The 70361-nt window shown below is 38.1% G+C and overlaps 6 protein-coding genes, 1 long non-coding RNA gene and 1 other non-coding gene across 12 annotated transcripts; 3 read left to right on the forward strand and 5 right to left on the reverse strand.

Annotated features, from left to right (window-relative positions):
• Window positions 1-2123: 2123 nt before the first annotated feature.
• On the reverse strand, window positions 2124-4439 carry LOC137948566 (serine/threonine receptor-like kinase NFP). The gene is made up of 2 exons (XM_068794653.1): window positions 3281-4439; window positions 2124-3129 (listed from the first exon to the last, which is right to left on the reverse strand). Exons 1-2 carry the CDS (start codon window positions 4364-4366, stop codon window positions 2389-2391), a joined length of 1827 nt encoding a protein of 608 aa, XP_068650754.1. The 5' UTR covers window positions 4367-4439; the 3' UTR covers window positions 2124-2388.
• Window positions 4440-13623: 9184 nt separating this feature from the next.
• TRNAA-CGC (transfer RNA alanine (anticodon CGC)) lies at window positions 13624-13696 on the reverse strand. Its single transcript has one exon. It is a non-coding gene; the product is annotated as a tRNA-Ala (tRNA).
• A 3434-nt stretch (window positions 13697-17130) lies between these two features.
• Window positions 17131-19820, reverse strand: LOC137949044 (uncharacterized). 3 transcript variants are annotated; one of them, XR_011111677.1, is made up of 5 exons: window positions 19688-19820; window positions 18597-18662; window positions 18144-18308; window positions 17478-18031; window positions 17131-17377 (listed from the first exon to the last, which is right to left on the reverse strand). It is a non-coding gene; the product is annotated as an uncharacterized lncRNA (long non-coding RNA). The 3 variants fall into 3 exon arrangements; XR_011111678.1 differs by having other exon boundaries at window positions 17478-17711; window positions 17992-18031; window positions 18144-18662; XR_011111676.1 differs by having other exon boundaries at window positions 18144-18662.
• Window positions 19821-20442: 622 nt separating this feature from the next.
• On the forward strand, window positions 20443-27335 carry LOC137948004 (uncharacterized). 2 transcript variants are annotated; one of them, XM_068793898.1, is made up of 5 exons: window positions 20443-20740; window positions 22489-22575; window positions 22723-23061; window positions 23149-25442; window positions 25539-27335. In XM_068793898.1, the coding sequence occupies exons 2-5, from the start codon at window positions 22573-22575 to the stop codon at window positions 27040-27042; spliced, it is 4140 nt and encodes a 1379-aa protein (XP_068649999.1). In that variant the 5' UTR covers window positions 20443-20740; window positions 22489-22572; the 3' UTR covers window positions 27043-27335. The 2 variants fall into 2 exon arrangements, with proteins under 2 accessions (XP_068649999.1, XP_068650000.1); XM_068793899.1 differs by lacking the exon at window positions 20443-20740 and adding an exon at window positions 20768-22330.
• Window positions 27336-29875: 2540 nt separating this feature from the next.
• On the forward strand, window positions 29876-31386 carry LOC137949092 (uncharacterized). Its single transcript, XM_068795366.1, has 3 exons — window positions 29876-30268; window positions 30380-30681; window positions 31100-31386. Exons 1-3 carry the CDS (start codon window positions 29983-29985, stop codon window positions 31160-31162), a joined length of 651 nt encoding a protein of 216 aa, XP_068651467.1. The 5' UTR covers window positions 29876-29982; the 3' UTR covers window positions 31163-31386.
• Window positions 31387-31673: 287 nt separating this feature from the next.
• On the reverse strand, window positions 31674-33188 carry LOC137948591 (cytochrome P450 89A2-like). Its single transcript, XM_068794685.1, has one exon. The coding sequence runs from the start codon at window positions 33186-33188 to the stop codon at window positions 31674-31676; it is 1515 nt and encodes a 504-aa protein (XP_068650786.1).
• A 533-nt stretch (window positions 33189-33721) lies between these two features.
• LOC137948350 (sphingoid long-chain bases kinase 2, mitochondrial) lies at window positions 33722-51674 on the reverse strand. Its single transcript, XM_068794416.1, has 12 exons — window positions 51323-51674; window positions 51143-51219; window positions 50850-50903; window positions 50670-50729; window positions 48923-49000; window positions 48741-48787; window positions 48583-48623; window positions 48384-48468; window positions 48175-48289; window positions 47730-47852; window positions 35204-35304; window positions 33722-34250 (listed from the first exon to the last, which is right to left on the reverse strand). Exons 1-12 carry the CDS (start codon window positions 51468-51470, stop codon window positions 34121-34123), a joined length of 1059 nt encoding a protein of 352 aa, XP_068650517.1. The 5' UTR covers window positions 51471-51674; the 3' UTR covers window positions 33722-34120.
• Window positions 51675-67231: 15557 nt separating this feature from the next.
• Window positions 67232-69642, forward strand: LOC137948042 (probable aquaporin NIP5-1). Of its 2 annotated transcripts, XM_068793963.1 has the most exons (5): window positions 67232-67505; window positions 67791-68169; window positions 68350-68769; window positions 68864-68925; window positions 69061-69642. In XM_068793963.1, the coding sequence occupies exons 2-5, from the start codon at window positions 67954-67956 to the stop codon at window positions 69254-69256; spliced, it is 894 nt and encodes a 297-aa protein (XP_068650064.1). In that variant the 5' UTR covers window positions 67232-67505; window positions 67791-67953; the 3' UTR covers window positions 69257-69642. The 2 variants fall into 2 exon arrangements, with proteins under 2 accessions (XP_068650064.1, XP_068650063.1); XM_068793962.1 differs by having other exon boundaries at window positions 67232-68169.
• The last annotated feature ends 719 nt before the right edge of the window (window positions 69643-70361 follow it).

The raw sequence follows: 70361 nt of genomic DNA on the forward strand, positions 1-70361 counted from the left end.
CAGACATTTGATATGAAAGACCTTGGGGAAGCTTCTTATATTCTTGGCATTAAAATTCTACGGGATAGATCTTTGCGAAAATTGAGTTTGTCTCAAGAGAAGTATATCGACACTCTTCTGGATCGGTTTCACATGTCTAACTGTATACAAGGTAAAGTACCTTATGATAGCACTAAAAAGATGAGCCATGTGGATTGTCCTTCTCACCTCAAATATAAGTTGGACAAATCTAAGTATCCATACGCTTCTGCTGTGGGGAGTTTTATGTATGCTCTTATATGTACAAGACCTGATCTTGCTTATGCTGTTGGGATTCTTAGCCGGTTTCAGGCTAATCCGGGTTTTACTCACTGGGAAGGGGTAAAATGGGTAATGCGCTATCTAAAAAGAACAAAGTCATATGCTTTGACTTATCAAGCGAACAAGTTGGAATTGGTTGGTTATTCCGACTCAGATTATCAAGGATGTGTTGATACAAGAAAATCTACTTCTGGTTTTATCTTTATGTTTGGAGGAGGTGCTATTTCTTGGAAAAGCAAGAAGCAAGATTGTGTCGCGCAATCAACCATGGAGGCAGAATATGTGGCTATGAACTTAGCTACAAGGGAAGTTGTCTATCTTCGCAAATTCTTGCGAAGTCTTCTAGTGGTAGACTGTGTGGAGCGACCTATTCCTCTCTTTTGTGATAATGAATCTGCTATTGCTATCACGAAAGATCCGAAGTGTCACTCCAAGGCTAAACATATCAAAGGCAAATACCACTATATACGAGACATGCTGAGGAAGGAGGAAGTTGTTCTTTATAAAATATCTTCTTCGAATAACTTAGCTGATCCACTAACCAAGTGTCTTCCCGTGACCAGTTTCACTTTCCATGTGGGGAACATGGGTTTGATTTGTTTATAATTGATGAGACCAAGTGGGAGAACATTGTTTTGTATGCATTGTGGTCTCAATGATTTGTAATACTATGTATGTCATGACATTGTAATTTATATTCCATGGAATGATTTTGACAAAATGCATATGCTTTTGTGTGAAAATATGAGTACTCAGTGTATGCCATGAGATTCAGCTTCCCTATTAGGTATGCACTTGTACGTGTATATATGAGGGTCTCAATAGGGAATGACGGTTGAGTCTCTAAATTGTCCAGGCCAATGGGACTGCATAGGCACAGTTTCCTTTACGGCTAATACTCATGCTGGTATAGAACTTTACCCTGAGCTCCTCAGGTACTGAGTATGCTATGGACGGTGAGATGCCTTGATGTCCAGCTTTTTTATTAGGTATATACTTGTATGTATATACGGAAGGGTCTCAATAGGAAGGTTGGGTTAGATGTCTAAATTATTCAGGCCTATGGTACTGATTAGGCACAGTTACCTTAGTGGCTAATACTCGAACTGGTACAGAGCTTTACCCTGAGTTCAGGTCCGAGTATGCTATGAATGGAGACCGCTGAATTGGCAAATTTGACAAGTATGGATTTGGTTTATTCCCCAGCCTTGGATATCTAAGATATATATTGTGTAGGCCCGGGTTAACTACACATGTATATTAAAGTGTTTAAGGTAATGCCTATGGTCATGGTATGGTTTTATGTGTCAAAATTGATTTTTCATGTTTTTTTTAAATCGGAATTTGAAATGGATTTGAAACTAAGTGGGAGTTTGTTAGAATTATAGTTTCAAATAGATAATTTATAAAATAAATTACCATGATATTAGATGCGTGGGGCCCACTGCTAGATGTTGTCATTGGATGTTCAGTACAGGAAATAATGGCCAGCACATCCCCCTGTAGAGGTAGATTAAATGGGTACATTGACTTAGTGGACACATCCCTTGGGACTAAGGAGATATGTCTCTCTTGAGGGGATGTATCCCTCCTGAGAGGATGTATCTCTTCTAAGAGGATGTGTCCTTATGAAAAGTCATTAGTGCACCCTTTGAAATTCTATATAAACCTCCATGGTCTTACAAGTGAGGCTAAGGCTATATGCACACCTAGTCTGGCTGAACGGGAGCAAGCTTATCACTCGTAAACGAAGTATAAAAGATTGTCTTGTGCACTTCAAGTTCTGTTTATATTCTTCAAGATGAAAGGTACGCTCTCTTTATTCTTCTTATTTCAATTCTATGACATATGTATGGTTTTCATGATAATGGAATTATGGAGGATTTAATATCTATTTTCTATGATGTTTATATTATTATTAGACATCAAAGTCTAACATTGTCTTCCTCCGAGCCACCCACGACAATGAGCAACAACAGGATATACTGCAAAATCCCAATCATGTGTCGTGCAAACGCAAGACATACAGCAAATTCCCCTGGTGTCGTCGTTAATGTCCTTCAACAGTTCCGCTTCACGAATCGATCTTCACCTAGCCATGATCCCACTGTGAACCAAACCATCTTCAGAGAAGTCGAAATACAACTCGTCCGCCTTGCAAAGCATGTACACTATGTCCACCATGGTTGGCCTTCTCGCAAAGTGCCTCTGCAAACAAGCCCGAGCGACAGATATTATGTTCGCCACACTCTCCATTGAGCAACACTGCTCCACCAGAGCGACGTCCATCCAACCTCTCAACCTTTCTTCTTTACACTCTTCGCCCCCTTCAAACAACCTTTCTGCTTCCACCCAGAGCATCTCCCCTGCCTCACCAATCGCTTCTCTGCCTGATACCAACTCCAGCAGCACGACACCGAAGGCAAATACATCCATCTTGTCGGTCACAAGCCCGTTCTGGAGATACTCAGAGGCGAGGTAGCCTTGAGTGCCTACTACGTTTATGGTAACAGCGTTGCATCCGGACCTGGCAAGGCCGAAATTGGCTATCTTGGCTCTCAAATTCCCGTCGAGAAGAATGTTGCTGCTCTTGATGTCTTTGTGTACGACGCTGGGACTAGTGTGCTGGTGGATGTAAAGGAGACCGTTGGCGACGTCGACGGCAATCTGAAGCCTCGTCTTCCAATCTAGTGGTTTTTTGGTTCTGCCGGTCCCGTGAAGCCATGAATGCAGGGAGCCATTGTGGACGTACTCGTAGACTAGATAACAATTCCCATCGAATGCGTTAACACAGAAGCCCTCCAATCGCACAAGGTTGTAGTGGTTTACCTTTGTACAGAGAGAAATGCTACTGTTACAGACAGAGGGATTGGGTATTCTTTTTTTGCTTCGGACTCATAGTCCGTGAAAGCATTCCCAGAATTAAATAAAAGTTTTCTTCTGAAAATGGAGAATAGAGAATTGTGCGAAAGCAATTTACCTTCTGTAAAATCTTGAGCTCTTCGAAAGCGTTCCACTTCATCCTCTTGACGGCGTAAACCTCTCCCCGGAGGCGCCCTCTGTAAACGCTGCCTTCGATCACGCAACTCTCGTCGAAGCCCATCGTCGCTTCCATTAGCTCCTCCACCGGGAAAACCTTGTATTTATCCAAGCACTCTGAGACATCCGCCATGAAATTGTCATCCGGCATCGATGTCTCGAATCCCGCCTTTCCCTTCTTGTCCGGCGTCTTCTTCATGCCTTCCCTTAAATTGCCCTTCCAATACCATAAAATTCCACCCACCAGAACAAAAACTAAAAGGCACATAACGCCCAGTGTAACTGCCAGCCCCACCAACAGCCCATTCCCATTCCTGCTCCTCTTTGTATAGGTAGAAGGGGAGACAATAGGCTGATCGAATTTTGGAACCTCTGAAACGGGTACTAAAATCGTCGAAAAGGGGGCAATTTCTTTTCCCTTTCCTCCATTGATGGAGGCCAACAAGTCGACATCAGAGGATTCGAACTTCCTTGCTACAGAAGAAAGCGTGTCGGACGGTTGAAATGTGTAAGTAATCAAGTAATTGACCCGATTCCCTATCAGGGTCCTGTCTGGGCACTGGCAGAAGATTGGGAAAACAACATCCTCGCCGATTGAGAGATTCGTGGGGACAAGAGAAGGGTTTACGAGCTCCACAGCGTTGTAGGTGGTGAGATTCTGGAAGGCGAAAGTGGAGAGAAGGTAGAAAGTGTCTCCACCTTTGATCTGGTAGGAGACGTTACCATAAGAGTGATTAGAAGTACAAGAACAGGTGATGGGAATCAACAGACTCTGGTTCGGAATTAGAGGGCTCGAAGGGGAGGAGATATCGCTGGACCTAGATATCATTAACGGACTGACGTTGAAGAGGTCGGCGACGGAGGCAAGGGAGAGCAGAAAAGGTGACGCTGCCCGATAGAAAGCATAGGTATTACAGGGGTACAAGGAGAGATCGGAGGAGCAGGCGTAGCCCATTTGAGCCTGAGCTTCACCGGCGAAGATACAGTGGAAGAAGAGAAGGAAAACGATACTCCAGTAGGTTTTCATCTCTGCCGATGTGTAGCGATGTCTCTGCTGAGCGCTCCACTGCTCTCTCCATCAATCCTCTATCCAAAGTGGAGGTCACATCCCACAGCAACCATAGCGAAGGGAAAGATACTTCAGAAGATACCGACGGAATGGAAATAGAGAAGTCAAGAAGGCACCAACTGGTACTGCTGGGCCCTCAAAGGCAACGAATATGCGTATTTATAGACAGGATGACACCTCCAATTATTTGCCTATGGCAAACCTCAATATGGGGTTGGGTCAATTCACCTTTTTTTGGTTTAAAACTTTCTATGGTTCCTTTTTTATAAACTTTTCCTTTTTATTTTTTATTTTGTTTCTAGTTTACATTTCATATTTTGGTAATCAAAGGTCTGGGTAGTATTGAGGTCATGATTATAACTCTTATGGTCATAAACTAATATTAATCATTGGTCAACCTTGTATTTATTAGAGAGGTTTTTAAACAACCCTCTTAGATGTTATATTTCAACCTATAGCTAAGGTACAAAATTATTATTAAACCATTCCTCTAGATTTTTTTTTTTTTGTTTTCAGTTTAAAAACTTATAAAGAGAATTGGCCTCCTACCCTTATGATATCCACATAGTGTTCTACTTTGAAGAAGGGGGTGTTCAACCATAAAGAGCATAGAAGCGAGCTAGTTGGTTCAAGTGTAAGCAAAACCATCGATCTCTCTATTTTACTTGGATTTTATTTCAAGCAATCAGTTTTGAATTCAGACCTTTTCCAAGTGCACAATCAAATTTGAATTCTTATATTTTTTAAATCCATCATTCAGAGGTAAATACCACAACTCGTTCAACTGTGAGTCTCAATGGATTTAAAGCTTCTATGGCAATTTTGATGTGTAATAGGTGATATTTGAGTGATAGAATCCTTCTTTGTAATTTAGAAAAATTAATCTTATCCCGACCATAATTTTTATCTACCATGGCCTAAAATGCCATAAAATACCACAATCCACAGGTAAATAACATAATTCTTTCGGCCTTGAATCTTAATTAATTTAATGTTAAGTTGTGGAACCTAATTAACGTCTTACGCTAAATTAGGCGTGGATCGACCTTTGTGGTAAGGTCGTTGTGCGGATTGGAAGGGGGCTAGGAAGCCTCCCTCCTAGGGGTGCGGGGACAGAACCCCCATCCGATTAATGATATATTGATTGTTGTTTCATTATGGAAAATTTGGGAATTTTACTCTTGTATCGTGGTTGCCTTAATTTTCTCTTTATAATTAAGGAGCGTTGCTAGTAGGGTTTTATCATCTTAATCCGAGGAGCTCCACGACCTTTGTGGTAAGGTCGTTGTGTGGGTTGGAAGGGGGCCAGGAAGCCCCCCTCCTGGGGGTGCGGGGGCAGAGCTCCCATCCGATCAATGATATATTGATTGTTGTTTCATTAAGGATAATTTGGGAATTTTATCCTTGTATCATGGTTGCCTTAATTTTCTCTTTATAATTAAGGAGCGCCGCTATTAGGGTTTTATCATCTTAATCCGAGGAGCTCTACGACCTTTGTGGTAAGGTCGTTGTGCGGGTTGGAAGGGGCCCAGGAAGCCCCCTTCTTGGGGGTACGGGGCCAGAACCCCCATCCGATCAATGATATATTGATTGTTGTTTCATTAAGGGCAATTTGGGAATTTTACTCTTGTATCGTAGTTGCCTTAATTTTCTCTTTATAATTAAGGAGTGCCGCTAGTAGGGTTTTATCATCTTAATCCGAGGAGCTCTACGACCTTTGTGGTAAGGTCGTTGTGCGGGTTGGAAGGGGGCCAGGAAGCCCCCTTCTTGGGGGTACGGGGCCAGAACCCCCATCCGATCAATGATATATTGATTGTTGTTTCATTAAGGGCAATTTGGGAATTTTACTCTTGTATCGTAGTTGCCTTAATTTTCTCTTTATAATTAAGGAGCGTCGCTAGTAGGGTTTTATCATCTTAATCCGAGGAGCTCCACGACCTTTGTGGTAAGGTCGTTGTGTGGGTTGGAAGGGGGCCAGGAAGCCCCCCTCCTGGGGGTGCGGGGGCAGAGCTCCCATCCGATCAATGATATATTGATTGTTGTTTCATTAAGGATAATTTGGGAATTTTATCCTTGTATCATGGTTGCCTTAATTTTCTATTTATAATTAAGGAGCGCCGCTATTAGGGTTTTATCATCTTAATCCGAGGAGCATCTCAAGTTGTAGCCCGAGAGGTTTGAGAAACACACTTGTAAGTGTGCGCTTTCTCTTGTAACTATTCCATCTTCATAGTGGATCACTGCAACGGTGGAAGACAAGACATAGTCTCACCTAGAGGTGAACGTGTATAAATCTTGTTGTTTGTTTTTCCTTTATTCCGCGATTATTATTATTGCTCTCGTTAGTTTGGAATTAAGGCATCTAATTCCTAATAAGTCGTATCAAAGCTTTGGTTTGTGATTGAGAGCAATGGCTAGCGGAGAAGGATCGACACTAGGGATCAACAAGTTTGATGGTATAGATTTTGCGTTTTGGAGGATGCAAATAGAAGATTATCTGTACAGTAAAAATCTGCATGTTCCACTTCTGGATATGAAACCAGAAGGTATGAAAGATGATGAGTGGAATCTCCTTGATAGACAAGTGTTCGGAGTAATCCGGTTAACACTATCGAAGAATGTTGCTCATAACGTGACATCGAAGAAAACCACAGTGGGGATGATGAAGATTTTGTTCGACATGTATAAGAATCCTTTCGTAAACAACAAAGTACATCTCATGAAAAAACTCTTCAATTTAAAGATGATAGAAAATACATCAATTACATCGCATTTGAATGAGTTTAGCACGATTGTCAATCAATTGACATCCGTTCAAATTAAATTTGATGATGAGGTTCGTGCTTTAATTCTTTTGGCATCTCAGTCAAATTGTTGAGAATCTATGAGGGTTGCGGTCAACAACTTTGTAGGCAACAAAAAATTGATATTTAATGATGTTTGGGATACCATTCTCGTGGAGGAAGTTTGTAGAAAAGACTTCGGAGAATCGTCGACATCTAATTATGCCTTAAGTGTCAATACTAGGGATAGGAACTTTGAGATGAATTCCAACAAGGGCAATGATAGAGGGAAGTCAAGGAATGGTAGAAGCGAATCCAAATTTGGAAGGAATGTGGAATGCTGGATTTGTGGCAAGTCTAGTCACATAAATAAGAACTATAGAGCACCAACGAAGGATGAAAAGAAAAACGATGTTGCAAATGTGGTGACTGAAGGGGTACAAGATGGTTTACTCTTGTTTGTTGATGACTCTATTGACTCTTGGGTGTTAGATTCATGAACTTCTTTTCACACCACCGCACATATTATGAGATTATGGAGAATTATGTTGTTGGAGATCACAGGAAGGTGTATGTTGCTGATGGAGAACTTTTGGATATTGTTGGTATTGGTAATGTCAGTTTGAGGATGTCAAATGGGTCTGTGTGGAAAATTCACAAGGTGAGACATGTACCAAAATTGATGCGTAATTTGATCTCAATAGGGTAACTTGATGATGAAGGTCATAATGTGACTTTTAATGGTGCTGCCTGGAAAGTCACAAAAGGATTCATGGTTGTTGCACAAAGAGTTTAAATTGGAACTCTTTACATCACTTCTAGTTATAGAGACACCATTGCAATTGTTGATGTTGTTACTGATTCTGACTTATGGTATTATAGGCTAGGTCACATGAGTGAGAAGGGAATGAAAGTGCTTCAATCTAAAGGGAAGCTACCAGGATTGAAAACTATAAATAACAGTTTGTATCAAGGCTGTATTTTTGGCAAGTAGAAAAGGGTTAATTTTTCTAAGGCTGGAAAGGAAGAAAAAACAACAAAATTGAAGTTAGTTCACACAGATATGTGGGGGCCTTCAACTATTACTTCCCTTGGTAGTTCTAACTATTATGTGATATTTATTGATGATGCAAACAGAAAGGTATGAGTTTATTTCTTGAAAAAGAAATCTGATGTCTTTGATATCTTCAAGAGATAGAGAACAATAGTTGAGAATGAGACAAATTTGAAAGTGAAGTGTTTGCAGTCAGATAATGGGGAAGAATACGTAGATGATGATTTCAAGCGGTATTATGCCGATAATGAAATCAAGATGAAGAAAACCATTCCTGGAAAACCTCAACAAAATGGTATGGCTGAGAGGATGAACGAGCATGAAATTATATTCGGGATTGCCAAAGATGTTCTGGTCCGAGGTTATTAGCACTACTACCTATTTGATCAACGGAGGTCCCTCAACATCATTGGATTGGAAAATTCCAGAAGAGGTCTGGAGTGACAAAGAGGTAAAAACCTTTCTTTCTTGAAAGTGTTTAGCTGTGTTTCTTATATTCACATTGATTTTGCTGTTAGAAGTAAACTTGATGCCAAACCTAAATTATGTTTTTTATTGGCTATGGTGGTACCGAGTTTGGTTATCGTTTTTTGTATGACCAAAGTCGTAAGATTATTAGGAGCAAGAATGTGATCTTCAATGAAGGTGCCTTGTATAAAGACAGGTTGAGAACAGAGTCTTAGAGCACAAGTGATGAAGCCAAGAAGTCTGAAGTGATTCAGTTGAGATATCTTCCAGCTATTCAGATGGAGAATATTGCTCAAAAAGACCAGGGGAACATACCCCCAGAAGTAAATTAGAACATTCCTGTGACTGAACTTAGGAGATCTACCAGTACTAGCAGATGACCACAGAGTTACTCCCATGCACTTAATTATATTTTGTTGAGTGATAAAGGTGAACCAGAGAGTTATGAGGAAGTTGTACAAGTTGATGAATCAACCAAGTGGGAGTTGGCCATGCGGGATGAGATGGCTTCATTGTTATCCAATTAGACATGACAGTTGATCGAGCTACTAAAAGGAATGAAGGCCTTATAGAATAAGTGGGTGTACCGATTAAAAGATGAACCGATGGCAGCAAGCGGTATAAGGCAAGACTGGTGGTAAAGGGCTTTCAACAAAAAGAAGGCATTTACTACATTGAGATTTTCTCTCCAGTAGTGAAATTGACTACTATTAGAACAATGCTTGGAGTAGTGGCAAATGAAGACTTGCACTTAGAGCAGTTGGGTGTAAAGACGGTCTTTGTTCATGGTGATTTGGAGGAAGAAATTTATATGATACAGCCACAGGGTTTCAAAGCACAAGGAAAGGAAAAAATGGTGTACAAACTTCAAAAGAGCCTGTATGGTCTTAAACAAGTTCCATGACAATGGTATAAGAGGTTTGACACATTTATGAGTAATAATGGTTTTTTGAGGTGCTAGACAAATCTTTGTTGTTATGTGAAGATGCTTGATGACTCCTACATCATTCTACTACTATATGTTGATGACATATTGATAGCAGGTGCTTGCAAATAGGAAATAGATAATTTGAAAAGGGAGTCGTCAAAGAAGTTTGCAATGAAGGATTTAGGTGTTGTAAAACAAATCCTTGGGATGAGGATTACTAGAAATATTGACGTTTTTAAACAATCACAAGAAGAATATGTGAAGAAGGTGCAGAGCAGATTCAACTTAAATGATGCAAAACCAGTGAGTACTCCTTCGGCTAGTCACATTAGGCTTTCTAATGAGCAATTACCTTCTAAAGAGCGGGAGCAAGCCAACATGGCTAATGCGCCTTATGCTTCTGCTATTGGTAGTCTCATGTATGCCATGGTGTGTACTAGACCAGACATAGCACATCCAGAGGGAGTTATGAGCAGATATATGAGTAATTTGGGTAAAGAACATTGGAAAGCAGTGAAGTAGATTCTTTGGTATTTGAGAGGCATTGTAGACTCAACCTTATGTTTCAAAAAGGCAGACTGTGGATTATAGGGTTATGTAGATGCTGAAATAACTGGAGACATTGATGGTAGGAAGAGTGTCACTGGATATGTATACACATTGGGTGGTACAACAGTTAGTTGGGTTTTTAATTTGCAGAAGATAGTTATTTTTTCCACTATTGGGGTAGAATATATTGTTGTGACTGAAGCCAACAAAGAGATGGTATGGTTGCAGTATTTCTAGGAAGAATTAGGTCTCAAGCATGGGAAGAATGTGTTTTATTGTAACAATCAGAGTGTTATTCATTTAATAAAGAATCTTGTTTATCATGCCAGAACAAAGCACATACAAGTGCGTTACCACTTCATCAGATCGGCTCTGGAGGATGGAGTCTTAGCACTTGAGAAGATTCAAGGGAGTCAGAATCTGACTGATATGTTGACAAAGACTGTTGCGATCAAGAAACTAAAGTTGTGTGCAACTTCAATTGGACTTCTCTCTGAGGATTGAGAAGTTGTTGCCACTATAGAGGAGATATTGATGATGATTAGTCTCCAAGTAGGAGATTGTTAAGTTGTGGAGCCTAATTAACGTCGTATGTTGAGTTGGTCGTCGATCGACCTTCGCAATAAGGTCGTCGTTGGGGTTGGAAGGGGGTCATGAAGCCCCCGTTTGATCCATGATATATTGACTGTTGTTTCATTAAGGGCAGTTTGGGAATTTTACTCTTGTATCGCAGTTGCCCTAATTTTCTCTTTATAATTGAGGGGTGCCGCTATTAGGGTTTTAATCATCTATATCTGAGGAGCATCTCGAGTTGCAACCCGAGATATTAGAGAGAAACACCTGTAAGTGTGTGATTTCTCTTGTAAACTATTTTATCTTCAGAGTGGATTATTACAGCGATGGAAGATAGGACTTAGTCTCACCATGAGGCGAACCTGTATAAATCTTTTTGTTTGTTTTTGTGCTTATTTTTCCTTTCTTCAGTGATTATTATTATTGTTCTCATTAGTTTGCACCTTGGAGTTAAATCCACTAAGGGGGGGTTAGTCCTCAATGAACTTGAATTGAAGTGAAGAATTGAATTGAGCTTAAATGAATTGATTCAACTTCAACTCATGTTTGAGTGTTAGTGTAGATTAGTTCAAGTGGGGGGAAAACAGATTCCAGTGTTAGTGCCCCCAAATGAAAAGTATGATATAAAGAAGATAATGAGTAATCTTTTATAATATACTTAAATAGAAAAGATAACTAAACATATAATTAACCAAAATAAATATGGTTATGACACTTATAAGTGATTTAACGTGTAGTATTAGAATATATTAATATCCTAATTAATGAAAAAATATATTATATTACTTAATGATTATAGTTTATTATAAATTAAAGCAATAATTACATGTGACTAGAATAAATTATTTAAAATAAAGTTAAAAATAACATAAGTGAATATAATAAATAAATAAATTATTTTTAATAACATAAGATATAGTTTAACATTAAAACTCACTATTTTAATACAAAATAAAAAATACATAATAAATAAATAAATATATTAATTTATCAATACATAATATATATTTTACATATTATTAATTAATAATACATTAACAAAAAATGAAAAACTAATGGTTTAATTAATTGGATAATTAAACCAATTATGATGATGGTTTAATTTTTCCTAACTTAGGTAAAATTAAACATCGCCTTCCTTAGCCCGCGTCGTCTTCCTCAATGGCGGGCCAGCGGGCAATGGTGACAAAGGCGAGGCTCCGACGGTACGCCGAGTGGGAGAAAAGAGGGAGGCCGAGAGGCTCTACGACAGAGGGTTGGCCTCCTGTGCTCTACGACGGAGGTCGAGAGGTGGGAGGAAGGCCGACGAGGGGGAAGAGAGGGAGGCCGAGAGAGAAGAGAAATCAGGAGGCCGAGAGGCTCTGCGACAGAGGGTCAACCTCTCGTGCTCTGCGACGGAGGTCGAGAGGGAGCAGAGAGAGCGAAGACGAGAGGAAGAAGATGGGGCGGAAAATCGTAAAGAGACAAAGGCCGAAGGAGAGGGAGAGGAGAACAACGAATGAGGAGAAATTTTTCGTGGGGGAAGAAGCAACGCGCGAGGAAAGTTGATGATTCGCAAAATAGGTAGGAATCAATTTTCCCCCGTTTTTGCCTGAGCAATTGAAACGGTGTAATCTCACTTCAATTCAATTCTTTCTACACTAACGACATTTTTTTTATGAACTAGGTAATGCGGAGGGAATTCATTCCACTTCATTATGGACTAACCCCCCTAAGAAAACAACAGTACAAGCAGCCTCCTTCAAGAAATTAGAGAATTATGGCCACTAAAAGGATTAGCAGCCTACCTTTGTTTGATCTTGATAATTTTATATATTAACAGAGAGGATGACTCTATTCATCTAAGCTTAGTGCATGGAAGCTTGGAATCTAATAGTGAATATGTCAAACATTCCTATAAATGATAAAGAAGTCGGGAATCAAGAAGTTACAATATGCCCCTCTACCAACTTGAACCAAGAATTTGAAATCCATTCTAGATTGGATGGAGAAGAAAACTTGAGACACTATGAAGAAACTGGTCCAACCTATCAAAAAGAAATTAAAAACTTAGATGTGGTCCTAAACCTCTATAGCCTTAAAAGCCAAAGGCAAGAAAAGGACAAAAAAAAAGATTGAAGAAAAGAGGGTTGAAATGCTCCTCTCTAGGCCATTCAAGAAAATGAGTCATAAACAACCCTATACTGTAGGAGAATTCACTTTGGACGTTTGACCTCCATCCCTAAGATAGGCAAAGACAACCAAATAGGGGCATGAGGTAGAGACCATATTGAACCCTGCATTGCATGTCATTATTGTGGACTTTAAAATCAATTTTGTGGAAATTTGATGATTTATTTGTGTGAACTTCTGCATTCCTCATTGGTTTAGTCCTTGGTTTCAATTATGCTTGATTTTAAAAATTGAAATGGATTGAAACCGAAAGCCATCTGGTCCAGTTTAACTAAATAGGAGAGGGTGGGTGGAAGGCTATCTTCTACATCTGGATGCCTTATTTCTGGGGCAAAAAAGCCAAATTTTCATGTTCGTGTCGTTAGATTAGAAGAGAAAATTAGGTGGATATAAAGAAGAAAATTAATAGGAGAGTTTCTGCTTTCAGAACTCATGTGTCTGCTATTGATTGTATTAGTTAAGAACAACTGATCACGACCCATCCTCGTCGTGGGCTGTAACCATGGTCCATGGAGCCTCAAGGGCAATATATAACCCCTTGTGTCTGAGATTTTCAGGCCCACTAAGAACGGATCTTGACAATTCAGATGTGGGCTGGATTGCCAACCTTAATTTGATGGCTCTGTCGATTGGACGGGCTTTGCATCTAACATGAAACAAATCAAGGGGATAAAAATTAAATACGAAATGGAGGTGCGGGGAATCGAACCCCGTGCCTCTCGCATGCGAAGCGAGCGCTCTACCATATGAGCTACACCCCCTTTTTTGTTCTAATTAGTCACAGAAATAATCAGTTCTTGAATCATGAGTAAACAATGGTAAGGAAGTTTGCATAGAATCAGTTTCTATGAGGAGAATCAAAATTTTGGCAATTCAAAAGTGCTTTCTCTAGGAAAATTGAAGCCAAATGAGAATCCTTGCCAAATTGTTAGCAATATCGAGGAAAATAGAAATGAAAGTCCTTAAAGCAATTATTAGTATTAATATATGGCAGACACAATGACGACCATTTTGCATTGGTGTCTCAAATTGAATAGGTGTCTTTCATGGAAGACCCAAAAAATGGAGGTTTGTGGTGCATAATTTAGAATGTGGTTATGAGAAATATGTTTGATGTATTAGAACAATAATTGTCCACATATGATGAAACACGACTACCAATCAACATGAGTTGTCAAATGATAATATCCATGTTGACTAAGTAGATGATGATGTTGGCCTATTAACAAGGTCAAATGTTTTTCAAGATTGTGTGAGTATACCAGTGGTTGAGAATGAATACAATGAAGTCGATATAAACGAAAAAAATAAAGTTGAGATAGGTGAAAGTACGATGAAGAACAAGATGAAGTAGAAGAAGAAAATGAATAGGTTGACAAAGAGGGGAAAAAACGAGGAAGACATATAATGTTGTTAGACAACAATAAATCTAAATAATTTTTTAGGGGTCTACAATGTTATTTTCTGTAAAAAAAAATTTCAAATTTCCTTAGTGTTATTATTATTTTAGAAATAAAATTATTAATGTTATAAATATACTCCATATGCAGTTTCATCTGATATCACGGCTCCTCGTCCACCTAGGCTACCACCAATCTCATGTCATGCGTCATCCAAGCAAATGGACTTGATAAAGCCACCATATGAGATGCATGATAGTGAGTTACTTTGGAGAATGATCGTGTTTTGGAGACAAAGTATTAAAGTCAACTAATTATTATCATTCGTTTATGTTAAATTATATTTTGCCTCTAGTAATTTATGTTTTGTACATATAGATCCATCCACACGATCGCCTTCCACATCATCACCTTTTACATCTCCATCTATGTTGTCTCCATCCATTTCCTCTTTGACAAGGTGATCACAAGGCTCCAGCAAGGGCTCTAGAGTTAATGATGTGATGAGAAAGCTCGGTTAGATGATTTCAATAGAATTTAGAGATTTGTATAGGAGGGCAGAGGGACCCTATAATATACTTTTCACTCATTCTACGACCCATATCCTTACGGCTCATATGGAGGTGAAGGTAGAAAAGTTCAAGGTTTACATTGATAATCAGTTAGAATATGCGTATCTCTATATCATAAATTACTCTTTTAAATTTTCCTTTTAGTTTTTCTAGCTTATAATGTTAAGTTTGATAATATTTTGTATTATAAGATAAGTTTGATGTTGATATGCATAGTAAAACAGCAACACAAGTTGTCGTATATTCTATATTAGGTATTGCATTTCAACAACACCAGACTTCTATACACGCTTGATATAGAGAGCATGAAAGTTACCGCATGACACTGTACACTCTCTAGGGATCATGTTTTAAAATCTCAACTATTTTTATTTTACTTTTGTCTGACTTTCATTTGCAAAGATATTTCCGCGTAAATGTTGAAAACGTTTGCAACCAAAATGTTTGACATATTACGGGGTTGAAGAGTTTTATGCATATCAGAGAGGAGATGGTATGTATTTAACTTGGAGTATATTTTCTTCCGATTGTATTAAAGTAATATATTTATATCCATGAGTCCTAAATATGTAGGATACAAATTGCTTTGATATTGAGCAATTTCGTAGTACTTATCACTCCCAATATGAGTAGATTAACGCATCTGAATAAAAATATGTAAGTATAATTATAATTTTAACTTTATTATAAATAATATATTATATTTTAAGTAAAAATAATTATAACATAGTAGTTGGTATGAGAGACAAAAGAGGTTGGTGATTAGGTTGATGAGTGTGTCATTGTGCATCGTGTTTGTGGAGCTATGTATGTGTATGTAAAGGGGTTTGTGTTAGCTCAACTGCCTGTATCCAGGATGACCCAACCATCTTCGTCTAAGTCGATTACACATATAGAGGAGGAGTTGAGGGAAACTAAAGAGGCATTGTCTCAAACTCAGGAGCAACATAATACTTTATGGAATGATTATGAAAATAAGATGAAGAACATAGAGGAAAAGATGCATTGGTTCTTTTAGTAGATACAGACTCAGAGCTAGTTGCCTCCAAATCCTCCCAAAGATGGTGTATAGTTTTTATTATTTTTTTTATAATTTTTAAAATTTTATGATTTGTAAAACAATTACACAATTGGAAAAAATTTAGGGATTTTTAATACATACATATATATATATATATATATATATATATATATATTATTTATTTATTTATTTAAAATTATTTTATTTGTTAAATAAGGAAAAAATTATATTAAATATTATTTTCCCTTGCAAGTGAAATTCACAATTCGTTGGCAGAGATGCAACCTTTGGCTGAGGGTTCCACTATGGCAGGTTGAGCATTGGCACTCTACCAACGAATTTATAAATTTGTTGGTAGAAATTTTGACTTTCTACCAACAAATTTGTAAAGTAGCTAGCAAAAGTTCTCTTAATAGAAACAATTGAGCGAATTCTGCCAATGAATTTTTCATTGAGAGAACTTCTCCTATCAAAAATTGGATTTTCGCTAGTGAAAATTTGCTAGCAAAAGTCCGTTTGTTTTTAGTGATAACCTAAGTTCATAAACTGCTTTTGGTTCAAGTTCTAATGAGTTATCAATATCAATTTGTGTAATTTAAACATCGGATATGGATCTTTGAAACCTCAATAGATGATATTTTTTGAAGTCACTTGCTCATGATTGTTGTATATCTCAAACGTCCTCATCTTATATTTGAAATGCTATGGGGAATAACTTCATTTTTTGGCATGATAACAACTTCTTATTTTTTGGACGAGAAAACTGGACTTCATCTTTTTTACTTTAGTTACGAAATCCTACTAGTGAACAAACTAATATCCTAAGCTTTGGTGCACCAACTTTTGTCCTTTGGAGTGTGCCCTTGCAAACAATAAACCCTTTACATGTAGGAGTGGCATCAAGTCGAGCCAAGTTCAAACCTGCATATGATCGAGTTGGGCTTGATCTGAATTTTTTGAACTTAAGCTTGAGTTCGATCTCAACATCGAGCCTAAAATTAGAATCGCCGCTCGAGCCCAAGAATTTTAACTGAGTTTGAATTCGAGCTGGGGTTCGAGCTCCAACTTACATTTAAAACTTTGCATAAAATACATGTCAAATAAACTTCACATAAAATTCTGCATAAATTCTACTTAAAATTATATATAACCTCTACATAAAATTGTACATGAGCACTATTACAACTTTGTCCACTCATTCTTGTGTTTTAAAAAAAAATTCAAACCCATATTGTCGTGTTTTTACAAATTTGTACTACATAAAATTTGTTCGTCCTTAGTCAAACGAGTTAAATCCTTGTAGCATAGGAACCAAAACTTTAATCAAATAGTCACAAAACAAGACTACTTTACAGACAAGAAAAACTAATTCTCTCCCCAAATTACAACAAATCATCTTGTAATCAACAAGGTTGCTATGGAATAAACCAGGAGACACACACCAACTCACTAGTAAACAAAATAGTAAAATTAATAAAGGAGAATCAACAAAACATACTACAGCTAACAACTAATGAAAAAGAGAAATAAATGAAGTTCAAAAGCTTACTTGATAATAATGAATCAATGACGCAATAGCTCTGAAGATGTTGATGATGTGATCAGACGTAGACATATCCATCTTGTACGTTGCAATGAGTGGAAGATGTGCGATGGGCTCGTATCATGCGAGGAAAACGACGAAGATAGGCTTATAAGCAACTTGGAGATCAAGGATTCACATTGAATGCTAGAATGTGTGAAGACACAAAGCCATGGGAGTTTATAGCGTGGAGTAGACGCACTGGCACGGTCCGGTCCACTTTTTAGGTCAAACCATATTTGGGGAAATTGTTTTTTGATTAAATTGACAAATAAAAAAAGTTAATTTTAAAATTCTGAAAGGACTTGCCTAAGCCTACTCACAATCAAGCTTTTGATAAAAAAAAATTATGCTTATCTTTCGACTCTCTTTGTTTAATCTATCAGACCAAGCTTTGTTCCAAGAGAGAAATCGAAAAGAGATGAATCAGAAAGAGAAGAGAAATCGCAATGGTAAGAGATAAAATGGGTAGGGTTGATACCAGTCGGTTCCATGACTTCCGTTAACAACGCCCAAATTGGCTAGAGTGGCAAAGAAATTATAGATGTTAGAAGAAATTGTAGATACCTAAGTTTCAAAAATTTCCTAATTCGCATGCGAGCAAAGAATAATGTTAAAGGAAATCAAACTTACTTGTGACTTTTGTTCACAATGCCCAAATTTGCTGATGTTGGAAGATGTACATGGTGGGAGGAATCGATTTTTTGAAGGTAGAGAGGAGTTGTGGCCTGGCTGCCCTATTCTTCCGTCAAAACTCAAAACACATCCTTTGTTTTGGATATGCACGACGCAGAAGACCTAAAGTCAAACTCCCCGAATAAATAGCCCCTCCTGGATCCCGCTGATTTAATAAACAAGCCGGTTCACGAGCTTGCGAACCAAATCGTTGCTCGTTCGAGTTCAGCTCGTTTACTTGAGTGAACTCAAAACCCAATCTCAAATTTGATTTGAGATGGTCGATTTGAACCGAACCAAATCGAACTCGAGCTATTCGCAAACCAGCTCGGTTCGATGTCACCCCTTTCCATACATATTTATTATAAAAATTTATTTACATCATTGTTCAATTCAAACTCCATAACTTACTGTGGTTCACAACATTCAACGAACGGGGGCCTTGCAAATATTCTTCACACGTGTAAGCGCCATATCCTACAAATATAAGAGAATAGAAAAATATTATAGATTGAAAATCCATAAATTATAAAACTACTTAGATGAAATATTAACTGAACAATGAGAGCACAACAATTGATCATAATGAGACAAGTGTTAGAGATCAAAATGCATATGATGTAGCATTTTAGGAATTAATACTAGTGATAATCAAACTGTTCTCATGAGAACTTTGCTTCTCGTCACTTGTAAGAAGAAGAACAGGGTGAAGCAAGTCGATGATTATGAGAAACACCACTCATTATCCAGGCAGTAAATCCAGTGGATCATCACTCAAATAGAATATGAATGGGTGATTAGAATAACTCTTGCCTAGAATTACATTATATACAAGAGAAGAAACTTCACCCGTGGATATTTTTCACTTTCCCAAATCAATAGAGACCTATTTGCAGCCAATTACTGTCAAAATTCTTTCTTCTTGATTCTGCCAAAGGAGCCTTTATCACTGGAAAATTTCTACTCACTCTTTTCTAAACCAGAAATGCCGCATGAGGAACCATAAACATTGGAGGTCTGCAAGCTTTCTATGACAGTGATCCCCGCATCAAACAACCTTCGTCTTAGAATTTGATTCTCGCTTAAACGTTTCAAACTTCTTTTACTTTTACTCATGAATGTGTTCAAATTCAAAGCTCAATTAAAGTTTAATAAAAATTCAGAGTAATTTAAAATGGCCTACTTAGGATTTACGAAGATGTCTACAGGATATTTCAGAGTAAAGAATTCAACAATTAATCCAAAAAAATTCAGTAAATCGTTGAAAACGTCCCCTGTAAAAATACCTGCTTCTTGATCTTTATATATCACAATGATACCAGAGAGAAATAGATAATTAAAATCAATAGCAGGAAACTGAAGTTTGTTTATAAATCGATCGAAAAAACATACAAACCATGGAATCGAGAGATATGTTGTTCATGAACAAGGAAATAAAAACAGATCCGTGGGAGAAGGAGGCCTTGTATAAATTCAACGGACAGCCTCTGTAGAGAACTTACAGGAAGAGAGGCCTTATAAAAACAGATACGATGTGCAAGCTAGATGTTTCAGGCCAGCAATCGAAAAAAGTTTCTGGCCTCTGGATTTCTTCCTCCGTTACCTAGAGCATGGAAAGCCTGCAATAAAATTTTGTTTTTCTTCTTCTACGAAAGTGGTAGACGAGAAGCCCACGTCATCGTCTGGAGACATCGAATAGCTCGCGTTCCACCTGACGTCCCGACACCGTTACAAGACTTTAGAAAGACGTCTCTTCTGGCCAGAACACCAAGTTACTTTTAACCCGACGTGGCGCTGCCTGGTTTAATTTTTTGTATTTTCGCACACGTGCTCAACCAGAAACTCTGAAATTACTTAGCTGGATCGCACGTGTTCCAAACATTCAGGGACGCGTGTTTGGCGAATCTGAACTCCCGCGGATTTATTTTCCGAACAGACATTTTCTTCTTTTGAAAAACAAAAAATTCTTGTATGCTTGTGATTCGAAGTTTCCGCTAGGGTATCCTTTTTTTTGTTTTTTTAATATTAAACAATAAATGAATAAAGGCAATATAGGGTCCGCGAGGCCACCGAAGTAATGATTCCGCAAGCAGCATGCGACTGTCTCGTTTGTTGACTTTGACTTTTATCTAGTACGGTGAACCACGGGCATATTGTAAGCCATTGTTAGGGAAAAGCAAGCGGGGGCATTATTGTCATGAAAATCAAGCATAAATAAGTGGTGGGGAGAACATTTTCTCAATAGCAGCGGAGGGAAGGAAGAAAGGAAAGATTGGAGAGGCGTATAGGCGAAGGGATGTGAAGAAGGAAAGGAAGAAAGGAATAGATGACCGAAGAATCGACGCAGATTAAAAGCAGACGAAGACGAAGACGAAGAAATAGCGTTCCCTGCACGTTGCGATTTTAGAGTGGTTTATTTCCTTCTGTTATTGCTGTTTTTGCCGGAATACTTTATCGGCGGCGAAGATCTTTTCACGATCGAGGAAGCTGATAATCGTCGTGGTTGATCGGAATTTTTTTCCTGCCAAAGGGGTTTCTTTAATTTTTTTACACAGGTATTGAAACCCTCGCTTTTAGATTTCTGTTCTTTTTGGTTATTTTTCGTCGTCGACGTTTCACTGGGAAAAAAAAAGATCGGTATCCTCGATTGCGTCATGTGGCCGGAGAGCCAACGGGTACGGATGCTTTTGCTTGTGGAAAACAATTGGCATCAGGGTCTGGAAACAGGTTTTGTTCCTACTGGAAGACAAGAAGAAGATGATGAAGAAGATATAGCAGAAGATTCAGAGATAAAAAAGATACTTTTTCCAACGTCCAAATGGAGCGATGAAGCACTAAATCTCGCAGAAGAGAAATTGGAGCTAGGGCTTCTAGATCTATTCGATTTTTAGGGTTCATAGTTTCGATGTAGATTCTTTCATCAGAGAGCCGAAAGTGCACTACCGAGTGGGATCGCAGTTCTATTTACTTTTCTATTGATTACTGTGGAGATCTGTCTCCTTTTCTTCAGTGAGACCAAGAGTTTGCGTCCTGTTTTATGCTGCCGTTTTGCACACTCCACGGGGAAACACAGGCTTGAAGTCCTGAATCTAGTGTTTTGTCATGGGGTTCCTCGGGCCGAGTTTCCTGATTCCTTTATAATACGTCTTTCCATGCTCCTAGGTTTTGTTGTTACAGAAAATCCACTTGGCATTTGCCTGTGTACTGGCAAGACGAGAGTAAGACGGGAATAGGGTTTCATAATCTTGGGGGCGATGGTGGTGATTTTTTGTTGTTGTTTTAGAGCCATACAGAACTCCACCTAGGTTATACTAGGGTTCACAGGATCCACGGGTATTGGTGACATCTGATGTGCCAGTAAATGTTCTGCCTGTCTAGGTCTTCTGGATCTCTGTCACTCCTCCTGTTGGGCTTCTCCAGGTGGGTTTTTTAGGTTGACGTGGTTGACAGTGTGCTCATTAAAGCCTCAACTTGGTTTCTGCCGGAATTTTAGGTTGTTGAATTGCTTCATCATGAATGGGAGAAATGGTTTTGTATTTTGCTTTCAGCCAGCTGGAGGCTGATTAATGAATCGAGGATTGAGATTTGGTTAAAAGACAGGAGATTCTGAAGCCACTATGTTAATTAAATATTCTTGTCCATTGCCTTCTATCTTCCAGATGTTTAGGTCATTGATCAATGCCAACTTTATCACCTACATAACGTAACTGTTCAATTGGTGATATGACTGGTGAAGAATTCTAGATCCTGGGCTACATTTCTTTCTGTGAATGACACTGCTATTGTTCTGCCTGGTTCTTCAGCTGATGGGCCATGTGGCAGAAAAAGGCTTATAAGATGTGGAAGTGATTACGTACTTAAAACTGAACTGCTGGATGTAATTTGAATAATCTCTACACAGCTAGAAATATTTTGAAAATAGTGCATTGAAGAACCTTTGATGAGTCACTTTTGGCTGTTTATGCCCTGCTTGTGGAGGAATTTGTTCTACTCTTGTTCTGTTAATGTTATTTGGAGCTTTTCTACTGGTCATGTGCTCAGCCCATGTGGGCATAACTTTTTTGACTGTGGCCATGTCAATGATGCTATGAATTGAAGGACTTGCATCCTAGCCTTTAAGTCTGGTTAACACGATCTGCCCCAAGGTAATGGCCTTGAAAGCACACATTGGCAGTCTGTTATCAGCTTTAGGGCTCAGTTAGGCAGCTGTTTGTTAGACTAATTAAGTCTACATACATTTCATCTAGCGTCGTGCAGCTTTTTTGGGCTTGAGCTAATGGTCGGCTTATTTTTTACTGCCCAGGTTCCTGTTGTTTTTCTGTTGGACTGCTCTGCAAGGGAATGGTCGGTTGGCTTTGTAGACAAGGACAATGTGGCTTTTGGTTCAATGGTCAGTAGCTCCTTCTATTGATATAAGCTGCTTAATTAGTGATAGGTAGCGTAAATTGTATCTTATATCTTATTAAGATTTCCAGTTGTCTGCTACATTGCAGCCTCAAATGATGTTCATTTGTCTAAAGGTGTCCTCTGTTTGCAGATTCATTTTTGCACATGTACTGGGAGGTCCTCTAGCTTTGAGATAGGTAGAAACAGCAAAGTATCACTTCCTTGCGAGAGTTGTGGTGGAAGGACGGTGGATGGGAGACGGGCGTTACCAGGGAGCATGCTCAGCACAGTGGGATTGGAACTCACAAGAGTCATCGATCCAGACTTGACCTGGAGGACAGTTGCAAATAGGAAAGGAAGGCGAGCAAGGACTTCTTTGACTGCTACTAACAGAAAGACCCCTAATTTCCAGAGCTTGAGAAACAGTGGAGACCTTATTGATAAGAGCTCAAAGGAAGTCGAGGACATGCCAATTTCTGAATCTGAAAAGGTCCATTTCTTGCTTTTCAAACATGTTTTGCTTGAGATTGTTTTGTTGGAAGTTATTTGTGACCTTTGTTTTTTTCTCTTTTATCAGCTTGGAGTGACTATTCTTGGGAGACGCTTCAGTGATACACTGGAGAACTTACCCATCAAGAAAAGGAAATTCATGTTGGTCCAGTTTCCATCAACTCCGTCACAAACATCTTCTTCGCTCTCAGAGGATTCTGCTGGCTCTACAAAAATCTCAAATTTTGAACAACTAGATATGGTCGATGGAAAAACTAACTTGGAGGCTGAGAGTGAAAAGGTTGGAGGTGATACAGAGGCTGAAAGTGAAAACCTTGGAGGTGATACAAAGGATGAAAATGAAAAGGTGGGAGGTGATGCAGATTTTTCTGGCATTTCAATATTGGCAACAGCAGCTTGCAATTGTAACAGAGGAGGTGGCATGGGTAATACTGATAATTCAGAAGGTTTTCCCAGAATTCCACATATTATTGAGTCAAAACCTGACAAAATTTTTGATAAGAAACCAGAAGACTGCTCTGGACTCTCAGGTGATAAATCTGACTTGAAAGGATGTGCAGATTTAGTGGAGAAACCTGTTCACTTAGAAATCAGGAAGGATTTTAAGCAAGAAACTGGAACACTTGGAATGTTGGATTCCTCTTCTTCACGGGATGATAGGTCACATTGGGACTTGAACACTGTCATGGATGAGTGGGACAGTCTGGGGGATCATGAAGATAAGTTAAAAAATAAAGAAAATGTTGAGTTCAGAGTTACTGACTCTCTATCAACTGCCCAAGAGATGCCTTTAGTCATGGTAACTGAAACACTGAAGCCTACAATTATTGAGGATGAACTGAAGCTAGAGATGCAGCAATCTAATACTTCTGCATGTTCCCAAGGTAAACACCTTAGTGGAAAGGTTGAGGACATTTTAAATGGTGATAGGGCCCTTGCTGAAGCCACTGGGGCATTGCATAATCATGAGAATGGTGGTGTCAATGCTGAAGCTATTCCTGCTTCTGTCAGCGTGTGTGAGCTGGTTGAAAATCATTCTGCTTTCCAATCCCTAAACTCTGATATGATGAACAAAGGTCAAAACATGGAAGAGGATGCTAACATTATACCGGTGAACAATATATCTGAGCCATCTAGCACTGTTGTCTTTGAGAATAAAAATAACTTTGCACAAGAAAAAAGTTCTGGCAATTCCATTAATGATGAGCAGAGGGAGAAGACCCCTGTGTCTATGAGGCATGTTTCTATAGTTGTAGGATTAGAGAAGGGATCCAACAAAGACAGCGATTCTTTGATTCTGGAACCTGCCACAGGTAAAGTCTCTTGCTCTGATGTAGATCTGCTGACAAATGGGGAGGCAAGTTCATACACCCAAAGTTGTGATCCTTCCAGCTTTCTAGGCTCTTTCGATTCTGGAAGGTTACATATGGCTAGTCCTTGTGTTGGTGAGGGGGAAATAGTGGCTGCAGATTCAAAGACTTCTAAAGTTGCCAGTTTGGGCTCACAGATTGATGCTGGAGCCCTTCTAGGAAATCCAGCCTGTAAAACTACAATTGTTGGAACCTTGACAAGTGGCTTAAAATCCTCTGAAACATGCAAAAGTGATGGAGATTTGCCCAAATCTGTTCTTGTTGCAGATTCAGATACTGATGAAAGTGATTATTTTTCAGATATTTCACAAAATGATGGTGACCATGCTATGGGGTTGGAAAAAGAGGCATTGCCTCCGGGTGTAGATGAGGAATCTCAGTATGAAGATGGTGAGTTTAGGGAATTGACAATACAAAACTGGGGAGATGTTGGTGATGAGGGGGAAGCAGAACAAGTGGACTATGGTTCTGACAACAGAGATATGGATATCTTTGAAGCCCCTGCTGATTATGGCGTTTCCAGTTCATTACAAGCTGAGGGTGATGAAGCTGTAGCCAAGGAGATTCCTGTGGACCAGCCAAACCTGCCAAGCTCGTCAAGAACAATCCAGTTGGAAACTCAATCTGTTAATACAACAAAAACTGTGAAGGTGGTGAAAAAGGTCTTAAAGGGCAACTTCGAGAAAAAAGAAGGGAGTGAGAGTATTGGGACGACCATAAAGAGAGGTAATGAAACAAGAGTAGAGGATGAGGTTGGTGCTGAACATGGTGGTAGTCGAGCATCCATACATACAGTGAATGCAAAAACAAAATCAACAGGATGGGATCAGTTGCCTGATGTCCATAAAAGTTCTGAGGAAGCACGTGAGGATACTAGCAGTGTTGTGGAGGTAAGATCAAGTTTATGTATGGAGGTGTCATCACGTGTTGAAGGTACCAGATCCTCTGACACACTGCTTTTAAAGGACAATGAGTACGCCCTAGGAGGCAGGTAAACTACTCATACTTTTTTACCCTATGTACTCTAAAGCTGTGTCCTTTTGTATCTATTTTTAAGATTTTGCATAGTAATTTCTTACATTTGCAGGTCTAATGATCATGAAGTCTCAAACTCTAGGCTTGAGACAAGTGCTAGCCCCCATAAATCCATTGGTAGGGGAGGTTCTTCAATGCATGCGCGTGGCAGAGGCCGTGGAAGTGATCAGTGGTTGGATTCTTCTGGAAATCATTGGGTTCCAAAACATCGTCGTTCGCCTGGTTATTATGGCCCTAGTGATTTTGGCCCTAATGGACCTAAGAATAATGCTGCTGCTGCTGCTGCCAAGCTGGAGAGCAGTGGTTTTGTTGTTGCTCTTGATGGTACAATTGTGAAAGCAGGAGGAATGGGGACTGGTCGTGGAAACAGACAATCTACAAATACTTCCTCTCAGGGTATACGAAGAAGGGGATCTGCAACAGATAGGGAGGGAGGTTGGAATTTTGGAAAGAACATTGAATTTGGAGCAAGCAGAGAAATGTCTCCTGACCGCAATGTTAGTGTTGGTAGGGGCAGGCCTGCTGGATATAATGGCACAAGGGTGGTCAATACAAGTCACAGAGAGAGATACAATGGTCCAGTCCCTGATGAAAGTTTTGACATGCAACATCCATTAACTCATAGAGAAGGAAGCTTTTCTCCTATTCATAGAAGACCTCTTCATCTATCTCATTCCCGCACAAAGTCTAGGTCAAGATCAAGAAGTCGTTCTCCACATATTTGGGCATCTTCAAGGGGTAGAAGAAGCTGTGGCAGAGCCACTGGGGCTCCTGGGTTCCAAAGGCATAGTAGGTCTCCTAGTTTTTGGTCAGAAGCCAGGATCGGAGGGAGGTCACCTCATCGGCGAAATAGCAGATCTCCAAATTTCTGGTCAGAAGCTAGGATTGAAAGAATGAGGTCACCTCAGTGGCGACCTGGCTTTTCAGAACACATTGGTTTTGTCCCTGCATCCAGGAGTCAAAAGTCCCCTCCTCGTGCTTCCAGATGGATGGATGACAGGAAGGATGCACCTGATCATTTCAGAGAACAAGGTTACAAACGCTCCTCAGTTTCAGAGCGGAGTCCTCCTGCAAGAATATTTTCTAGGAACCAGAGATTTCATGTGATGGGATCCGCTGGGAGAATTAAACCGGATGAGTACTACAGGCCTATTCGTTCTGGGAAGTATTCTGAATTTGTGGAGGCTGATAGAGGACCTAGACATGAAGGAGGTGACGAAGATAGAAGGAAACATAGTGATAGATATGGTGTGGTCCATCCTATTAGGCATCATGATGTTGAAGGAGATGTGAAGCGGTTCCGATATGAGTTTGATAATGGTTTTAGAGCTCATAATCCTCACACAAAAGGTGGTCCAGATTTTCAAGGTAGGGGAAGTCCAAGGGACTATGGAAGGGGGATTGAGAACCGTCTTGGTGATGGAAGTAGGAGAGAGAGGGAAGAAAAACATGAGTTTAGATATAGTCGAGAAGGAAAACACAGTTCAAGCTTCAGTACTTACGTTGTACGTGAATGTGAGGAGGATTTGGCACTAAGAAGGAGAAGACCTTCGTGATTTGGTGTTATTTAATATTTTACTCTTTTCTGTTGCTTTTTCTGGGTGCATGGATGGTGCCGATGCTGATGAATTTTTTTGCCTTTTTCTCAGCATGAAAGTGTCTGTCACCTGCAGTTTGGTGCCCCACACTTGTAAAAAGGACATAAGGATTAGGTCAACCTTAATTTGTTTGGGCTCAAGTTTCTTCTCTATTTTTTTTTTTTTTTTTTTTACTTCTATGAGCCCATTCTGAGTGGAATGTAAACTCCATGAGGCCACTAAAATTGATTATCTAGTGGAAATTCAATTTATGTTTGTTTGGCTGCGCCATGAAATTGACTATGATGACTAATTTGTTCTCAAGTGAGTTTGTAGTTTCCCATTCCAAATTATATCAGGCTTTTCACTGGATGCTTCCTAATAGCAAATTAATTATGGTCTGCCTGCTGATCCCTGTTAGTTGACACTGCATGCATTTTGCATCAACTATTTAATGTTTGGGTTTGAGCAAGTGCCGAGGGAGATTGTTCCATCCTTCTCTTAAAAGCATTTTACCATTGGATTTCCTTTTTTAACGCCCTGGAAACAAATGCTTTTGATGTTGAGTATTTTCCACTAGTTTTCCGTTTCTGAGGGTGCACTTCAAAGGACTTGAGGGAATCTACTCGGAAGGTATGTCTTACTCTTACATCCTCTTATCCATGTCAATCAAATAATTTCATAAAAGCTAGGTATGACATATTATAAATGATACGATATACAATCACTCTATTAATTAGATATGATATATTATACGCATGGTTTACAAAACCTCCTTGGTTGTTCTGCACATCTCAATGAGGTACAAGTCTCATTTCTAATTTCACATGACACCAAAGTGCATAACCCACACATTTACTTGAAGACATCTCTTGAGTATAATTAATTTGATTTCAAAATTCTTAGTTGATTTTAAAACCTCTAATTTTGGCTTATTTCCTTGGAATTGAATGTTATAGATGTGTTTGAGGGCTTAAGGGAGCTTGAAAGTATTTATTCAATATAGTAATGCTTCGTAAATAATTTTGGGCGAAGAACAACTTAAATAGGTGAGGATCAAACATTCAAAAAACTCAATTTTTTCTTAGAAAATAGCATTTGTCATCCAGTTAAATTTGAACAAAATGAAGCTCAAATTATGAAAATACCTAATATTCTCATTTTCATAGTACATTTTCATAGTGGAGATGATGAATCAGGTGAAGAAGCTTAAGAGCTTCAAACCATCCAGCACAAATTGTTTTTTCTCCGTTGTGTTCTCCACTCTCTCTCTGTTAGTATAATAAACCCAAATCGGCGCAAATGAAGGATTTCATCTCTGTCACAGCTAAGCCAAACATGGCTGGCGAATCTCCTGAAGCTCTCGGGGCCCTAGCTACATTGCGGCTGTCAAGCAGTCACGTCCGTCCAAAAGATCATAGAATTGATGACGAGACATCTCCTCTTTGATTGCTGGAGATGCTTCTCTTTCGGTTTTTATACAATTATCTATCGTAAAGAGTGCTCCTTCCCCCATTGAATCTTATGAAGCATCATCTTTGTTTGAATGTACAGGTCACGGGTTGAGTTTGATTAATGGCTCTTCCGATCGTCGTTACAAATGACAGCAACTACTGCAGCAACATGTCAGCTGTTCTACTGTTTTTTTTTCTTTTTCTTCTGAAGATCGTTAGGGTCGTTTTTCGTTTATCTCTATTCCCCTTCCGTCCGCTTTAATGGCTGAATTTGAATCAGAAAATGGAACTGCTTGATTTTTTTATGAGAAGAAAACAGTGGGTTGGGCATTTCATCATTCAAACTGGATGCGTTTGGGTGTCAACTTCATGGAGGCCAAGAATGAGCAGACATGCTACGGTCAGTCGTCATTACGAATTGCTTAATAGAGAAAGGCACCATTAACAATTTACACGGTTAAGCTTCTTCATTCAACCAAACGAAAAACCTGTTTCTAGACGATAACTTGAATCTCTCAAATCAATCTTCGCTTTGACCGGCGGTAGTTAGCTCAGGCCAGGGATGCCAATTCACAGTTCCCCTTCTCTTGAAGAAACTGGGAAATATCGCTGTACATGATTGATTCAAAAGCAACACAAAAGAAAAGGAAAAAGAAAAAAAAGTTGATTGGTCAAGCCAAATCGAACCTTCATTTTCCATCTGTAAAAAGTCAAACTTTTCTGCCGCTACATTTCTACTCGATGAAAAATCAAACGATCAAACATAACTTTTCAGTTCTTAATTCAATCCAAACGAAAGCTTTTATGGCAAACTGCCTCGATGGAAAGGCACCCAGGAATTGGATTCAAGGGTTTGACACTCACATATCAGAAACTTCATTGCTACGTTGAAACTTTCTTATCCCTTCACGCGGCGGATACACGGAGACTTCTATATGCATCATCGATTCGTTCGACTCCCACAAGGTGACACCACTCTTTTTCTTAATGACGGGTAGTTGCTCTCTCTAGTTGAAAATTAACGATACGAGAAGGCCGCGTGAACTCCGAGCTTCCGTATAATCGCTCTCAGCGCCGGGCTCTTTCGACGAAAAGTACCCAGATGATGTATTGATGGAAGCTTCGTCAAGGACTTGAAAGCGATCATTTTGGTAAAATTGTGAGACTGGTTTAGGACTCTCGTCTGTGTTTAGTTTATTTTGGTGCAGTTATTTCGGCGGTTTTTGCCGTTAGTTAATATATGAGAGATTCTGCTCTTCGTACGAAGGAGAACGAGGAGGCCCCATTTGACTGGCCTCGGCCTAACTCCGTGTATAAGCACGAGAAGATAGTCTCTCCTCAAAGATTCTAATCAAATCTTTCTCACAGGCCTGCAATTTCCATGCTTTCCCCTTCTTCCCCGTTTTCTTCTTTGTTCTTTGCTTCTACCCTTTAAAGCTTTTCTCCTTGGCGATCCTCTCCTCTCATGTCGGAGAGAAAAAAAATGGGTTTGGGCAAAGAGAAGCCGGGGAGACTCGTCAGAGGGATGAAGACGGTCTTCTTCCTAGTTAGTATGTTATTGTCCCTGTTTCTCTTCTCTGCTCCTGTTCTTCTTGTTATCACCGACGCTATCCTTCCTTCTGCTCTTCTCTCCGCTTTCCTCTCCCCTCTCTCTATCGAGACTCTGCGCGCGCATCTCAGGAATTACGATTTCCGAGTCTCAATCGTCGATATCCCGCTGATTTCCATCGCCAGATCGGTTGTTATTATCTGTAAGTATCCGAATCCATGCCTTTCTCCCAGAAACGAGAAATCATAAATTCCGATATATTGATTTTGATGGGTACGAGTTACAAAATTTTGATCCTTCTTTCTTCTCTTAGGCGTGTACTGTCTCTGCGACGGGCCTCGGTTGTCACGCGGGCCGTATCTGGCGATTACCAGTCTCTGCTCTACACTGTCCGTCGTGGTGGTTTCGTTGAAGGCCTGCGTGTTCAGCGGCAGCTTGGGCGGCGATGAGGCGCCGAGGTTCCAATCGCGTTACTTTTCCGGGAAGAACACTTGGGCCATGGAAGCCATGTTCCTCTGTTCTCTCGCCCTCGCCGTGGGCCATGTCGTCGTCGCCTACCGGACCAGCAGCAGAGAGCGCCGGAAGCTGCTAGTCTACAAAATCGATCTCGAAGCCGTAAGTCCATCGAATCCTTCAATCTTTCTCCATTCTCAAACCTCAAAATCATCGATTTTTCACACCGAATTCTTCCCTAATGGCAACTTGACTCAAAGGTGGGTCCCACATGTCCATTTGTACAAAAGGGTGTACAAGGCTGAATTGAATATATCAACAACTTCCTCGAATGGGAATTTGATTTTTGGGGTTGATTCGGTCAAGTGGGCAACTATGGCTTTCTAGAACATGGGCCCACTTCATTGATGCGTGGCTTCCTTAATTTTATGCATGTCCCACATGCGAATACGAGCTTGGCGGTGGGCGGGTGGTCCCTGTGACACATGGCCCCACCACTTTTTTTTTTTTTCTTTTCTTCTACTTATATGCTAAAAAGACAGTTTAGTCCCTAACAGCTTCTCTCTCATAATTCTTTCAGGTTTCGGCTTGCAAAAAGGGGTTCCCAACCTACCACAAGATCCTCCAAGTGAGAACGAATTAGTGTTACTGGTCGAGCCGTCAAAAACAGTGCTGCGCGTCACCACTCCACAATGCTGCCCCAATCAGGAGGCGTCTTATTGTGAGAGTCGTCTCGCTGAGTTGTGTATATACGAATACGAGGTCCTTGTGAGCCATGATCGGTCAAGATTTTGGTGATTCTTTGTTGTGTATTTTTTATATGGGAAAAATATGTTCGGATGCTGTGGATTTATTCATTCTCGGCTTATACATGGGTATAAATTAACAACTTCTCTTAGCATTTATCAATGTGCAAACACTTTCTCTTATATCCAGACTCAGATAGTGTGCAAACATTCTTGTTTGTCCTTTAACTCAGATACACATTTCCAAAGTCATGCACTAACATGGCCTTAAACCGATCTGCCATTGTTTACTACCTCAGTGTAAATTAGTGTCCTACGGCCTGCATATGAATCTCATTAGACTGCGAACAGCCTGCTTAGACTTGAAACACGCTCCTATTTCCTTTCTGTTGGTCGAAGATCTCATGGCTATTTGGTTTTGCCTCTTGGACATAGAACAGCTCTTAAGGGATTCTTCATGACGGTGGTGAAGTCCCATTTTTCCGATAGATCAACCTCTTCCCCGTCTTTTACTCTCCACTCAAACTCTCTCACTAAATTCACAACATAGTATTGCAGATGAAGCATCGCCAGCCCAAGCCCCGGGCAAATCCTCCTTCCTGCACCAAACGGCATGATCATAATCTCTCGACTCCCTGTTAAATCCAGTTCCTCTTTGTGCAAGAAACGCTCGGGTTTAAATTCCATGGGATCGTCCCACATCTTCTCGTCCATCCCCATCGGCACCACCGAAAAGTTTATCATCGCATCCGTCGGGATAATATACCCATCCAGCTCCACCTCCTCCGTCACAGCGTGAGGCAGAACGAAATGTGCCGGTGGGTGTCGCCGCAGAGTCTCCATCACGACTGCCTTCGGGTATTTCATGTTCTGCAATTCCTCTTCGCTGATAATATCCGCCTTCTTTTCTTCTTTTCTCATTGCCAAGACACTATCTATTTCTTCCAATAGCTTTCTTTGAGTTTTCGGGTACTTGACTAGGTTGGCCATGATCCACTGGAGTGCTGTAGACGTTGTATCAGTTCCTCCATCCAGAAACTCTGAGCAAAGGCTCACTATCTCGGTGTCGGTCAGCTTTCTTTCCCCTTCGTCTGGAAGTTGGAGATTGATTAGCGAGTCTACGTAGGAGTACACGAACCCACCACCCTCGTTCTTCTGATCTTCGAGTCCCTTCTCCTGTTTTTCTCTTCGGATTCTTATCAAAGGTACAAGAAGTTCTGCCTGTCTACGTTTCGTCTCAACCATATCACTCCACTCCCTCCGACAAAATATTTTCGCAATCATAGGGAATACGGACAGCAAAGTGTAGCGATCCAAATTCACAAGCAATTTCTTCTGTGTATCTCCGATCTGTCCAATGAGCTTTTCATCCAGCTTCTCTCCAAAACACATGAGGAGAAGCAAGCTGAACATGGCGTAACGAAAGGGCTCCAAGACGGTCACGGCTCCGTCACCGGATTTAGATTCTGACTTGAGTTTTTCTATCAAAATCTCCGAAACCCAGTTTCGTCCATGGCTGTACGACTTTATCCGAGAGGGGTTTAGAATCTCGGACACGAGATTACGGCGGAGAAGACGCCAGAGGGGGCCGTACCTTGCTCCAAGGATGTAATGCTGCTTGGAGGGCATTAAAATCCGGTCGGCGAAGATTGCGCCTTTCTGCACGAGGGCTTCATGGGCCAGGGCGCGATCTGCTATGAAGATGGCTCGTTGCGGACCCATGTGAACCATCACGATAGGGCCGTATTTGGCCCAGAGCCGGCGGAGATCTGCCTCAAGGCTGTTGTAGGACTTGTTTAGCCACAAGGGATTGCCGATCAGTGGCAGCGCTGGTGGTCCAGGCGGGAGCCTCTTCTTCTTGGCTTTGCAACGAAGGAGAAATGCAAGGGAGATGGACAAGAAGATGAGGTACCAGATCTCCATCCTCTTAGTTTAATGGAGAAGAAACTCAGAACTTGTGTTCTTCTTATTCTTTCTCTGCTTCACGGCCGTTCCGTTGTCCGATAAAGCCACAAAAATATATAATTTCATGGAAGGCAACTTAAACAGTAAAATATGAAACGGTTCAGGTATGAGAAATGAAGAAACTCCTGATTTATGTACACATTTAATAGAAGAGTAACTGAATACCTGTTGAAAATGTTACACTCACCCCTAAATGCTTTCTGCTTAAGATCAGGTAAGGTTCTTGAAGGCATGGCTTCAATGGGACATGAAAAGACTTTCCAAGGCATTGGTTTCCACTTTGACTTTAATTGTGTACAATTAGCTAGAATAAGAGCAGCTTTAGCTTAAATTTATGTCATCGCTCATTAGTGAAAAAAGCTCCTATCGTCCCTTGGCTCCATTTTCCCTGGCTAGCTATGAAGAAAAAGCTTGCATTCCTTCATTCAATCTCTTCCAGAGGAGGCACTGAATATTCTAGAATCGGAGAGTTCTCGTGCAGCTAGAATCAAATGCAACATGGTAGCTGGGATTTAGTGATATTCCCAAAGGAAAAGTATGAGAAGAGTGTAGATGCATATAGCCTATGAAGCAGAGATTCTTGATTGAACTACAGGTAAAAAGGCAATGCTTGTCCTCTTAACGGTATTTGAAAGTTTGAAATACAGAGGCTGGTTTTCAAAGACTCGAAAGTAAATCAATCCAAAGAGTCGCAGCAGTATGCCTGAGATTTTATTCACGGCCCAGTGAAGTGAGCAGGTTGAACTACAATCAGGAATAGCAGCAAACCCGAATCTTGATGTTGGCATTGCACTCGTCAGCTGAAGTACTAACGGAAACTACATCACAAGCTTCAGCATCGAGGGGGACGCCCCAACAGTGGAACAAGATGGAGTTGGTATGCCTGAACCTTAAGTAAGCATCTCAATTGCACCAGGTAAGATACTAAATTTTCTTGGAAGAAACCCTAGATGTTCTCCATCAGATTGCACATAAATGCTATCACTGAATATGATTTCCTCCACTTCAACTGATTGCACACTGTAACAGAGGACCTTCGTCATCAAATACAAAAAAGAAAATTGACAAACATTTCAAAAATGAAAAATACATGAAGAAAATCATACAGCTTTTATGAAATGCTTTTACATTCAAACACAGCAATAAAAATGTATCTGTCTATACACACATCCAGTCACAAAGAATGCAGAAATCTCAACACAGCCTTATGTCTCTGTTCAACTGTGAACTCCCATTGGTGGGCTCTGCTCAACTAAACTAAAAAATGACAAAATGCTTGGAGCCATATCAGGAGCAAATAAAATTAACAATATGGACACTCTGTCCCATATTCTACATAAGAAAAAATCTACTAAAAAACAGGAAAGCAGGAAGAGGACGAGAAGCATTGGAAAGGATGAGATATAGAACAGAGAAAAATTAGGAAAGATCAAACACTAGGAAGAAAGATGTAGACAAACACTTTCTTTCTTTTCTTGGATGACAGATACTACAACTATGCTCCCAAAAACTGTTAAAATTTCCTCTTTTCTAAATAATATTTGTTTTCACAATAGGATAAATGATCATAAATTGACAATTATCATTGAGTGGCAAATACGAAGAAGATAGAATTCTATAAAAAGGTATTTGCTTAAAAAGGGTGCACAAAGTTTCCTACTCAAGGCAGACTTCTCCATGTGCGTGCACCTATATCCACCCCATTCATCCAGATAGAATATTCACAGGTCAAATTTTAGATGTTTCTCAACTGGCAGTGGATACTTCATTTTTTTTTAGATAGTAGACATTTTTTTGGGAACAGAATGTACTTCAATATATATATATATATATATATATATGTATGTATGTATTTTGCTTTAAAAGAAAACAAAGAAAAGAAGATCCACATGAAGAGAAGAAACAAATATTTGAAAAGAGCTTCGTGATAAAAATAAAAATAGAAGACTTCATGATATTGATGGAACATATACCTTAAGGAGTAAACATTTTTCTCTGATAGATGTGTTCCTGCATACAGCTTGTGCAACTTAAAAATAAAATCGTACCATTTAAAGTTTTGAAGGATAACAACCTGAAATGAAAATATAAAATCAAACAGGAGGGTAAAGTATACCAAAGTCTGATACATGACATACAAAAGGAAAGAGTAAGTGGGCCTTTTTTATTGAGAGATAAGCCACAAAATACATTTTAAACACCCAAATTAGATAAAATATATGTACATGACATGAAAACGACATTAAACATGCCTTCAAATTTTTAATACAAGAATTTTACCCTTCCAATTTTCCTACTAACACTATCATGGAAATTTAACAACGTCATAGACCTCTTCTTCACTATATTTTTTTCCTTTAATGGTATCTCACCTTTTCATCTTACTTCATCATGGTAGTCTATGTCTGCTTAAAACAGGTCCCATGTTCATAGGGTTCGGCTTACTGGCACATATTCACCTCTTATCAAAGATGCTTAGATGTCTCCAAAGTGGAAAAAAAAATAAAATAAAAAATTGCACCAAGTCAAGTTGATGAAAAAATTTGAAGCCATCAATTGCAGGCGAGACCAAATTGTCCTCCTTAGACATCATGCAATGCTAACACCAAGTCAAGTCAAATTGCTAGCAAAACAAGGAAATTAACTCAAGATGTTGATTCAACCAGATAATCAGTAAAGTTTGTTGATGAAAATTGAATTAGAGGACCGAATCTAGAGATGGGGTCAATAATTTTTAATGTTTTCTAATTTCCACTTAATAGCATGTTCATGTCTCTTACAAGCGGACACCCTTTTGTACAAGAATTACGGCCTGCACCATGAAACATCACCACCTCTCATCTCTTTCTCCACAACCGAAAAAGTAAAGAAACTAACTCCAACATCATGGTATCTCAACGTGCAAAAACAAATGACAATATCAAGGCCACAAGCTCAGTTGTTAGCTAATCAATTGCAAAACAAGTAAATCAGATCATTTGCCATCCAAATTTTCAGAAAGTAGCCAGACATGGTCTGTCATGGAGCAATTAAAGCTAAAGTAAGCATCACCAACAAATCTCACGTCTAACAACTCACTGAAATCCAACCACCCAATAGATGATAAATTTGGTAGAGCTGCAATGTACCTCAAAACCAAAGAAGTTAAAATTCTATTACCTTTAAACAAACAAAGGTAATGATGCAACATGTTGATCTTGAGGCAACCACATCTCTCACAACTACAAATAGATACTCTCATTTTGAGACTATTAAAAAATGTCACCCACCCAACCTTCTAGCCCTACAATGGTGTTTACAATGGTCAAGTAATATGAAAACCTTTTTGTCTTTGAAAGGTGCAACAAGCATTTGTGAACTTCAAAAAGATGCCTTATCAATGCTACCCTCTCCAACAATTAGTATATCTCTCACAATGATATAAGCAAAATGTTGGAAGAGCAGGTCATAGAGAAACAACAAACTCTAGAATAATGAGGTAAGCAAATTCATGCAAAACACTCACATCGTATAACCCATAAGCAAATCTAGAAGCAACAATAGTTTGTCTTCTAGAAGTGAAACAAATATTTGCTCACTTCAAAAAGATGCCTTAGCAATGCTACCTTCTAAAATAGTTAGTGTATCTTCTGTGATGACATAAGTAAAATGTTGGAAGAGCAAGTCATAGAGCTACAACAAACTCTAGGATAATGAGACAAGCAGATTCATGCAAAAGATTCAACTTGTGCAATTCGTAAGCAAAATCAAGTCGCTACCAGTAGGGGTGGCATCGAGTCGAGCCAAGCTCGAACCTGTGTAGGTTTGAACTTGGCTTAACCTTAAAACTTCAAGCTCGAGCTTAGCATCGAGCCTTAAATTGAACTCGAGATTGAGCTAAAAAATTGTAGATGAGTTCAAGCTCAAGCTTGAGTCAGGCTCAAGCTCAAAATACATTTACATTTAAAATTAAAAAAATACAAAAAATACAAAAAATAATAACGAGAATATCGTGATGAGCTTAGTACCATCGAACTGCAAGTTATCACAGAGGAATCCAAGACTTTGCAATAGAGCATACTAATGTATAATAACCAGCTTAATAGACATAATAGAAAGAGCAAACACCTCCATCAATAGTGTTTATTCCATTGGCAAGCAACAACATTAGATGTTGAGGGACCCAAAAGGGCTGAACAACTAATCGTCTTTGAGGTTTGAGGTAAATAAGAGCAACCATCAACTAACTAAAGAGGGAATTGACGAGATCAATTAGAGTAAAGGGTATTTTCGTAAAAAACCAATGCTAATGAGTCGGCTCACGAGCTAACAAGTTGAGCTTGGAAAATCTCGAGTTTGGCTTGTTATACTTAACAAGCCTTATTTCAAGTTTGAGCTTGAGCCCAACTCAAGTAAAAACTGAACTAAGCCGAGCTCGAATGGTTTGCGAGCCGGTTTGGCTGGTGCCACCCCTAGCTATCAATAAACCTAGGGGAATTTTCTCATTACAAAGATCCTCAAATTCACCACATTTTGAAGATTGGGCTTCTTCAATTTGAAAAAGTTGCATTTTGTCATTGGACTCTCTCAAGGCAACAATCGATAATATTGTTTGTAAGCATCAAGCAATAGCTGGTCTCAATCAACAAAGCATACATTAGTCCCACAACTAGAGAACCCAAGCTCTACAAATGTTGATTGGGCACTTGCCTCCAAAATTCTAACAAATTGATAGAAATGGCAAACCAAAACAACATTTTGTTGTTTGTCAAAACTTGCAATAATGCTAGAACGGACAATGACTTGTTGGTGAAGCATTTCAGCCGCATGTTAAAAGAAAATGCCTTTGATTGATTCATAAGACTAGGTCTTAAGTCAGTATATAGTTGGCAAGAGCTCAAAAATGAGTTCCTTGGATAGTTTTACACACTAGCCGCAGTATGACTTTGATAAAGACAACAAACACCGAGTAGTAGAAAGATGAAAAAGTGATCAACTACAACAACTGGTGGAACTTTCAGCATGGATGGAAAAGACAATGCAAGTCTCTTGTTAGAAACTAAAATAGAAATCTGCACCTAAGGAATAAACTGGGGTTTACTTTACTTTCTTCAAAGTACGAAATCTATAGACTTCCAAGAGTTGGCAACAAAATTTCACAATATAGAAATGCTCATTGCTTCAAGAAGCAAGAGAAAAGCAGCAACCATCGAGTCACTAAAGCCAGCCAAAGAGTCAAAAACTCATAATAGGACCCCTATGTATGAAGCTCATGCTATCAACATCATGACTATGCCAAAAGAAAGTCGTCCCACAATAAGGCTAGTCTGTGACAGACAATGCACATTGGTGGATAAAGAGAAAAGGGTACCCATTACCAAATGAGGGCACTTCAAAGATGCTAAAAATATTTTTTGACAAGAAGTTGATAAGTCTTCCAAATCCAAGCACCCAAAAGAAGTTGGCAAAACCAACAACAAACTCAAATGGTGGGACATCAAAAAATGATTCACTCTCATTAACCTTGTTGCACAGAGAATGGTAATACTTGATGTAGAAGAGGAACAAGCAGTGTCAAACTTCGTCACAATCAATTTGAGATGGCAGCCATGAAGATGTCCAACCAACAAGACTAAGTGCCCTGCCTCATCCCAAGGCACACTTACAACAACAAAGAACGCTTCTACCACATGTCCAAATGCTTCAAGAAGAGCCTTCAAAATCGCCTTTGGAGCTTTTGAACTAATTGTGGTGGAACCTCTCAACTTCAAAATAAAAACCAAGAAGCAAAAAATACTTGTTTGTTGCAAAGAAGCATATCAAAAGCCTATACAAAGGCAAGCTCCAAGCACTAATTATGATACACCCATTACAATGGTAAAGTTCATGCCTAAACAACTTAGGGCATAAGCATCATTATACCAAGAGAGGAGGTAGCTAAAAATCGTTGGAGGAAATTTCATCCAGCACAAACCATTTGAGGGCATGAGTCTTCAAAAACTTTGTTAAAGTTCTAAGTGTTAAGAGTATTTTGCATATTCTACATACTTGTTTTCCCCTCTAGGGTTAAGAGATTATTCCTCTATTTATGGTGTACATTGGGTTCAATTTTCAGGTTTATATGATGTATATACTAGGAGATATAAGTAATTGAGTCTAGAAAGGCATTTATGTTATGGTACTAAGTTTTCATTTAAGTGATCTATTTAATAAAGAGAGGTCAAATTCTGACCTCTAAGAAGAGTATCGCACACTACAACACTTTTGAGTTCTCTTCTTCCTCTTCTCTCTTTCCTGTTTCTTCTCTATTCTATCTTTTACACTCAATTTTACATGGTATGAAAGAAAAAGATCCATCTGATGCGAAGTTCTAGTCAAAGTTTCTTTTCCTTCTCAGCCTACGTTCACTAAAAGAAGGGGGTTTCTCCAATTCTGTGCTGATTGGAGATAAAGGTTCGATCTTTTTTACTTATTTTGTTGCATAACCCTAAGGTTGGTGGCTTATTCTGCCTGTTGAGCAGTTATCATGTTTTTTTGCCCCTAGAGGGTTGTTTGTGGCTGCCTCCTTGTTTCTATGCCTGCACAGACACCTAGACAAGTACTTGGAACTGCGTTATCTCATGTTTTGCATGGAATTGTGTGATTTGAAGTGATTCCATGCAGTTACAATCTCTATTGTGCTGTGTTGTAGTGTTGACAAGTTGATGCCCTAAATTTATTACTCCTGTGCAGAGCCCACATCATTTGCACAGAGAATTTGGTGTATTTGTTTGATTTTGGTTTGCAATCATGTAGCCAAATTGCAGTTTCTCAAGTTATTCAAAGTATTTTACGAAATAGTTATGTCTGATTTGGGAGAAGTCATTTATTCGGTAAAAGATAATGTGCATTCAGAAAGGAAGGATGCAATTGTTATTACTACTGAAAGGTTGAGTGGCTCAAATTATTTGATTTGGGCCAGACCTGTCAAAATTTACTTGAAGGCAAAGAGAAAAGCAAAATATTTGAGAGAAGACCCTCCCCAGCCATTTACAGATGATTGGGAGGCTTAGTCGCTTGGAGACAGAGGTCTAACTTCTTCAAGAGTGTCAATTTGAAGCTGCAGGGCTTCCTTTTGGGCAGAGAGTCTGACTCGGTTGGATTGAACCACTGTTTCAGCCTCCCTTTTAAGGCTTTCAACTTCATGGCAATAACACCACCAAAGGATCATTTTGGTCTCATCCTCTTTCCACTACATTTTCATCAAGTTGTAACGGTCCTTGATCTTCAGCCAAGAAATTTCAAAGCAGAATAGACTTTGCACGCCCAACCCCCCCAGGCTCTTGTTTTTTTGACAAGAAGGATGGGCCAGTGTTCAATATAGTTTTCCCCATCACAAGCGATCAGGTATCAACATAAATCAAAACCAATTATCCATGCTCAAGAAACAATCTAGTTTGGAAATAATAGGCTCTCTTTGATAATAACTCCAAGTGAAGGCTTTGCCTAAGTCCAGGGTCCTTTGAAGACCATATGCCCCAATAGAATCATTGTACTGAGGATGATATAAGGGGTGCAGGTGAGTTCTTTTCGCTGCAGAAACGAATAGTATTGAAATTTCCTACTAGAAGTCAAGGGAAGTTCCAGTTGTCAATGAATTGGAAGAGTTCTTCCCAAAACTCAAAATAGAGCCTGGATCTATTTTGGGCCATAAACACCTCCAAGGCAACCAATTGGTCCCAGCCTCTTTGTCCTTGAATTTGATAGCCAATAAGAATTCATTAGGGTTCTTGTCTAGCCTTTCCAATATAACCTTATCCTATAAGATGAGGATTCCTCCAATAGTTCCAATCGCATCCTCAGCCATCCAGCCCAAGTTTGGGAAGGCACTGAGCTCTTTGATCAATGATTCAGACATGGAACAGATTTTTGTCTCTTGCGGGATCACTATCTAGGCCTTCATTGCAGCTGTCTTTCTAGAACTACCTACTCTTACGTTCCAGGAGAAAATAATCATTTCTTCCCTTTCTTCTTTTTTGCCACTCTCCAAGATTACTCGCTTCCTTGCTCATTGCCAAGGTAAACTTCTCAGCAAATTCCACCATCCTTGCCCAGTTTTCATCATCGAACTGGTCCTTCTAGCTCTAAATTGACTCTAGCAGAGGGCAAGTTTTTTGTTTTGCAGCCTTCTTTGGTTTTCTGCTTATGGAGTCTATAATACTTTCTTTTCCTATATTTGGCCGACTAGTCCCTTCAGCTTACACCTGAATGAAATTGTCAGCTTCTATCTCTCCCATGGCGGGATTGGAAGTAGGACACAGACCTTCATCTAAACTTGAAACTGCTGAATTCGTCTTCCATGAACCAAGGGGGATTCTTGGTGAAGAATTCATCACTTTGCAAGAGCGGGTTAGTAATAATAATCACAATAAACATTTCAAAAATAAAATAAAATAATAATCACAATAATAACAGTAGTATTAATAATAATAACGATAATAATAATAATAACAACAACAACAACAATCAAGCCATTAGTTTGACCTTAGAATCAACGAATATTTGTTCATGGAGACCGAATTAGAAGATCGAAACCGAAGATAGGCCCTACCAATTCTAATTTTCTGTAATTTTCATAATGTTACATTTTTTCGCATTAGCACCCATTTGTATTAACACCAAGGTATGGCATTCAGAGACAATTTATACTATTATTTTATTTTATTTTAATTATTATGAATATTATTTTTTTTATTATAATTGTGCCAGAGCAGAGACAATTTATAATTTGATAAAACAAGAACAAGTTGACCCATTTGAAAAGCATTACACAATTAGAGCTCTTTATAGACCTACTTAGTATTCCAACAAGAAGAGCCTTTCTTTGTAAGAAAACAAAATGCTTTCTTTGACAATGGATAACTAGAAGTCAGCATCAGTAGTACAAACTGCTTGTAGAAAACATTAAATTCTACAGCATAAATGTGGAAAAGGAGTAGATTGCTTAGATTTGAAAAAAATTATCCATCAAAATCACCTCCTATAAAAAGTATTTTATACTAGTGATGCTTCACAATTCATTGAAGTAACAAATTAGAATGAAAGGGTATTTGCAGGTAGAATATTTTTATTCAACGGAAGTTAGAAGACTTAGTTCAGAAAGGATTTATAAGTTGTATTTTTTTTAGTGGGGTTGATAAAAAGAAAAAATAATCTATGGACTTTTTGGAATTTAAAAAAAAGTATTTTATATATTCCCTAAATATTATGTACAAACATGTCTTTTCTTTTCTGTACTTTTGCTTTCCAATATGTTTTAATTATAATGTATATTTATAATTTAACAAAGACTGGTTAATATCAGCTATAATGCCCCAATTGAGCTGATGGCCAGGTCAGGTTTATCATTGTCGATACAAAGTGTGTCGATCTATGAAGAAACAGAACCAACAGTTCACATGAAATTAATTAAATTCAGGAGTTGTAAGTACAATTTCCAGATTCAACCTCCAAGAATAAATTTCTTCTTTATTTTTAAGAAAGCAAGAACAAAATTTCATTAATTCTATGATCAAATCAACAGCTTGGCTTGACTCCTTGTTCGGCTAGTGACTGGACTTGATGTTGGCACAGTATGACCTCCAGTAGACATGATAAAGTTGTTGAGGCAAAGTTTATGCATCTTTAAAACTCTATGAGAATTTCGCAGAAATTTGAGATGGGTGGTAAAAAGGATTGTTTCCAAGAGAAATCACACCTAAATCACTCTCTATTTCTCCTCCAACTTAAATTTCTTCAATCTTTTGCAAATTCCAAAAAAGAGTTGTGTCACGTGTAAATTCATGTAGGGATTACAAGTATGTGGTCATCATAGGTCCACATGTCAAGCCACTTACCTTCTTGTTTCTTTTTGGATGGCCTTCTTATTATAGTGATACATGGCTCCCTAGTTTGAGTTCATGTGTCACTTTATAAATGTGACACATATAAGCCATGGATATAACACTTGAAAGGTGGGACCATTCCTCATAACTATGATCCAGACCATAAATTGTGTTACAACATGACTAGAGACATGACTTGAGTGTTGATGTAGCCATCTAAAACTTCCATCATGGCGGTCCTGCATTTTTTACACAATCATTGCCATTAATCAAATCTTATAATATTGGCCATTCATTTTACATGTCTACAGTCAACCAACAGTAAACTCCCTGCGAAAATTTTGTGAACAAGAAGAAGAAACTGCACACCATAAATTCTTGCACTATAAAATCAGCTTAAAGATCTGGGTAGCCGTCTTCAAGGAATATGTGGAAGCTACATGTCTTCCTCAATCAACCTCAAAAATCTTTCACAATAAAAGTGATCGAAGCTACTGTAACTACAAGGCTTCTGGACACAGCCTTAGGTCAGGATGACTAGAACGGTGAATTCTTCTGCATGGGATGGAATTTCTTCAAAGATGACATAGCAGCCATGATGAAGGACTTTCATATGAATGGGCTAACATGCAAAAGCATGGGAGCAACCCTCGTAACCTTGATCCCAAGGGCAGCCAACTTGGAAACCCCCCAAGACTTCAGACCTATAAGCCAAACCACTGCCCCCTATAAAACCATTTTTCGCATCCTCGCAACAAGATTGAATACAGTTCTCAATGACCTCAACCACCCATGCCAAATAGCATTCATTAAGGAGAGAAGCATTCTCTATTTTGTTATGACAGTCTGTGAAATTGCTGATACCTTCAAGAGAGGTTGAACCCGAGACTCTTAATCAAGCTGGACTTCAAAAAGAAGTTCAACAGGGTGAGTTAGTGCCATCTTGATCATATAATAGAGCATAGGGGCTTTGGGAAGAAGTGGAGAACATAGATTCAGAGTTGTGTTGCCTCCCCCACATACTCCATCCTCATAAATGGGAGCCCCAATGGGAGCCCCAATGGATACTTCAAAGGAACCAAAGGCATACAGCAAGGAGACCCAATTTCCCCCCTACTATTCAACATAGATGGTTAAAGCCTTGTGGGTCTCCTCTGTACAGCAAGGGACACTACTGGCTGGCTGCAACCATTATCAGATTTTCCCACCTTGGACATCCCAATGATTCAATTTTCTGATAATGCAGTAATCTTCATCAATGGAGCCCATGACCCACTGCTCAGACTCAAAGCAATGCTTGCCATTTTTTCATCTTTGAACTAACCTCAGAACAAAAGGTGAATTGGCATAAATCCATACTATACATTTTCAATCGCAGTCAGCAAAACCTTGAATCTTTTGCCTCCACTCTGAGATGCCAAGCAGGACACCTCCCCTCCTCTCTCGACTTACCTTTATTCAATGCAAGACCTGATAAAGCCCTCTGGGATCCAATCTTGGAGAGAATGGAAAAACCATTAGCAACTTGGAAAGGAAGGTTCCTGTCCAAAGCAGGAAAATTAACCCTCACCCAGTCCAGCCTCACAGGTATCCCATCATCCTAACTGTCCTTTCTCAGCTACCAAGTAAGTGTCTCTCAGCACATTGAAAAATTCATGAGAAACTTCCTTTGGAAAAGCTGAGAAACAAGTTTCAAACACCATTAGGTCAAGTGGTTGGAAGTCTTTTAAGCACAAAACTCAGGGAAAACTTGGCATCCTCCCAATTAGACCAATGAAAAAAGCTCTCTTTGCTAAATGGAGCTGGAAACTTAATCCATTGAAGAAGGCTATATGGAGACATTTTGTTTTGCACAAAATCAAGCTAGGCAATCATTATTGGTGGTTTGGAGGGGGAAACAGTATTCAACCTTTTCCCCCCTCTGGCGCAGCATAGCCAAGCTCTTCCCCAGATCAGCACTATTATTCTGTTCCAAGTGAGGAATGGTAACACTGTCCTGTTATGGCATGATGGTTGAGGCAGCAACCTTTAAAACATCAATTCCACAACCTCTTCAGCCTTGCTAAAAATGCAGATTGATTCATCTCCGAGGCCATTACCACCTGTGGCAACAGCAGTAGCAGAATTGGCTTGAACCTTGACTTCTATCGTGCCTTAACTGATGAAGAAGTTATCTCTGCCTCGTATCTCCACTCTCAGTTCAGCAACCTTTACTAGAACCAGTGGTGACATTTCCATATGGGAGCCAGATGCGGTTGAAGAATTATCAGTGTCAAGCTACTTCAAGCTTCTCCAAAATGATAGCCAAATTGTTGAGTCGAATGCTGCCTGAGACTGGACCCTTTCAGCCCCGAACTAAGTATAGTTTGAAGCTAGAGTGCATTAAAAGGTAAAATCTTAACATTGGACAACATAAACAACAAAGGTATCCCCTTCACCTTGCTTGCTACCTCTGTGGTGACAGCAACGAGACCATCAACCACTTGCTCATGCATTGCCTGCAACTACAAAATCTCCCTCTCCCAAAGCTCAGGAAAACCATGATGAGATCTTGTATAGCCAACATCCGATGGAAGATTTGGCTTGAGAGAAACAGCAGACACTTTCATAGAAAATGCCCCTCCCCTACCTCTGTATTCTAGCATACCCAGAGAAGCATTATCGCTCCTCGCCGGCCTGGGTATTCTATCATACCCAGAGAAGAATTGTCGCTGGGCTCTTCACTCTGAAGGAATTTCACCAATTTGAAGTCGGATACATCATGGACAACTGGTCTCAGATTGCTTCCTTGTCCGTTCCAAAGCCCCCTGAATCCAGCAAACCCCAACCAGTTCTAGTACAATCAAGCTAAATTTGATGGTAGCTCCCTGGGGATGCAGATCCAGCTGGATTTGGAGGTCTTTTCAAAGTAAGTCCAGACGATGTTCTCCTCTCCTATGTTGGTCCTTTGGGGCAGGCTGACTCCACTTTTGCAGAACTTTCAGCACACGTGCAAGAATTCAAGCAGTCCAAAAAAATATTTAAAGGTCATCTTGTGGTTGAAGGAGATTCCCTTGTCATCATCAATTGATGTGCCAGCGAATCTCTCCCCCCTCGGAAGCTAAGGCCTCTCATCATGGACCTTGTTTTTTATATAATTGATTGGACTCATGTATTGAGATCAGTCAACCCTTTGGCTAACTCCCTCCAATCCCTCATTGTTAGGGACCCCCTCTCCAAAAAAAAGATCATTCACGGAAAATTCTCACGGCCTATTCAGGACAAGTGAGACTTTGCAATTCTATTGAAGCATAAACAAAAAGCTCAACTAGCAGGACTAAGAATTTATGCACAGCACTTCTCCCACCCAGTGGTGATAAAAGGAGATTCAGCATTGGTGATAAACTGGTTTCCCCAATGGAAGCTTTGGCATATCTCAAATGAGATCAAAGAAATTTGCATCTCTCTACAAATTGCATGGCAGCACATGCACTGTTCTGCCAATGACAACGCAGATAAATTAGCCAAGGAAGAGGTATCCCGACCTAGTCTTGTAGTGGAGAGAATGCTCCCATTTGAGGGCTGATCTTTTATGCACTCATATTGTAACTAATTATTATGTATCATCTAATAAAATATCACAAGTTCAAAAACAGAAATTTACATGTCTACAAGCAAATTTGCTTCTATATTTCAAACAAACTTCGCTTCACATTTTCAGAGAGAAGAAGGCTGTATTTTTCCGTGTCCAACTCAGGTCTTTCGAAGGATAGCTGTAGTACACAGTAAATACTGTAGAAAGATAAGAAACAACAAATAGTAGAGAAAGCATAACTCATTTTTCATAGATACACATAACCATCCAATCACAAAAGATAACAAGATGAAATCCTAGAGGAACATAAGTTTTTTTTCAGTGAAACATAATTTTGTAGAAAGTCATTGTTCTCAAAGTAGAGAATTAGGTTAGTTCCTGAAATATCACATAAATACCTAGACATGCTTGGAACTAAATAAATACCTACGCATCCCTGTAGTATAAATCTCAGAGATTATGATCATACATGTATGTTCACTTATTTCAGTTAAATACAATTATAGCATGAGAAAAGACAAATTTTCCCATAAGAATGATGCATTGACTCTTTATGATGTTGTAGGTCATAAGACTACTCAATGAATGTAGGCCAACAAAGTGGGCATGGAATCCACTTGAAAGCCATATATTCAAATAGTGGGTATTATTCTAACACAGGGTTATTAAGTGAGTCCGACACCCAAATGAAACGAGTAATTCATAGCCTACATTAAAGAAGAGTCATAATATCTTTTCCATGCATACATTTTGTATGTTTTATGTCATAAGTAGAATTAAGTGCCAAAAGCCAACAGCAGTGGTGGTAGAATAATTATCACACTCAAGTGTATGCAGTACTTGTTTAAATCTCAGGAACATATGATGTGATAAGGATATGTAGGTAATTTATGCTAGAAAGTCTTAGGTAAATTATGTAAAATACTATAAGTCATAAATGCTCTTTTTAATATAGCTTACTCGAATTTTAAAAAAAATATATATAGCTTACTCAGCATTTACCTAACCTAGTATAGATTTTTGGGTGCTTACAAAGATACAATATGCTTTTCTACTAGAATATCCAATGGAAAAGAAGCCCACCTCAAAACTTCCATTACATGGGTCCCCGTTTGGAGTAATCTTCATGCCACCACCAAAGAATTTAGCATTTCCTATACAAAGAGCAGTGACTTTGGGGAATATTTCCCACACTCCTCCATTGACCTAGTAGAACACAAGCCACAATCTAATGAACACTCCAGAAATCTCGAGGATGTAGTGACCAAGATAACTAGAAGTCACAGGAAATAAAAGAAAATGATACTCACTACAAGATTATAACACCAGCTTCACAAATTTATTGCAATATGAAAGTCAAAATGGAAGTATGAACCAATTATGCAAGTATGAGCTCTATTTAACATCTGTATAATTTCAATACTTCCTTTTCTCAATCTTTTTTCTGAGAAACTCCAGAGAAAATGCTTCATCCAGGTGATCCGGTAACATCTACCACACTGCAAGTTTAAAGAGAAGAAGCACCTACCTTGATCTTAAGGTCCCGATTACTATGCCCCATGAAAGCTCTTAGAGCACCAATAACATAGCATAAATTGCCAAAAGTTTTGTACCTAGATGCATAATAACCAGCCTTAGAACTCCTGCAGACTTCCACAAAAAGAACTGTGTGAAAACACAATTTTTAAACATTAAACAAGGTTATACTAGAGAATATCATAACATACAGAGCCTTACAAATGAACATCTGCAACATTTATGAAGTAATGAGGTTCTTCACTTGCACCAATAATAACCCCAACATCTATTTTTGATTTTACCCCTGCACAACAAAGTGCAGACTAACAAATTGAAATTGCCCGTGGTGAATAAAAAGAACAAGTAGCATGAATTGAGTAGCTGTATTAAATAAAGTAGAAGGGAGTTAGAGAAAAACCTCTAGCAATTCGTTCAACAGCTTCATGAGGGTCATTCTTCCTAATAAAATGAACAAAATAAGTTCCAATTAAGGAAATGGACAGCTCCTCAAATATTTTTTGAAAGAAAAATCAACTAAAAACAAGAATAATAAATATTAAAACAAGAGAAGCCTACCAACCAAATGTTCTGGCAAAATCAGACCCAGTCCCTAGAGGAATTAGCTGAAAGAAAAAATAATGAAAATCACATCCTCTCTAGGGGAACTTAGACAAGCAAGGCTTTCTTGACAAATACCAACAAAAGAATTTGTTTCATCTGCAATTATGAAGATAGACTCTAATTATTTGACCACTTACACCTAATGCAGTTGTATGAGTACTCCCATTCTCATAACTCAAGGTAGGTTTGCCATCCGAAATGAAACCATTAACCACCTGCTTGTACAGAAACAGTAGAGAATAAATGACTGCAACATGAGCTTATAAATGACAAGAAAATAATGCAAGTAAGCTCAAAATCCATGCTAAGAGTGAGATCCACTCACAGAAATACATTAATTAAACTATACATCCATAAGCCTACAAATGTACTCTCATAAACTGTTATCAGCTACTAATAGAACAATTTGAGAAATTTTTTTCTGCATAAGTTGCCAAACATCCTCATGAATCTAATTACATTGCCAGTTGAAACCATGATTTTTTTTTCCCATTGTTAATTAAGCATGTAAAGTACACCCCATACCCCAGTGAGACTTGAACCCAAGACCTCACACTAGAAAACCCCATGCGGCCATTGAGCCGAAGGCCCAACCACATGATTAATTAGTTCCAAACAATGAATATCAAACTATCTTCAGTAAGTTTAACAAAATCACTTAATTGAATGAAATAAGGCATTATGTCTGCAATTTTATACCCATGGTAGAAATTCTCTAAGATGTCTTAAAGGAAGCCTTCACAAGACTGTCTTATGCTTAACAAAAGTTGTCTATGAACACTGTGAAAGCCCAAGTACACAAAAGTGTGTGAAAGAAACTTCAGTCAGGGACATTTGTGTAATTATGTATTTAACATATGAGCACATTTAGTTAGTGTAGTTGTACATTAGATCTCTGGCTTACCATCACATAATAACTTCAGTCAGGGATATTTGTGTAATTTCAGTTAGTTAATATTTAATGTAAAGCGTGAGAGATTTCAGTAGGCTAAGCTCAACAGCCTCTCTCTTAACTCTTTTAATGTAAAGCGTGAGAGATTTCAGTAGGCTAAGCTCAACAGCCTCTCTCTTAACTCTCTTTCTTTTTTCTTCGCTCCCTCTTCTCCTCTCTTTCTTCTTCTTCTCACACTCTTGCAGTCTTACGTTCACTTCTCCTACTTATTGCAGCACTACAAACTCTGTTTTTCCTTCTTACGAGGCCCTAAGATTCCACAAAAAGAATACCTAAGCTTCAATTTAAGCTAAAGTACTAAAATAAAATCAGATTCTGTGGATCAGAGAAGCCTTCTAAGCAATATTACTTTTTACATTTCATTAATCTGATTACAATTAGAGCAGTTAGGGACGTGTAGGAAAACCATAACTTGAGTTTCACAATCAACATACAGAATGCCTGCTCTCCCACACATTATGATCTTAGATTGTTAGAGATTGCTTAGTTACATAGCATTTCCAGAAAGACCAATAACAAGACTGCCATTAGCTTCTGCACTTAATTTCCCTATTAAGCTGATGCAAACTAATCCAATCCATACATTCATTGGGTCACAAACCTCAAGAGAAGTTGTATTTGTAACAGCAGCTAAGTGCAAGTAAAAAGGATGACGATATTTTTAAAAAAAATAAGGATTAAGAAATTAGGATTCACATAGTCAAACTGTTCAACAGTCCTGATAAACTGTTGCATATGTTCAGGAGATCAAAGAAACGTAAAATGATTAGTTAACATAAAAAAATTTGTAATCTCATAAATATCTTGTCTATTATCCATACCAGCCATGGCTGTATCTACACAAACAATCAAAACCACGGCGAAGCATGTATGAAGAAAACAGAAAATTTGCATCATGAACTTGATGCTTGTAATTGAAGTAGATCCATTACCTCATGAAGAGTACCATCACCTCCAACAGCCACTACTGCATCAGCTCCCTCTCTTATAGCCTATAGCATCCCCCAAGTACAGAATTTCAAAAATTAGTAATTGCTTCCTTGGCAACGGTCCTAGAAAGATGAGCAGAGTAATCTAGACTCATGTATCGTACTTCTAAGAAAAATGTATACCTCCCTTGTTATGTCAATAGCATGAGAGGGACCTGAAGTCAAAGTTTCACATATCTGGTCATAATAGATAGAACTAGTTTAGTAGCATATACATGAAAGAGATCATATGACAGTTGACATTACTAAGCCACGATGAAGCAACAAACAGAGAGACACCACCAATAGGTTAAGATATCTCCAAGTGTAAAAGAACATATCCCAACAAAACATGCATATCCTGAAAAAATACATTGGGACCGGCGGATAACGGTAATATATAACTAACACGATACTAAAAATTAAACAACACGCACATTGCAATCACTGCCAATGCGTGACCTAAGAAAGGGTAGAAGCTTCTTCCATTCCCTGCCAGTCCGGCCATTGGCACCTGCAATCAGGTGAGAAGAGTTTAAACAAACTTAAAATAAAAATCAAATAACCTCGACACAAGTATTTTACAAATGTATAAGAATTTTTTAAAAATAATGTACCATTTGGATTCACGACGAACACGATATCACCCCGCCGGCGACGGGAAGCTCCGTCCATGAAACGATGTACTGAGAGATCAACAACCGCGGATTTCTCAGCTCTCACAAAGGAGGGCTTCGTTATTCCCACCCCTATTCTGTAAACCATATCTTCCTCCACCGAAACAAACAGGGATATTAATGATGTTCTGAATTCTGATCTCTGCTACGCTGACATTGAACTTTAACGTATTAGGCTGCTTTCTCTGCTTGAGACTTCCAAGAATGACAGATATATTACCCCTGCCTGCCTTGTTTAGTTCTCCGAAAAGGGTTGTCGGAGTCCCAAGGGAACAGCGAAAAGGATAAAGATCAAAGAGTTTTGCTAAACTGACGTAGAGCATTGTAGGTCCCTCCAACTTATGAAGTAGAAAATCATTCTAGAGCTCGGCAGTTGGCACATACGATGGGACTTATATACAAATGGTAGAGGCCAATTTGACCGCCGAAGAACGACGGTCGCCACGAACTATGACCCTGTGATTCGTTCAGCCTCCACTAAATCATGTCAATTAACTCTCTTTCGACTTCGGAGAGCCAAAAGAATTTGTAAATGGTCTTTGTTGGTTGAGGTTGGGAAAACCATTATTATCCCAAACCTATATTAATTTCTTAAACCCAATTCTCCCTACCAAACAACTTCAAATTTATCCTACGCACTATAAGATGGATCGAGTCAAATTCCCCATTTAATCTACCATATTGCCATCCCTAATGACAAACTTGCAAAAATTAAACATCATATTACAAACCACTTACAAGTTTGAGACCAATTAAATAGACGTGGCCTGATCACTAGGATTTGAATCAATGAGTTTTTTTTGGATTTAGGGTGAATGAGTGGTTTCATAAAACATGTTTGCCAATGAGTTTGTAAGTCATCTTATAGTGCGTAAATTGCTCAAACATATGCCTATTTACTTTGAGATCATTAAGATATATGCAGGTTGTAGTATTATACTCAAACTCATTGAATTACTCTATGGCCCTTTTGAACTAAGTATTTTGAGCTCTTACTTTGAAATCTTTGTACTTAATGAGGCTTCAAAGTTATCTAAGATCTAGTTTAGTTGAGCCACCACATCGAGATCAACAATGCACTTTTCTTAATCTATCTTTTGTGCAATTGTAAAACTTCATGTTTTTGACACTTGCAACTTGTTTTAGACACGACCTTTGCTTGTTCCAGCATTGATTTCTTTTTGTAAAAAAATTGGGTAGAGAAAATATTCTCTATGTTAGAAAGTAGACTAATTGGTCTTTATTTAGATGTATAATTGTTAAATATAATGTTATGTTCTTGAAGGCGCAAATTGTCAAAAACTTAATTCTACTTTTGAGGACCTTTTTTTTTGTCTAATCTACACTACCTCCGACACCAAGATCTCTTTGTAGAAACATTGGAGTTATGAGATGTTTATTATGTTCGAAAGGAGAGTCAGACGGTTTTTCTTCAATATATAGTTTGTAATAGAAAATTTGTGGAAGTAGAGGAATCAATTGTCACGTAGACACAAAAAGAACTCTTTGTTGCAACTCTAAGACCAGTGCTAGAAAATCGAACTTTTTTTTTGTCCAAGAAACGAAGTACTCCAATATCAATTATTGTAAACTTTCTAAAGTGTCCAATAGAGAGAGAAGACAGTGTTTAACAATGGGAATAAGGGTAAATCAAGGGGGGGGGGGGGGGGGAAAAAGGGAAACTTGGTTGGTTGGAGTTTGAAGGTAAGCTTTAGCAACAAGACACTCAAATACGTAAAAAAGAAATAGGTTTTTATTGGCTACCCTACTCAACCACAAGTTTCTCATTAAATAAATTATTGCATCTCTAAGATTAATCCTAATTTTGATTGAGTAACCATACTACCCTTATAAATTAAATTCTTTTTTATTTATCTCTTACACACTAAAAAAAACATAACTTGTCTTATTTTGGGGTTTATGTCCTTTTAAGCCTTAAGAGAACATTTCCTTACATGTGTGTTAGAGTAGGGAAGAAGAGATGAATTTAGAGAGGAAAAATGGTGAAAGTGAGTGAAGAAGGAGAGATAGGAAGAGAGAAAGTGAAGAGGAGAAAAGTAGAATTAGGGCAAAAACTATTGCATGCCCCTCTATCCTTATATTTATAATCATTTCAAAATATTACATTAACAAGAATGCCCTTGATAAAGGCGAGTTGAAACAAGGAGCTAAACTAAAACTACCTTTCACAAGTCATTACATATGGAATTTACTATAGCATATGTACAACATTTTCCTCAAGTTGGTGCATAGACATTATAAATGCCTACCTTGGAACACATATTACTAAGAGGACCAGTTGTCACTGCCTTTGTGAATATATCAACAACTTGATTTGATGGTATATATCTCATACTAATAATTTCATCTTGAAGCCTTTCTTGAAGAAAATAACAACCTATCTAAATGTGCATTGTTCTTTCAAGAAAAATTGGGTTGGAAGCAATGTGAAAGTCTACTTGATTATCACAATGGAGTTGTATGGGACTGGTTATAGGAATTCTGAGCTCAACCAACAAAGATTTTACCCACAATATTTCACTCACAATATATGCCATTGCTCGATACTCAACCTTAACACTTGACCTTGCAACTACATTATATTTTTTACTACTCCATATGACAAGGTTTTCACCAACCATAGAGCAATAGCTTTTACTAAATTTCCTGTCATCTGGTGAATTTGCCCAGTCTACATGTATATAGTCTTCTACATTCACGTGATCATGAGACTCATATCATAGCTCTTGCCAAGGAGATATTTTTAGATACCAAAGAATTTTCTCTAATGCTTGCTAGTGAGCAGTCAATGGCTTGTGTATGAATTGACTAATCACTTATATCAAAGGAAATATCTAGTCTGATCACAATATGATATATCAACTTACCAACCAGGAAAGGAAATATCTGGTATGGTCATAGTGAAGTAGATCAATTTACCAACTAGCAAAAGAAATATCTAGTTTGGTCATAGTGAGGTAGATCAACATACCAATCAGGCTCTAAACCCTTCCAACCTCTACAACATGACTTGATTTTACATTCCATAGGAGGTGTCCATTGGTTGACATCTAAGTGTACATGTCTCTTCCAAAGGGTCTATAACATACATTTTTTTTTTGCGACAAATCTATGCCATGTCTTAATTGTTGGACCTCAATTCCAAAGAAATACTTCAACAACCCAAGGACTTTAGTATGGAATTCTTTGAAAAATGCACTTTTTAATTGTTTGAATGTCAACTAAGTCATTTTCCATCAAGATAATACCATCCATATAAACTACCAAAATAATCACACCCACATTAGTATGTTTTACAAACATCAAATGATCAATTCCACACCACAATAGTGAACTTTGAAAACCAAGCCCTTGGTGATTATTTAAGCCATATATAGATTTATTGAGTCTGCACATTTTCTCTCTTTTAAAATATAAATACATACCAAGTTAATCTTAGAAACTAGTGAGAAGGTTCACTCATAATCTACACCATAAGATCCGGCATAGCCCTTTGCCACCAATTATGCTTTAAGTTTGGCAATGATGTCATCTGGATTGTTTGATGGTCAACACCCATCTGTAACCAACAATTTTTTTGTTCGGTGGCAAGGAGAGTACCTAGTCTGATCTTTATACATGGTTTCATCTCTTCTCCCATATCAACTTTCCACCCTAGATGTTGAAGAGTTTTTTTCATATGACTAGGGAATAAGCACAAAGGATAACAATGCAAAAAAAATAAAAAAACAACAATTGAAAGCCAATAAGTGAGTTGAAACAAAATTAAAAATAGGGTGAGAGGTGGATGATTGTCGAGTGCAAGCGATTCACAAATAATAATAGGTATATCATCATATTATGGTCCAAACACAAAAGGTGAGTTAAGAGAATTGCTAACCTTAGGAGAGTCCATAGATGACACATGAGATTGGTCAGCCAATGGAGTACTAGTTTTAGATTGTAACCCAATTTGTGAGTATTCTAGTGGCTGGCCTAGTGATACCATAGGTCTCAAAACTATCAGAGTAATAGAGAAGCCTTGTGGAGAATTGCCAAAATAGAAGGTTTGGTCTTGAAAAAAACTAACATCAGCTGAAACAAAGTTGTCTTTGAGGTTGGCTGATAAAAAATATACTTCTTTTAAGTTCTAGAGTACCCTAGAAGTTGTACTTTAATACTCTTGGATCAAGTTTATTTTCGACTTGGTGATAAATTATTGACAAAACAACCACATCCAAAAACCTTAGGGGGTAGAACAAAAGTGTGGTCATTTTAAATAGGGGTTAACATTATGGAGCACACTGGAAAGCAATCGATTAATCAGACAATAAGCCTAGTAAATCATAAGACCAATAAAAGTGAGTAACATTCATGGTGAATAACAAGGCATGCACTACATCTATTAGATGCCTATTTTTTCTTTCAACGACACCATTTTGTTGAGGTATATACACACAAAAGGTCTGATATATCATACCTTGCATAAAAGGATTGGAAATCAAATGAGAGATATTCTCATGCATTATCAGATCGAAGAACTTTAACTTTTGATTGATTTTGAGTTTCAACCATTGTCCAATGAGATTTTAAAATGGAGAGAACTTCATATTTTTCTTTCATGAGACACAACCATGTAAACTAAGTATAATCATCCGCAAAAATGATAAAGTACTTGGATTGAGTAATATTAGACACATGTAGTGGTCCCCAAACATCATATTTTGTTAAGTTGTGGAGCCTAATCAATGCCCTAAGGTGAGTCGGTACGTGGATTGACCTTCGTGGTAAGGTCGCCGTGGGGGTTGTCCTAATTTTCTCTTTAAATTTGGGGGTGTCGTTGTTAGGGTTTTATCTTTCGAGGAACATCAGTTGCAGTCGAAATATGTTAGAGAAAAACAATACCTGTAAGTGTGTGTGGTTTCTCTTGTAAACTATTTCATCTTTATAGTGGATTACTACAACAACGGAAGACTGGATGTAGTCTCACCTTGAGGAGAACCTATACAAATCTTGTTTATTCTCGTGCTTGTTTTTTCTTTCTTCTTTATTATCATTGCTCTCGTTAGTTTGGAATTAGGGCGTCTAATTCATAACATACTTTACCAATGAAAATAGACTTTTACTTGTATCATTAGAACAAGAGAGAAAAGAAGTTCTACAATGTTTACTCAATTGACATATTTTGAAAGATAAACTTGAAATAGACTTCAAAGAATGAACTAAGTTGTGAAAAGTAGGAAAGAAGGATGGTTGAGCCTATTAAGCCACAAGAGCTTGCTTATTTAGAGTTGACATAGTTGAAATGACATAGTTGTCTAAATAATAAAGTCCTCCTTACTTATGGCCTTCACCAATCACTTGCTTGGTCTGTAGATAATGAAAAACTCAATGAGATGGAAAAATGTTACATAATAACCAAGTTATTTAGTTAACTGACTTACTAACATAAGACTTAATGAAAATTTATGCACAAAGAGAACATTATAAAGGGATAAGGATGATGATGGATGGTTGGACTTAGTGCCTAGAACTCAGGTTTGAGATCCATCAACAATTGGCACAAATCAATCATTAGGGCAAGGAGATAAGAGGATAGGTGACCAACTCATCCAGTCAAATGTTCAAAGGCTCATGAGTCAATAACCCAAGCGGATGAACTATAACAAGAAAAAGATTATGTACCCATTATACTATGTTAGATTCCAGGGTTCATATCCTTTAAGCTTAGTGGTAGGAAGAAGAGAAAGGAGCTTAAAGAGGAAAGAAGGTGAAATTGTGTGGAGGTGGAGAGATAGGAGGAGGGAAAGTGAAGAGGAGAAAAGTGAATTATGGCAAAAAAACTAAGGCGTGTCCCCTCCATCCTTCTATTTATAATCATCTAAAAAATTATATTAATAAGAGTGCCCTTGATAAAGAAGAGCTAAAATAAGAAGCTAAATAAAACTACCTTGACCACATCATTACATATGGAATTTACTCTAGTTTATTTCCAACATAACTTACCTACTAAACGAATATAGCACATAACATTCACAAATACAAAGGCATCAACATTGACAAAAGTTTTTTGAGTGAATGAGAGAAACGACCTTACTATTGCAAACATGATGGATAGGATATATTTAACAAGATAAGGAGAAGTTTGTTACATGAAGGGTTTGCACTAAAGATAGATTAGACACAAACCAAAAACTCAAGATGGAATGAGAAAATAAATGAGAATAGAAAATTATATTTTTAAATTAATTTTTCCATTCTAAACTGAATAAGGCTTACAACTAATGTGGTAATTAGTATTAGGAGCACAAGCAACAAGTATTGGAGAACATGTATGGAAGAGTCTTACATAACTCTCACAACAAGAAGTTTTACGGAGTTAGAATTAATATGATGGAGTCTAAGAGAGAGTCTCATGGGAAGAAGGTCTCACAAAAGAGTCTCAGTTAAAGGTGTTTCATTTATATTAGTCTTATATCAATGTTGAGTTATTTAATTATTTTAGGACTTACCTTTAAGTGTTTGAGTTTTGAAGTTTATGCTCGCAGATTGCTCAGTCCAAGTTGCTCAACTCCCTGGGTTGACTCAGCAAAGAGACACCTGGTGATTAAAACCAGGTTCCTAACTTGGTGAAATATTAATTTTAGCAAGTCGTCTACCCCACTTCTGAACAATGCAAGACCAGCTGGCAATGAAGATGAGCCAGAGAGTTTCCGAAAACTAGCAGAGGAGATATCGCCCGGAGAATCAGTAGTAAATATTCCTGACGAGCACAAAATAGAAACAGAACAAAGTCGTCATCCTCTAAAGCTGGCAATGAAATCATTAAGGAAATGTCAACGAAGAACAACGGTAATTTAGCATCATCATCCTCCCACAGAAACCAAGTAGAAGAATTTTTCTCGGAATCTCGGGCTGGATGACAGGGGGTTAACCCAACAACTTAAATAAATATTCACCAATATGGTAATGTCACTCGGTGGATTAAATTTGGCGCAACGTTGGCTTCCAATAGAGCAATGTTGTCCATAATGCGAACAGATAACTCGAAAACCAGCATAGTAGTTTTTCAAAATAACAAATAGCACTGGAAAATCAGCAGTGTATTTTTTTTTATCCATTACATTGCTCCTACCATCCTTCTTTTACTCTCATTTACCCCTTTGGGGCAACCGCTTGTGTGTTGCTTTGTTGGCTATTTACGTATATATATATATATATATATATGTTGTTAAGTCTCTTGAGACTTTATTTATTGGTACAGGGTTTTTTATCACAATCCTTTGAGTGACAAGCATTACCCATTTTTAGTGATTATTATCACTATTTTGTTCGAAATCCAATGTGGTTGGTTTCAACTTATATATATATATATATATATATATATATATCACCCATATTTTTTTAGAGTTTGTGTTTGGCCGAGTATTTATCCTGGGGACACTTTGATAGAGGTAATTATTACAATTATTTTTTTCCAATTGGGATCACACTGATACTTCCTAGCTTGAGGCGGAGAATTGAAGGAGAAGTATGCATGATTCTACAAGCTGAATCAAGTTTGGTCGCTTTCATTACTCTATTGATTTGATGATTCCTTTTTTGTTGAAGAGCAAATATCGAAGAATCTTACAAGACTCTCATTGTAAGAAGTCTCAAAGAGCAAGAATTAATATGGTGGAGTCTTATAGGAGTCTCATAGGAGGAAGTCTCACTGAAGAGTCTCAGTTAAAGGTGTTAGTTATGTTAGTCTTTTATTTATGTTTAGTTGTTCAATTGTCCTAAAACTTATTTTTTAGAGTTTAATTTTGGGTGTAACTGGGATAAAGGTAGTTTAATTGTAATAGGATTTTATTTGTTTCTTCTTTTATAAATAGAGACTAATTGTACTCAAATTACATCAAGCTAGTGAATATTTCTCATTTTGAGAAATTTGACATGGTATCAGAGTGGATTATGTGAGTTGACTTGGTCAACCCACAAAGATAATATAATCTTTAAATGATCTATCATCTCTAGTAGTTTAGGATTGTATTCTATCTTTTTCTTTCTTCCATATGCCAATACCTTCATACTGAACTTTTAGTATAGAAAATATATATTGACTGAAATATCATCAAGTAAACTTTCTAACTCAAAATGAAATTTGGCAATCAGAGTTTTATGCAAAGAGAAATCAATATTTGAAGTAGCAAAGGTCAAATTGTACGAGAGGTTCGAGCAATAGTAGAAAGCTTCAAATTTCAAGGTATTTTATGTCATCAAGAATGAGACTCTATATGGAGAAGTATATGACAAAAGATAGATCTATAAGTTTATTGTCTTATTTATTAAACCAATTCTCAATCTGAGTCTTCTAGAGGGAGATATCAATATTGGAAGAGTTGATGATCATGTTGGCCACAGAAGAAAAAGGACTTAGTTCGGCCAAATTACAAAGTCTAAAATCTATGAGAATAAAAGACTTAACACAAGATAGATGTTGGGTACACTTCTATACTGTTTAAATTGTGGGTCTAGGCATTGCTCTAAAGTGATGAAAACACAAGAAGACAAACTAAAGAAATACTAAAGGAAAATAACTTTAACTGAAAGGAGGCAACTATGCAACACCCATACTTCCAAACAATTCTAGAAAATGATCATTTAAAAAAAAAAACTAGGGGAGTCTATAACGGTATAACTTAATAAATTTGACCAAGTACAACTTTTTTAGGGAGCGACCACAATTTTTGGAGTTGATGATGCATAAGATACACAACCAAGTAACAAAAATGCAAATTTTGAAAACAAAATCGAAGCAAGAAATTTTTTCATACCTTGAACAAGCACATCATGGAGTGATTAATTCTAAACAAAAGTCTCTAATTAGAAAAAAAAACTTGGGTAAAAAACTAGGATTCTACGAGAAAACTGTTAGAAGATGGGCCCAAACCCATAAGACCAAGGAAGGCCCACTTCCAAGTGAGTGAAAGATGGGCCCAAACCAACAAGATGAAGGAAAGCCCACACATCCAAGAGGTGGAAGATGGGTCCAAGCCCATAGAGCAAGGAGAAGGCCCACAAGCCTATACAATGATGACAGGATGGTAAATAAAAAGTCATCTCATAGAGATGGCATTGATGTAATTAATTTAATTCTCAGGGGTATTATTATAATATTGTAACTTGATTTATCTATAAATTGAGCCTTAGGGGGAGGGTTAGGACACAAGTCCATAACCTCTTCTTCCTCCTATTTTTTGCCAATGAGTCCCTCTCACTTTTTCTCCATGAGCTAAATCAATGGAGTCCTGAAAATCAACAAAAAAGAAACTCAATACACACCAATGCATGAAGAGATAATAGGAGAAAAAATAGGAAAAAAAAGATTTTTGGTAGAACTAACCTTTAGTACTTCGTACTTCTGAGATCAATATCTCCTACAATATAGATTAAAATCATAAAATGATTATATCTTAAGAAACTAGAGTCAGAGACATTTAATTTGATAGCTAATTTGATATAAAAATCTTTGTTCTGAAATCTGTTATGACCTCTTTATTTTTTTCCATTCTATAGCTTGATAGTTGTCAACTTCAATGCAAATATCTCCTTACATATAGATCAGATTGATATAAAAATTTCTCCTTCTAAAACTAGACTTCGATAAATTTCATTCAAGTATAATTTTTTTTCATAAAATGTAATTCTTTCACCCAAGAGGTGATTTGTGTTTGAGCTATCCTTTAAAAGTGAGTAGTCCATTTGTTTAACCCTAAAAATGGGTTGTTTTTCCACTTTTAAAATTGAGTGGAGTGTGTTTCAAACTACGAGTGTTTTGACTAGTGTATGGAACTGTCATATGGCTAGGAGTGATTTTTTTCTCCCACATTGTGTTTTGTCCAAGCTGGGTCTCTATGTCCTTTTTATCCTCAGTTTGAGGGGGAGAAATAGAAGAAGAAGTACAAGAAAAAGATAGTTTGTTTCACATTTTATGGTAATTTTTATGTAACCAAAATATTCAAGAAAAATGGAGAACAAATGAATGAAGATTGAAGACCAATTTTTTTTTTCTTTTCAAATTGAAGTTATAAACTCCAGTTTGAGCGGGAGTGTTGAAGAACAAATATTTAAGAGTCTTATATGACTCTCAAAGTAAGAAGTCCCACAGAGCTAGAATTAATATGGTAGAGTCTTACAAGAGTCTCACAAGAGGAAGTCTCACAGAAGAGTCTCAGTTATAGGTGTTTTAGTTATGTTAGTCTATTATTTATGTTCTGTTATTTATTTATTCTAAGACTTATCTTTTAGTGTTTAACTTTGGGTGTAACTAGGATAAGGGTAGTTTAATTGTAAAAAGATTTTAAGAGGCTCATTGTACTCAAATTACATCAAGTTACTGAAATTTTTCTCATTTTTTAAAAATTCAACAAAAAGTGCAAAGTTACTTTTGATTATAATATAAATGTCATATACAATAAATCAAAATATGATCATTCACTTTCATTTAGGCTTTATATTAACACAAATTTGTCATTATCTTTATTACATAATTTATCCTAAATATTTATTACTAGTTATGTAAAATAATAATATTTTTTATTAATATTTTTATTATTATGTATTTGAAATACTATAAAACATTTTTTAATTCACTTTTAATTATTCTTTACAGTAATACTATTATACTAATATCTTTATTACGTAATTTAATCTAAAATATTTTTATTAAAAAATTACAATATAACATCTATTGTGCCCCATCCCTCTCACTACAACACCCTCCTTCCCCCTTGCATATGCTGCCTAACCCCCACCTGAAAAATCCCCAAGAAACTCAAAAATAGGATGAAAAAAAATAGAACTAACCTAAAATTGGTAGTTCTTCTATCTGTTGGCCAATAACGCAGCTTCAGTTGGTCAATCAATGGTGTTTGGGGAGAGAAGAGACGAAAGAACAAGACATACAAGAAAATCGGTGTTGCCAAAGTACTCTACTAATGAATTTATTTTCACTAGCGGTAATGTTTCAACTAATGAATTTTATAATTTGCTACAGAAAAAACCCATCGGCTAATGAATTTTTAATTCGTAGGTAGAGTTTATTTTAATATGGTGACATATAGCGGTTGGTGTTGTTAAGAGAGAAATTTAATTAAATTACACATGCAAAATTCGGTTGGTGATGTTATTTTTTACTATTGAATCTTTGTATTTATTCCATATTGTAAAATTATCTAAAATTTTCTTCTACTAGTGAAAATAAGTTATTCACTAGTACAATGTTTCATTTTTAAATATCCAATCTACTTTCCAACAAAATTCAAAGAAGATTTTTACTTTTATTTAGTTTCACCTTCTACCAGTAAAATTCAGTTTTACGTTGGAAAAAAAGTTTTGAATCTTTTCTAGCAAAATTTATTTTCGTTCGTAGAGTTTCAAAAACTCCACTAGCTAATTCTTAAATTTTGTTGGCACCAATGAACTCTTTCAACATTTTTCGTTAGAAGAGGTTCTGCTAGTGAATTTTATACCTCTACGAGTGAATTTTTTTCGTCGATAGACATTGAGTGTAAGGGAAAGAAAAAGTAAAATGGGGGGCACAAAATTCATGAAATGATATATCAATGGAATTAGTTATGCCTATAATCAAACTTTTGTTTTTTTGTGGCATTCAAGTTTACTTAACAAGAGATTTCATGGGTGGGAAGAAATTTTCCAATGGAAAATAATTTATGACATAAATTATTTTTCTAGAATTTTTTTACTAGAAATGTGTTTAAATTTTTTCACCATAATTTATATATTTCGATAAAAATAATTCAGTTGGAAATTAATTCTACAACCAAATCCTCAGGTTTGAATAGGTGATATTTGGAAATTAAGCTTCTATTCAGAAGAGGGTATAAGGATTTTTTATTATTTATTAATTATGTTATTAAAAAATTAAATTTATCTAAGAGTTTATTAGAGAAGTGAGAAGCATATTTGTTGCTAGAGAAAAAAACATTTCTAGAAAATAGGGAATTTTTTCCTTGCCTTCTTGAATTTTAATAGTATCATATTTGTGCTAGTTTTGCTTCATCTCTCACTTTAAAAAGCTAAACTCTCTCTCTCAGAAATTACCACAGCAGGTGGGAGAATTACCACAGCAGGTGGGAGAATGCCTTCTTGGGGAGTTTCTCCGGCCACTTATTACTCATCACGGGACACTTCCTGATCCAACAAAAGTACTCGAGTGCGATGTTACCATGCTCTTCAACCATCATGAATGAACAAGTTCATTCGGAGCCTGTGGCTCTCCTTCTTCACTGCTGTCAACCCAACATTATTTGATGACATGATTTCGCCTTGAACTGAAGGCAATCTTTTTAGATTCCTAAAAAAAGCTTATTGTTCCTACATTGATTAGATGGTGCCAAGCACTTTCGTAGACACTTTGAATTCTTTCTTCTGCTCACATCAATGGATTAATCTAGACAAGATCAGAAGAAGCTGAAGATAAGACACCTCTCTAACTTTCTCTGTTCTCAGCTCCTTTCCAGTGAAATAGAAGTTTCCAGTGTTCTTCCCCACTTTGGCTTGATGCATCATTTCAAAAGAGAAGCATTTTCTGTTGCTGTAATTTTTTTTTTTTTGAAAAATATAAAAGAGTTCTCTTTAAGTCACCACCACTCTTTCAAAAGTGTGCGCGGATCTGATGAGGAGTCTTCCACTCACTCAGCAGAAAAAAAGTTACCTCCTTCTTTACGTTAGTTTGGAGAATAATCTCACAGTTCGTTCCTGTTTCCATGTATATTCAAGGATTCCCAAAGAAAAGGAATTCTAAAGTGCTACAAGGAATGGAGATGGAGGATGGGCTTTCTTTCTATCCAGTTTCATCATTGAAGCATCTTGAAGAGGACTTCCACAAGATTTTGTCCCCATACTGAAAGCTAGTAAAAGTCATAAAGAAGCTAAAAGAAATTCTTATTGCTCCAACCATATATACGCCATAGGTTTTCCTTTCACTCTATTCTCTTCTCTGTTCACTCAGTTGTCTGAAACAAGATTCCTTGTATCAGTTGCTGCAAAGGTCAACAGGAAGCTATTTAGAAACACTGTGCCCACTTTGTAGTGGATCGGCGTGTTACAGAAACTATATTATCAAGAACATGGTTCTGTAACTCATGAAGCTATTTCTCGTGAACCAAACTAGATGAAGATCAGTGGAATAGACTCGGATTTTCATGGTCCCTGTTCCGTTCTCAGTACCGAGTCCAAGAACCATGCTTTAATAAGGGGGGGTTAGTGCACATGACTTAGGACATGATCTTCGTGCGCATTATGCAGTTCATGTCCTGAGGTCGTTAGGGAGCGCCGAAATTCATGTCATGTACATGAACATCCATGACTCAGGAGTTCATGTCCCAAGAGTAAACTGCGGAAAGTGCTTTTCCGCCCGATTTTGAGAATCATCTACATGACTCAGGCGCGGGGTTGTCTCTCGGCGAGCGGGGCTGTCTCTCGGGGCTCTCTCTGCCGCACACCCTCTCTGCCATTTCATTCCCGCAGCCCTCTCTCGTTCCGCAGCCGTCTCTCGTTCTACAGCCCTCTCTTGTTCCCGCAACCCTCTGTTGGTGTTGCCCGCCGCCGTCGTCGTTGCCTACTAGCCCGTCCCTGTCGCCATCGCCGTTGCCCTCTGGCTCGCAGCTGAAGAAGACGACGATGGTTTAATTTTTCCTAAGTTAGGAAAAATTAAACTATCTTCATAAAAATCATTAATTTACAGTTTGTATTTATAAAATAATTATTTTTATTTATTTAATATATTTATTTTACAATTACTATATTAAAATAATGATTTAATGGTCATAATTAAAATATTGTTAAAATAAATATTTGATAAATTATTTTTGGCATAATTATCCGATTGCTATAGTTAATTAAACCAATAGTTTTAAATTTTGTGATAATATATTATTAATTAATAATACATAAAATATATTATGTACAAATATATAGTGTGTTAAAGTTATGATTAGATCAATTTTTTCTCTTAAATTATTCATTTTTAGGTTAAAGTATATCATATGTTATTAATAAATTAATAACTCAACGTATTACTTTCGTTTTTGTTATTTATAATGTTATTTATTTATTATTTGTAATTAATCATGTAGGAATTTCATTGGCTCATGTAATTACCATATTAATACACAATAAAATATCTAATTCAATTAATAAATATATTAGTATATTTAATTATACATTAAATAACTTATTCGTGTAGTAATAATGGTTGTTTTACCTAATTTGGGGTTTAAGGATTATGTTGTAATTAAGTGCACTGTAAAGGTTTAGAGATTCTCTTGTTTTTTATGTTTTTCTCATGTTGGGGCACTAACGCTGGAAACTGTTTTCCAGTGCACATGAAGTCGTCAACACTAACACTAAATGCGAAGATGATCTTCATGTACATGACTGACATGATCTTCATGTTGGACATGAACTTGATCTTCAAGAATTTAAAGTAGACCCAAAGAGTCATTTGTAGAGAAGAAAGAGCTGGTTCCAAGTAAAATGCAGGAACTTTAATCTGACAAAAAATGGTGTCTTTTTCGAATTAGTCCTTTGGCCACTGTCAAAAGGGATCATAAAACGTGCCCTCCTCGCTCCGGTTTCCTCTAAAAGCTCTCTAAGCTTTTGACTGAGAATGCCAAACATTTGCTAATTCAATGGCGGGCTTTAAGCTGGCTAATGAAAAGTGGATAATGCATCGGATATTAAGGATTCTGTGATTAAGCTGGCTAATGAAAAATGGCAATCATAGAGAGGGAAGGAGTCGAATGAGATTCAAATTTTGGGTGAAAACTGGCTTACACAAGAAATAGGCCTTCTTTCCTCTGGACACATGAATTGCTTAGTTTAACAATGAGAAGTGAGAAGCATATTAATATTTATCTTTATCGATAATGGCCAAAAATTCCCTACACATTGATTTGTTTTCTTTCTCATTTTCTAATCTTTATCTTTATCGATAGTGGCCAAGAATTCCCGACAACTATCCCATTTGTTAAAACAAAATGGCTACATTTACAATATCTTTCGGGTCTGTTTGGAACCCCTAGAAAAGAAAAAAAGTTTATTTTCTCTTGTTTAGATATTCATGGAAAATGAGAGAGAAAATAAAATTTCTCCTGTTTGGATACACGTGGAAAATAAAAAATAAAAAAATAAAAAAATTTTAAAATTTTCCCAGCCATTTTCTATTTCTTTTATTTTCTCTTAGAATTCCATCATTTTAAGATGGAAAATATTATAATTAAGAGATAAACTATATTTCTCTTTCATTTTCTTTTCTTTTCGTGATTCTCTACTGCCATAGAGTCGGAGAAAGAAAAATAACGAGATAAAGTACCTCTACTTAAATATGCTCAATTACTATGTCCGCCAGAGTTAAGTAATTAATACTTTACAAAATTACACTGGCACTATCATGTCTCAATTATCTTAATCCTTGCTTAAATGCAAACAATCACCAATAACATTTCAACCATAATATTCTCTAAGGTGACATGTTAACTGACAAAATTGAATTATTATCCTCATCCACCCATTAATTCAACTCACAAACTCCATCATATTTTCTCCCCATCATGTCTTTATAAAATATGACTAGTTAACTTTGTTTTTTACTTTAGAGTAAAATTTATATGGAATTTCTCAGGAGCATCTTAGTGCCCTAACAACATCTCGAGTAGTGGCAGTTTTCAATTATTCCACGCTGTTCATTTCCTAGCGTTTTCTCTGCATTAAGTTTCATTTTGTCTCGTGGAGTTGGCTGTGATTAGAAGGCATTGACCCTCTGTCATCTCTCCGGGAAAGTACAAATAGTCCCCCACCCCTCTCCCCTCTCCCTCCACCTCACTTATTCTCTCTTCTTCTTCTTCTTCTTCTCTTCCGACCTGGTTTTGCTCGTCCCCATTTGGCTGCTTTCTTGAGAACACCCAGATGCGCGTGCGTATTCCTTCCTTTTCATGAATCTGGTTTTCCGTTTTGAGTCTCTTCGAGTCGATTCGTCGAAACTGGTTTTGGGCATCTGGAAACCCGTCCGTTAGTGTGAAATTCTCGTCTAGAGTTTCTGGGTTCGTGAAGCTGGGTAAGTCGATTTTTGTTATTCCTTGATTTCAGTCTTTTAGTGCTTCAACCAAAAAGAAAAACATATCTTTTTCTTCTCTTGTGTTCTACCATTTGTGATGTGGTGATTGAGTGTGTTGTTATTTGTAGTTGTTAAACTGGATTTCGGGTTCTTCGTTATTCCTTAGAGTGACATTTATAAAAGTCTGTAAATTATGTAATTTTGCTTCAAGTTCGTTCTTCCTTCGTTCAGAAAAAAAAAAAAAGTATCTTTATTTGTAACAGTTCTTCTTTCATGTATTTCCAGTAAAGAGATACCCATTGTCATTATCATCACGGCCAAAACTCGAAACCTGATTTCAGGAAACCTCTATAAAAATCTGCGAATCATGTAACTCTGCCTTCCTTACTCAAAAAACCAAATATAAGTTAGAGAGAGAGAGTAATTAAATTTCTGCTGCGAGACCAAAATGCCGGAAGAGGAGACCGGAACACCGACTGCGTCGGCGCCAGCGACGCCAGGAACGCCGGGGGCCCCGCTGTTCACGTCGCAGCGGATCGACTCCCTGTCTTATGATCGCAAGTCAATGCCACACTGCAACAAGTGCTTCTCTGTCGACGGTTGGGTCCCACAGAACACGTGCATCACCGACTTCCCCAAGCCCGACGTCTCCCTCACCCGCAAGGTACGCGCGAGCTACCCCCCCCCCCCCCCTCGGTCCTCCATTTTTGTAACTTCCCAAAACATTTTTATTCTCATTACTCAGTTCTTTTATATGAAACTTTAAACAAAGTTAATCTGATCCTCGTGCATCCAATATTTAATTTAATTATTAAATTTGCATTAAGTAACTTTGATGGAGCAGCTGGGGGCGGAGTTCGTCGGAACGTTCATCCTCATCTTCTTCGCGACGGCAGCACCGATTGTGAACCAGAAGTACAACGGGACGGAGACATTGCTGGGGAACGCCGGCTGCGCGGGGTTGGCCGTGATGATCGTGATTCTGTCGACGGGGCACATCTCCGGCGCCCACCTCAACCCTTCCATCACCATCGCCTTCGCAGGCCTCCGTCACTTTCCCTGGGCCCACGTTCCGGGCTACATCGTGGCTCAGGTATCCGCCTCCATCTGCGCGTCGTTCGCCCTCAAAGGCGTCTTCCATCCCTTCCTCTCCGGTGGCGTCACCGTCCCTTCCGTCAGCACCGCCCAGGCCTTCATGCTTGAGTTCATTATCTCCTTCAACCTCATGTTCGTCGTCACCGCCGTCGCCACCGACACCCGCGCGGTAGTACTTCAGTCTCTCTCTCTCTCTCTCTCTCTCTCTCTCATCCCTGCGTTTTATAAATTTATCTTTCGTTTGAATGGCGTAAATCTTTCAGGTGGGAGAGCTGGCGGGAATAGCAGTTGGAGCCACCGTCACCCTCAACATTCTGATAGCCGGGTAAGTAATTTGAATACAAACCAGAGTGTGAAAGTACACTGCTACCCCGCATCTGTTTTATATTTCTTTGTTACGTCATGGTTTTCCTGAGGTGTTTTCAGACATTCTGGCTGACTTACTCCTTACTGGCGACAGGCCGGGAAGCGGCGGATCAATGAACCCGGTCCGTACACTAGGACCGGCCGTAGCCGCAGGAACCTACAGAGGGGTCTGGATTTACTTGGTGGCGCCCACCATCGGCGCTCTGCTCGGCGCCACCATCTACACACTGGTGAAGCTGCGGACGGAGGAGGGGGAGACACCGCGCCAAGTGAGGAGCTTCCGTCGCTAGAAAAACTCCGACCGACAACCACCTGGACCCACCGCCATCCCCCATTCATTATACATATCAGGACCATCACTGTCCAGTATCAGTGTCTGAATAAAAAGTAATGGCTGGAAAGGGGACGCAAAGTCGAAGCCTTGACCTGTCAAAAAAAGCCAAAAAAGAAAAAGCATTATTGTTTGGTGTGATCTGAGATGTCATTTGACTTACACAAGGGCACTCAGTAATTTTGTGGAATAAAGACAATCTCGGCTTGTAATTTAATATTACTATCCTCTTTCCTTCATGTGATAAATCATCAATCTCATACCGATGTCGGTTGATTGTAGTGTGAAGTGAAATATATAAAGTAATTTTATATGAATTAACTATTTTAGGTTGACTCTTTTTAATGCTGTTTTCGATTTTGTGCCACATAGCAAGGTTTATTCTCAATTTGATGATGATGTGATATTTCACTATCTTTTGTCACCTTTATTTTAAGGTGGGACTTTCTTAAGACAGCCATGTGTCTTGTTCTATAGTCCTTATGTTAACCCTCTTGATTGGGTGGGCTCTTTTTATGTCACATGTCACCTTTTTGGGTCACTTTGTAGTGACATCCTATTTTAATTTGATCTTGGTTGTCACTCCAGAGAGTCCACTTCATCTTGATCGTCAATCAGGCCTCAATTTCGATAATTGAATCTGATTTTGAAGACACTTTGACTATTTCTTCATACTTTTTGAGTTTTGAAAAGTTTCATTTTGGTCATTGATATCAACTAGTGATCAAGTTCTTTGAATCTCGATCATTGATATATATTGATTATTTGGACCATTGATCAGAGGCTCTTAATTTCATCGATTGGATTTTCATGTTTCCGTATTTAGGTATTAAAAGACATATAATCTGTGGATTTCAAAAGAGTTCAAGGGTATGCTCTAAATCAATCTCATAGCATTTGGTAAATTGCATTTGTGTAGGGATGTAGAATGATCATCCTTCCTCTAACAAATCTATAGTTCCTGCCTGTGCAACCATGGGATGTAGCTCATTCCCAACTTTTATTCCAAGTTAGAGAGTCAACTTTACATAATATGCCAAAATGATCAATTAACCATTAGAAAA

The sequence above is a fragment of the Aristolochia californica genome, unplaced genomic scaffold, assembly GCF_029961685.1.
Source record: "Aristolochia californica isolate CCGP_79_NKW_82.1479 unplaced genomic scaffold, dmAriCali1.0.hap1 SCAF_13, whole genome shotgun sequence".
Lineage (NCBI taxonomy): Eukaryota > Viridiplantae > Streptophyta > Magnoliopsida > Piperales > Aristolochiaceae > Aristolochia > Aristolochia californica.

What these genes read in the sequence shown, in the direction of transcription:
- LOC137948042 (XM_068793962.1), top strand. Translation starts at nt 67,954, where the DNA reads ATGCCGGAAGAGGAGACCGGAACACCGACTGCGTCGGCGCCAGCGACG. An exon ending in TCGCCACCGACACCCGCGCG is followed by an intron (nt 68,770 to 68,863) that starts GTAGTACTTCAG and finishes TAAATCTTTCAG; the next exon opens with GTGGGAGAGCTGGCGGGAAT. An exon ending in CTCAACATTCTGATAGCCGG is followed by an intron (nt 68,926 to 69,060) that starts GTAAGTAATTTG and finishes TACTGGCGACAG; the next exon opens with GCCGGGAAGCGGCGGATCAA.
- LOC137948566 (XM_068794653.1), bottom strand. Translation starts at nt 4,366, where the DNA reads ATGAAAACCTACTGGAGTATCGTTTTCCTTCTCTTCTTCCACTGTATC. An exon ending in AGCTCAAGATTTTACAGAAG is followed by an intron (nt 3,130 to 3,280) that starts GTAAATTGCTTT and finishes CTCTGTACAAAG; the next exon opens with GTAAACCACTACAACCTTGT.
- LOC137949092 (XM_068795366.1), top strand. Translation starts at nt 29,983, where the DNA reads ATGTCGGAGAGAAAAAAAATGGGTTTGGGCAAAGAGAAGCCGGGGAGA. An exon ending in CAGATCGGTTGTTATTATCT is followed by an intron (nt 30,269 to 30,379) that starts GTAAGTATCCGA and finishes TTCTTCTCTTAG; the next exon opens with GCGTGTACTGTCTCTGCGAC. An exon ending in ACAAAATCGATCTCGAAGCC is followed by an intron (nt 30,682 to 31,099) that starts GTAAGTCCATCG and finishes TAATTCTTTCAG; the next exon opens with GTTTCGGCTTGCAAAAAGGG.
- LOC137948350 (XM_068794416.1), bottom strand. Translation starts at nt 51,470, where the DNA reads ATGGTTTACAGAATAGGGGTGGGAATAACGAAGCCCTCCTTTGTGAGA. An exon ending in TGTTGAACGAATTGCTAGAG is followed by an intron (nt 48,469 to 48,582) that starts GTTTTTCTCTAA and finishes TTTGTTGTGCAG; the next exon opens with GGGTAAAATCAAAAATAGAT. An exon ending in AAAAATGTTTACTCCTTAAG is followed by an intron (nt 34,251 to 35,203) that starts GTATATGTTCCA and finishes CCTCTGTTACAG; the next exon opens with TGTGCAATCAGTTGAAGTGG.
- LOC137948591 (XM_068794685.1), bottom strand. Translation starts at nt 33,188, where the DNA reads ATGGAGATCTGGTACCTCATCTTCTTGTCCATCTCCCTTGCATTTCTC.
- LOC137948004 (XM_068793898.1), top strand. An exon ending in CAATTTCTGAATCTGAAAAG is followed by an intron (nt 23,062 to 23,148) that starts GTCCATTTCTTG and finishes CTCTTTTATCAG; the next exon opens with CTTGGAGTGACTATTCTTGG. An exon ending in GAGTACGCCCTAGGAGGCAG is followed by an intron (nt 25,443 to 25,538) that starts GTAAACTACTCA and finishes TTACATTTGCAG; the next exon opens with GTCTAATGATCATGAAGTCT.